This window comes from Neomonachus schauinslandi, chromosome 5 (assembly GCF_002201575.2).
Source record: "Neomonachus schauinslandi chromosome 5, ASM220157v2, whole genome shotgun sequence".
NCBI classification, from domain to species: Eukaryota; Metazoa; Chordata; class Mammalia; order Carnivora; family Phocidae; genus Neomonachus; species Neomonachus schauinslandi.
The window spans coordinates 148,302,286-148,367,347 of NC_058407.1; the positions used below are offsets into that span (position 1 = coordinate 148,302,286).

The following is a 65,062-nucleotide window of genomic DNA, read 5'->3' on the forward strand; positions in this document are numbered from 1 at the left end:
AAATAAATAAATAAATAAATAAATAAATAAATAAATAAATAAATAAAATAAAATCTTAAAAAAAAAAAAAGATTGTGGCCCTTCCCCTTAGCGTGCACACAAGTCCTCTGGGATCGTGTTAAAATGCAGATTCTGATACAGTAAGTCTGGGGCAGAGCTTGAGATTCTGCGTTTCTCCCAAGCCCCCAGGTGAAGCCAAAACTGCACACCCCTTGAGCCACACTTCTAACAGTAAAGTGTTGGACAGTAATGAGCCCAGAGGCGGGGAGGCAGGGAATCCTGGCCTACAGGGGATAAAGCCCCAATCCACTGTCTTTCGAAACAAATGAGGTTCTCTAACACCTCACTGTGAGAGAAGCATTTAGGAAATTAAAAAAGCTTGGCTCCTTAATATAAAAACTGCAAGAAGATAAAGCTCAGCTTATTTGGGCTTTGATAATTCTGTCTTTTAAAAATGTGGTATGCAAATGCCATCCTTCCCTTCCCGGACTGCCGTCTTTCAGGACCATGACACAATATCGTCATAAATTATGGTTATTGTGATTTTGAATTTAATTGAGAATTTTCTTTTAAGTTATACTCATGCTTAGAAGGAAAGGCAAGATCGATATATCATGCTCTTGTGTTTTATTGGTTAGGGTTTAAATACATTTGTTCATTTGACTACTCACTGATTGCATTTTTAAGTATAATGTATTTTAATGCTACTTTTCTCTACTGCACACAAAATGCTTTAAGGCCATAAAACTTTGTGATAAATAGTAACTGCTCTTAGAAACCAATGCGTCAGTGATTCCTTTGAAGAATTTCTTCAAAATGACTCTTCAAAGATGCTATAATGTGGTTGTATCTACGTGACATCAAAAACATCGGAAGCAAAACTGTTTTGTCTACACTGAGCCAATTCTTGAGATATTTACATACATTTGAAGACATAAAGGAAAAAGAATCCTGGCAAAGAGCTGATTTTCACTTCACATCCTGCTCACACTAAGCGAAGAAGGAGCCCATACCAAATGACGCTTAATTAATTAAAGTAAAAACTCACATCTGACTTAACAAGCATTACTGGACAACCCCATTAACCCAGAGCCTGTGGATTCCCACACCAGCCGGAAAGCCTTCTAATCACAGAGAGGCTGGAAGGAAAGCCCCACTAAGTCACGTCTTCAAAGGAACGCCAGCACAGGGCGGGAGTTAAAACATCCAAAAGCCACGAGGCATCCAAACATCCTGATGAAATTATAGTCCACTTCAATCTCATTAGTGGCGGCCACCGACGGAATTGGACCAGAGCTAGAAATAACGGCAAGGTAGGCTATACATCCGAGATGATGATTCTGTCGGGTTTAAAGTAAAACCTGGGGGTAATTTTGTCACAGTGTACCCCGGTTTCAAAAGTGGAAATCACTGTTTTTGAGAGATCAGGGATCCACTGTAAGGGAACCCCAGGTGTGTCAGAAAATTATTGCCACAGTAATGCTGCATAGATCTCAGTGGCTTACACGAAAAAAAAAGGGGGCATTTCTTCGTGTGCTCGTGGGTCTGCAGATGGAATGTTCTTCAGCTGATTCCATCTGCAATTGACTAGGTGTCTCTGCTCCAGGCTGTAGGTTCGGTTCAGGTTGGCTCCATGGGTCCAAACCGAAGGGCTAGTGGGTTTCATGGCTACCAAAATGCAAGAGAGGGGCCCCCGCGTGGCTCAGTCGGTTGGGCCTCTGCCTTCAGTTCAGGTCATGATCCCAGGGTCCTGGGATCAAGTCCCACATCGGGCTCCTTGCTCAGCGGAGAGCCTGCTTCTCCCTCTCCTGCTCCCCCTGCTTATGCCCTCTCTCTCTGCCAAATAAATAAAATCTTAAAATAAAAATAAAATAAAATGCAAGAGAACAGGTCCAACTCCACAATCACATTGCAAACCTCTGCTCACACCACAAGCTCCAACATCCCATTGGCCAAAGCAAATGATATGGCTGAACCCAAAGTCAAAAACTGGGGTCAGAGTGAAGAATGGGGACCAATAATGTAATCTACCACACTAGATACACCAGTGTTTCTCATTGTCACTCAATGTACTCATTGTCACCACCATCTGCTCCCCCACCCCAAGCAGCCCTTAGACTTAGCCAACCTGTAGAGAATGCAGGAGAAGCACTTTACAAGAAGTTCTAGAAGCTAAGGCCACTTATCCCTCTCCACCTAATGTTGTCATCTGAGCTCACCTCCACTGTTTTAGGGAAGAAGAAACCTGGCCACAGCCCGGATACCTACAATGAGTTCTCCCATCATGTTTTATTCCCAGTTTCTCGTGCGTATGTCTCTACTCAAGTGCCCTGTGGCCTGGTTCCCATGTTGACATGCACCACTTCTGCTTAAAGAAATCATCTTATTTTATGCATGAAAGTCTCTCACGTGCAGCGTGAGTGTTATTACCAGTTCACCCACTTTGCACGACTCTCAAACAATGAGCAAATCAGAGAACACTGATTCTGCAGCTGCCACCAAGATCCTGGCTGCAACTGGACGTGTCACCTCCTATTAGGGTAGCGACAGTCCACAGCTATCCCCAGAGCATACTACAAATGCCTATTGCTGATATTCCTAGCATAATGTTACAGTCTAACTCACCCTCTTAATAAAAAAACTGCAGTTTTTCACACTAATTAAAACAGTGCTTAATGTGCCTATAAGAACATCACACTCCTAAAGGGCAAAAGAGGTCTCTTACCAGTTAGGAATTGCATTCAGCAGCTTGTGACAAATCCCTAAAAGATACAAGTGGCTTAAACAAACTCAGGGTTTTGTTGTTGTTGTTGTTTTTCATACATAAAAGAAGTCCAGAGATAGACCAAGGCTAGAAGTAGATGTACCTCTCAAAATTGAGCTTTTCCTTTCTTTCTACACTGTTATCCTTCAGAGATGGCTTCCATCCTAGTGTTGCCTCATGGTCAAAAATGGCTGCTAGAGCTCCAGACATTACATCTATATACACCAGGCAGAAAAAAAGGGAAGAAAGGTGCAAGGGTAAAGAGTGTGGTTGTCAGCTAATTCAACTGAGTTCATTTTTTAAGTTACTTTTTAAGTTACTGATGTTATTTTGTAATGCATAATGGTCACTCTTGAGTCAGCCTGCTCTGAAACCCTTCTCTTCCCCTTGTTGCTGTGTCCTTCATTCTCCCCAAGGCCACCGCCATGAAGTGTGAAGGTGCTGGATTGTGACATTCTTTACTGAAGACCTGGGTCAGTTGCAGAAAGAAACTTCAATATAAGAAGGGAAACTTTCAAGTCCTCACTGCTCAGGCTTTCCTTTGAGTAGCAAAAGGAAGCCACATCTAAACACAAGTGGCAAAATCCTTTAGGTGCCATCCTCCCCACTCTTGATCTGATTTGCCCAACCTCAGGTCCGGAATTCTCCCTGAAAACTTCTTCTCTGAATTTCTCTGTTCAAATCTTTATTACCTTTCTGGGAAAGTGAGGAGAAGGAGAGCTGCTATCCTCCTCCCTGGACACACGTCCCACTCCCGCTTACCATGCCCTAAGGCTGAGTCATTTTGCAACTATAGGAGAGACTGCTAACTGCCTTCCCATTTTTATTTCTTCTCTTCTCTACTAAAAGAACCCCAATTTTATTTCACATGGCAATGTGACCAGCAGAAGGAGTGTTTCCTGACCTCTATCACCACTAGAGTTAGTCAATATTATATAAGAATAAGTTGTTGGATAGAGTTTCCAGGGAGGCTTCTTAAAGAACGCTGATTCATCTAGATTACTGTTTTTCTTTCCCCCTTGCTTCCTACCTCTTGCTTGGAAAAGCTGATGTGATCGCAGGAGTTCCAGCAGCCATTTTGAACCATGAGGCACTTTGACTATGATGGCCTACATTTTAGTGAAGCAAAAATATATATATATGTGTGTGTGTATATGTGTGTGTGTGTATATGTGTGTGTGTATATAGGTCCTTGATGGCCATGAAGCCACACTACCAGTTCTAAACTCTTACCTCTGGACTTCTATATATAAGAAAAATAAACATCTATCATATTTAAGCCACTGTTATTTTGGTTCTCTTTTATATGCCACTGCTGAACATTATCTTAACTGATACAGCAATTGCTCACTTTAAAGATTTCACTCTGAGTGTGAGTGAATTCACTAGTTCAGTGATTCTCAAACTTTGGCATACACCAGACTCACTGGAGGGTTTGTTAAAACAGATTCCTGATTTGGTCATTCTGAGGGAAAGCCTAAGGATCTGCATTGCTAACAAGTCCCAGGTAATGCTGATCCTGATGCTCTGGGAAATACACTTTGAGAACACCTACACTGGCTCATTCCTAATTTATTTGGATGATTTTCTTCATAGAGACTGTGAAGGAAAAAAGCCACTGGGAACTGAGTCATTCTTGTTTTTTCCTTTCTGGCTTTTGGCTCACGAATTCCTTTCCGAGACATAGCAAACTGTACCTTTTGCCTGATTTTTTTTATTCCTTTCTTGGCAGTATGCCCGTCCATGTCTACCATTGTAAGAACCACTGCTAACTTGCTAACATGGACTTCCAGGTCCTGGCAGAGATCCATGTAATTAATGTAAATCCTCAATTTGTGATTGCTTTATCTTGTACATTTTCCACATTCCCTTGATCTTTAATGCCAGACCTTTCATAGACAATCGTTCAAAATTGTGTGGCAAAAAAAAAATGTTTTTGTGTTTATGGATTTCGGTTTTGCTATTTACTTTGCATCTAAAGATAGTTGTATATATTTTGTCCTCTAAGATATTATTTTGATTCATTATCTCTACAGTGGGTCAGTTCACTCCATAGCCAAACATGAATTTTCTCTTCAGAGTTCTTTCCAGTGGACCCATACATTTTCCTCTTCTAGAGGATTCAAAGCAATGGTAATATATCACTGGACAATTTTTCTTACCAACCAGCATCCATTCTCCTATAGTTTGGTGATAGCATCCTGGTTTCCACTTGAAAATTACCTCTCCCCATCTCAGCGCCACCCCCCCCAGTGGAACATGTGACCCAGCCACAAGTAATCAGAGCCCATATTCTCCTTGTTGTGGGCTGAATTATGTCCCCCCACCCACCAGCCTCCCCCACAAATTCGTATGTTGGACTCCCAACCCCTAGGGCTTCAGAATGTGACTGTATTTGGAGATAGGGTCTTTAAAGAGGTAATTAATTTAAAATGAGATCATTAAAAGGGTGGGCCCTAATTTAATATGATTGGCATCCTTATAAGAAAAGGAGAAGACAGCCATCTACAAGCCAAGAAGAGAGGCCTCAGAAGAAACCAAGCTGCTGACACCTTGATCTCAGATTTCTGGCTTCCAGAATTGTAAGACTGTAAATTTCTGTTGTTTACTCCACTTGGTCTATGATTTTGTTATGTCAGCCAGAGCAAACTAGTACATCCCCGGCCCTGGGGTTGGCAAACTGTTTCCTAGAAATAGCCAGACAATAAACATTTTAGACTTCCTGGGCCCTATGGTCTCTGTGACAATCACTCAACTCTGCCATTGCAGCTTCAAAGAAGCCATAGGCAACACTCTAAACGAATGGACGTGGCTGTGTTCCAATAAAACTTTATTAACAAAAATAGTCAGGCTGTCCTTGGATTGGTTCAGGAGTTAGCATGTGACTGAGGCCTGGCCAATCAACACTATTCTATTCCTCTAGCCAGAATGTTTCAATGTCCAATTAGGATGACTCTCAGAACTTGCTACTTATGAGGATGTGAGAAGGCAGCCCCCGTTTTCAGAATCAAACCTAAAGTCCTTTCCATGACCTCAAGGCATCCTGAACTTCAGGCACACATCCGCCATCTTTCATCTGTTTTTACAAGGGCCAGAATTCAATAGATGCACATATATGCCTAAAGAACAAATAAGAATTAATCAACAATTTAATTATATCTATATATCCAAATGGTCTTGGTTGCTTGCTTGAATCAAGTTAACAAGAGGAGTGTCGATTGCACTGTTTGAAAACAACCTAAACTAACATATCATGCTGTATTTACCTGGCACCTTATATAACAAGAACATTAAAAGAATAACAAGACTCAGGAGAAAATGCAAGACAGAAGATATTTATCCAGATTCTCTGAGAATGCCCAGAAAAAAAGGCAGCTTTAAAAACACATTGGTCAGTAATAAAGGAGATGCAAGGATGGCTGAATTTTTTTCCACCAACTTATGTGATTTTAATTTAGATCTTTAATGGAAGAATTCAACATAGCTTCCCAGTATGGATCGGAGAGAAGAAAATATTGGAGTTTAAAAAAAATTGAAAATCATGTATTACTTTCTTTCCAGACAGTAATTTCTGTGTAGTAATTATTTACAAAATCGGATGTGAATTTGCTTGTGTCCATCGGCTCTTGATGCTGGCATCGGTTAGTTAGCGGACCAAGTTATGCTGCAGTCAGTAATAAGCAACACCAAAATCTCAGGGGTTTTACATGAGTTTATTTCTTGTTCCTGCAAAGCTCGAAGTCTGGGCAGCTTTCTGGGGAAGCTGCCCTCCATGTGGTAGCTACTTCCATGGCATTTCCACTTCAATAGATGCTTCTCTGTGAAGGGAGAAAGAACATGGAGAATCACACACTGACTCTTAAATGCTTTCACCCAGGAGTGTCAGATGACCCTTCTACCCTCAACCCATTGGCCAGAACTAGTCACATGGCTTTATCAACCATGGAAGGCTGGGAAATGTAGTCTTTTCTCTGTCCAGGAAGAGGGGAAGGATGGGAAGTAGTGATTATCACAGTGGGATGCTCCCAAGAGGGGGGAAAAAAGGCAACAGAATTCTTGCAAACCAGTGAGGAGGAAGCAGAGAGGAATAAGGATGCAGATGAGCGGAAAGGAGACACACTCAGGTGCAACACAGTTCAGTTGTTCTCAAAATGCACTTGTGTACCAATGCCTGCTCGTGACATTGTTAACTGAACTATGGTAAAAGAGGAAAAACAAAGAACATGTCATTATAAAGCTGAATTGACAACACGATCCCTCATTATTGCTAAGATTGACGATAATAAATGGCCTTCCTACATTTTTTTTGTGTTTTAAAATGTCATTTCTTTTATGACTTGATAGTAATCATAGTAATTGCTTATCTAATGTCCTAACTTGGCAAAATAAAAGGCTGGCAGCCGCCCATAACTTTCCCCATTTTTTAAAGTTACTGTGTCAGTCTGTAAAATGAAATTCTGGGAGCCACTGACCTAGTTAATGGCTTTGCCTAGAGCCTGCTTTAGCTGTGTAAGGAAATTTACTTTTTTGAGCACCCACTCTGCACTGTTTAGCACGTTTCAAAAGAAGGTATCATTAATCCCAAATTTATAGATAAGGCAAAAGAGACTCAGAATAAGTGCTTCCTGGTTATAATTTCTCAGTTCTTCCAGTTTTCAGCCCTCTAATAAGTCCCTCCTTCCATATTACTCCTTGTGGTTCTGCTTCTCCAACTTCTCCCCCATGATATACAGGGGAATCCTCAGCTCAGGTTCTATTCCTGGTGAATCCGACTTAAGAAAAATTGTTTAATAAATGATGCACCATGTGACTTACCAAGGCCACACTGTTAATTAAAGCAAGGCTGGACCTCAGTCCAGATGTACATGACTGAAGTCCATGTTCCTTCCCCAGAGCCCACTGCCACTTTAGATACTGAGCTACCCCAAAGCAGCGAATTGAGAGGAACTTCTGGGTCACATTCACCAAGTGCATGTTGGCAGAAATTCCTCCAGATATAGAATAATGATATTTAATGCTAAGTCTATTAATGAAGCACACATTGCCTGCACACTGGCACCAAGAAGGAATTACGATTGTGGAGAATCACACAGTAGGGTATCTGAGAGCAAAAACTGACTAATTCTCAGCACAGGTGCTCTTGTGGAATATTGATAGCTCTTCTGAAGACAAAATAGAGTATCTTTGGCTCTTTCTACACCAGCAGGTGTTTCTCACTCCCAGAGCCCAAAATGTATGTGCCTTCTAAGACTGTAAAAATAGGCACCTCTCACATTTCTCTATAGGAACACTTAGAAACAAACAACATTTGGAAAACTGCATACATCTTATATGAATTCATTTCCACTTTTACAAGGGGCTTGCTAAGTCTGATATATGAGCATAGATATTGGTGCTAATGCACTTAAAATTCACTGTTCCTGAGAAAGGCAGAAAGAGGTAGAAGAACTGTGAATAAGCATTGCTTTTCTTTCGAGATTTCTTCACTAAACAAATTTGTAAATATCTAAAGTACTTTTTTTTGTTCTTAAAACCCTAAATCTTATGAATTCAGATTAAAATATCAAACTTTAATTTGGGTATTGGGAAAGCCTCAAATAAAACTTAATTTTTCTGATTTAATAAATATTACTAACAAAATGAGGCCATTTTTATACCAAATATTTTCCATCGATATAAATTTCTTTTTTTTTTTAGAGAGGGAGGGAGAGAGAGTCCATCTATATAAATTTCTAATAATCTCTCTTATATCTATACTTTCTTCTCAGTAGATGAAAATAAGTAGTTGTATAGATCATGAATTGTTTTAAAGCTACTTTTATACCAGGACTTCAAAGTTGCTCTGCAACTAGGACCTAAAATACATTGTCATGAACTATCACAGATCTTATTATCCATCAGAAATATTTAGGTGGAATAGTTAATTAAATGAGGCAAAGATTTGGTTCCTTAAAATTATGGTTCACATTTGAGGCTATAAAAAGGTACTAAAGCATAAGGAAAGAGAACATTACCCAAGACTTGGAGGAAATACAGAACTTAACAATGATCTTCTAAAAGAAACAAACAAAATTTTTAAAAAATACTTACTGGTAAATAGCAACTAATTTTTATCAATTGATAGACAGATAGATAAACAAATAGGAAGAAAATGAAGATTCCTCTATGAAACACAAGTAGGAAGCCACAAGAGTTGAAGGCAAAAATGTGTTAAAAAAAAAAAAAAAGCCAAATAAAATTTTAAAAGAATTTAAGGAAATCTAACCCTAATAGGATAATTAAAATCCACATTGGAGATAGTTGGAGATAGTTTAAAACAGAAAGAATATTGTAGAAAATTGTGTTATAGAGAACTTGGAAAACCCTCAAGAATATAGAGAAGGGGGGAAAAAGCAATGAAAATCAATTTTTTGAAAGATAGAAGTACAAAATCAGTAACCATAAGACAAAATATCAGATATAAGACTAAACATGCCAATATACACAATGGAATATTACTTCACCATTAAAAAGGATGAACTATTGCCATGTGTGACAATATGGATGGACCTAGATGGTATTATGCTAAGTGAAGTAAGTCAGAGAAAGACAAATACCATATGATTTCACTTACATGTAGAATCTAAAAACAAATGAAAAAACAAACAAAAAGGAGAATCAGACCTGTAAATACAGAAAGCAAACTGATGGTTGCCAGAGGGAAGGGGGGTTGGAGGATAGGCAAAATTGGTGAAGGGGAGTTGGAGGCTTCCAATTATGGCATGAATAAGTCATGGGAATAAAAGGTATAGCATAGGAAATATAGTCAACGGTATTGTAATAGTATTGAATGGTAATAGATGGTAACCACACTTGTGGTGACCATAGCATATTGTATAAACTTGTTGAATCACTATGTTGTACACTGAAAACTAATGTAACACTGTATTCACAGTACTCAAATTAAAAAAAAAAAAGACCAGACATGCTGATTATGCCAATAAATATGAATGGGTTACATTTCCCTGTCAAATGGTTAGGAATTTCAAATAAGGTCTTAAAAAATAAATCTCTATTTTGATTAAGATATATATACCAAAAAGGAAGCTTAAAATAATAGAGGAAGATCTATCAGACAAATGCAAATCAAAAACGAAGCATGAATGAGAGGTAAAGTAGATGAAAATTCAGTGTATACGCACATATGCATGGATAGGGTGTGCAGGAGGCATCTTTTACTGGCTCACACAGCTGATTGTACATATCTCTTCCCACCTCAACATTTGGCAACATCACAGTACTTATTTTGCAGAGAATTGGTTTACCAGCACACCACTGTATGTACTTCTTTCCTTCACTCCACTTCTCAGTGTTTCCCAGCATTATGGATATGATTTGTCATCGTAGATCTTGGTTATCATCATTAAAGTACTTTTTAAATTATTATTATTAACATATAATGTATTATTTGTTTCAGGGGTACAGGTCTGTGATTCATCAGTGTTATACAACACACAGTGCTTAGCACAACACATAACCTCCCCAATGTCCATCAGCGCTCACCACAGCACATAACCTCCCCAATGTCCATCACCCAGCCACCCCATCCCTCCCACCGCCCTCCACTCCAGCAACCCTCCGTTTGTTTCCTGAGATTGAGTCTCTTATGGTTTGTGTACCTCTCTGGTTTCATCTTGTTTCATTTTTTCCTCTTTTCCCCTATGATCCTCTGCCTTGTTTTTGCTGTGATGGTTAACTTTATGTGTCAACTTCATAGGGCCGTGAGGTACCCAGATATTTGGTCAAACATCATTGTGGGTGTTTCTGCAAGGGTGACTTTGGACAAGATTAACATCTTAATCAATCGAGTAAAACAGATTGTCTTCCATAATGTCAGGGGGACTAATCCAATCAATTGAAGGCTTAAATAGAAGCCTTCAATAGAAAAAGAATGACCTTCCCATGAGTAAGAGAAAAGTCTCCAACAGACTGCCTTTGGACCTTATCTACATTATCGACTCTACTTGATCTCTAGGCTGCCAGCCTTTGGACTGAAATTGTACCATAGGCTTTCCTCGATCTTTCTTGGATCTATAAACATACACACACACACACACACATGCATGCACACACCTTATTGGTTTCATTTCTCTAGAGATCCCTGATTAATACATTTATACATTACATGCTTCTCTTTATTTTTTTTAAAGATTTTATTTATCTATTTGACAGAGAGAGACACAGCGAGAGAGGGAACGCAAGCAGGGGGAGTGGGAGAGGGAGAAGCAGGCTTCCCACTGAGCAGAGAGCCCGATGCCGGACTCTATCCCAGGACCCTGGGATCATGACCTGAGCTGAAGGCAGACACTTAACAACTGAGCCACCCAGGCACTCGACATGCTTCTCTTGAAAGATTTTTAAAAATATTTGCTTTGCTTTATAGCTATATTAGCAAGATTAATTTAGATTTAGTGCAAGCAATTATTTTATACCGTGAATTCCACATTCTTAATTTCCATAATTTGATTCATTTCTTAGTTGTCTGGAGTATGATGGCAAATACTTTCAGGAAGAGTATGTTAAAGGTATACATCTTGATCATGTCTGAGATTGTCTGTTGCATTTTCACATGAACAAGAGAGGAGCCATATCATTGTCTTTGATCACTGGTTTCACAGATAAGAAAAATCTTAGCCATATTTTTTTTTTTCTTAGTAAGTAGTCTTTTTTTTCTTGTCTGAATGCCCATCATATTCTTTTTCTTCTCCTCAAAATTCAAACATTTCATCAGAGAAGTCTGTTTGATTTGAAGATGAACTTTTTAGCACATGGTTCTGCCTTCTGGAATTGGAGTATACCTTACAGTCACTGACCATATGGTGGTACTGTTGTGATTCTACAAACCCCTTCTACTGATACCTCTGAAAAAATCAAGCATAAAACCCTCTTAGCCTTGATGCTGTGTGGGTTATACTCTTCGCTAGTCTATTTTCATGAGTTTGTTTTGGTCTGTGCTCAGTAAACCATAAATTTAGCATGTAAGTCCTTACTTATTCAGCTAAAAAGGCATCTCTATTATTCATTTGAATTATTCCTTCTCTATATGCTGTTTGTTCTTTCTGAAATTCTTCACATTCTTCTCCCTCTGTTTTACATTTCTTTTATCTTTCCCTTAAGTCCGTGTTCATGTCTTTGTCCTCTTCCTTCGAGTTTTGGGAGACATTTTTAAGCATGTCTCCCATGGCACTGGTTGCATTTTCTGCAATAAACAACCCATAAATAGACAATTGGGTCCATTGCAGATTTTAATTTACCCATTGTGTATTTTCTTTCCATACAATCCTTTGGCTCTCCACCTATTTCCTCTGTAAAACCACCCACAAATGTAATGTTTCCAAATGTAATGCTCCGAAGAATTGTTACAATATAATGTAGAAAAATTCTAAAATTTGAGTATTTTCCCATCTCTTGCAACACCTCTAGTTCACAAGGTGATTTTTGTTCTGATTGCTGAGTTTGATCCCACTCGTTTTAAATCAGCTACACTTTCACATGTCACTTGGTTTCTTGTGTGCTCGCACATCTGCGGTGATAAGCAGTGACATCAAAGCCATTGTGTCTGGGTCCTAGTGGTGTGTCTGTCAGGCTCAGAGCTTGAGTTAAAACATGATTCACTCCCCTCCTCATTCAATTTTGGGCAGGCTTTCTCCCACTTTTTTCCTCTCCTCACCCTGAAAGGGAAACTCTTCCCAAAGAATTAAACTGTTTAATCTTGCTCTATTAGAGAGGAAACCAGTTCCTTTACTGGCTTTGTCTACTCTGTCCCTAACATGTATCATCTCTCTTCCTCCTGCAATGCATGTTTCCACTCTCTCCTCCAACCAGCTACTTTGCCAGAGTCCAATCAACCGATCTGATTCAGCTGTGTTTCTTTTTAAAGAATCTGTTACACGGATACACGCCTATTCCTTAGACCTTCATCAGTCATTATTCCTACCAAGACAAAGTATACCCCAGGGGGATGTTTTGTTTTTCCTGAAATGATGTGAGATAATTAAGATGCTATTAACTAGTCTTGAATCATTTTGGAGTCTTTTAAATTCATTATCTAACAAGATTAGGAACTCGCTCTGATGTTATGGGAAGGTAATTTATTTCTTTCATCAAAATAAACAAGCAATTGTTCACATCCCAAAAAGATGGTAAACACTATCTATATTTGTGAAGTTATGTTCGAGAATAGCACATGAAAAGATGAGAAAGCCTATATGATCTATTACTGATTCCATCAAGGTGGAAATCTGTACTTATGCAAGTCAATTGGAACAAAAATAATAAAGCATACTAATTGTTACATGCACACAAATCAAGATTAAGTTTTTGCAGTTATATTCACACATACTCTATGTGCTACATATTGGCAAAGCACAAACTCATTGATCTATATGTTATATAGATCAATACGATACACACACATACATAAAATCTAAAATGCATCCGTATTTTAACTGAGTTGAATCTATACATTTATTCTTCAGTTCTTTCCCTTGGATTTATTGCTAACTCAGAATAAATTCACCCAAAAAGTTAATATTCAATTTCCATTTATTTCATTATAGTCTTCTTTCTTTGGGACCATAGTAATTTCCTGGGGAAAGAAATGAAAGTTTCATCCAAATAGATTTTCTTTATTTAATTTTAATAATATAATTTAATATGTAACTGGTGTTTGAAATAAAATGTGTGGTGAATAAAAAGTTTGGGAGAGAAATGTGTATTTTCTCAGAGTGCTGACAATTTGATTTAAAATATAGTTCTTTAAAGCTGTAGCTCACCCTCAAAAAATTATCTACACACTGTCTTTTGACATCTATGGTTACCAAATTTTTCTGCTCTTGCAGGCATCCACTTCATTCAGAAATATCCTTCCCCTAATATTTGCTGAGCTCTGACTATGTGTCGGGTAACTCAGCTAATACTCAAAACATTTCCACGATTTACCTTTCATTTCTGTACTCTCGTTTTACAGGTGAAAAGTCTGAGGCTCAAGAAACTTGCCTACAGCCATAAAGTTGGTAAGATGCAGAAGTAAGGGCTCCAAGGCATGGCTTTCTGGTTTTAGAGCCCAGGCTTTTGCCAGTGAAACTCTTTGGAATGGAACTTCTCTGGGCTACGCTGTTTACGCCCCATAGACGCACATCCATGGACTTTCAAAAAGTGCTGCTAGCGGGACGCCTGGGTGGCTCAGTCGTTAAGCGTCTGCCTTCGGCTCAGGTCGTGATCCCAGGGTCCTGGGATCGAGCCCCGCGTCCGGCTCCCTGCTCTGCGGGAAGCCTGCTTCTCCCTCTCCCACTCCCCCTGCTTATGTTCCCTCTCTCACTGTCTCTCTCTGTCAAATAAATAAATAAAATCTTAAAAAAAAAAAAAAGTGCTGCTAGCTAATTAACTAAAATACCTGTGGAAATCAAGAATGGATTAATACTAGGAAATCTAAAATTCAACGTATTTCTTCAATAGATCAAAGGGAAAAAATCATGATTACATCAACAGATGCTGAAAAATATTTGATAAAATCTAACATCCATTCCAGATTTGAAATGAACCCCTAAGAAGGAGAAATGATATGTATGGAAACTGCCCCCAGACCAGCAGAAGCATATTAAAGTGGAAATGATCAGTTCCACCAGAGCCAGAGGAAAGGCATGACCAGTATTAGACTTTCTTCTGCAGCAACGTCCCAGCCAAGTCCCAGAGCTCTGGAAGCCAGAATTTGTGTCCCCGGGTAGAACACTGGTGGATTCTTCTCCCAAGAAACAAACGTGACCAAGAGAAAATATCTAGAGAACGTGAAGCATGGAGGTCCCTCGATGAAGCCAGTTAGTCCCCAGCCCCGCCCATGCACACTGATAGCCAAGAAACCAATGCGGGGCTCTGCCAACCATCAAATATGTCCATTCCAATTACACCTGGCTAGCCCCAGGAAGAAGTGGCACTCTTCAGTTGAAAGCAAGTCTTAGAGGCTAGGACAAGAACTGTTTTCCCTCGAAGTTTCCAGCAGATGGGGGAATTAATGTTTCCATTTTGAATGGAATGTGGGTAGCAGGGCTCTATCTGGGTGGCACACCATAGCACCTGCTACACTGACGGACCTTCACATTCTTCGATGAAACTCATGGTTTTAAAAAAAAAAAAAATCAAGGATTTATCGGAAAGTGGCACAGGAGGGGAAAAGAAGAAAGAATGCTATTTACTTTCTTTTTTCCAGATTGAGTAAAGAACTAACCTTGTGATGTATTTGTCTTAAAGAGTAATTCCCATGAATAAGCTATTTCACAACCTTTCTTGCACTGAAATGATAGGTAAACTATCAAACTATTTCCTCCTTCTGTCGTTCCAAGCACTTGTCTTGACTTCGAAACATAATTCCTGACTCTAAATGTCAATGCTGTATAACCTATCTCCCTGTGCAGGTAAAACTGGGCAATGATTAGATCTACATTAAATAATAATAAATTCGGGGCGCCTGGGTGGCTCAGTTGGTTAAGCAACTGCCTTCAGCTCAGGTCATGATCCTGGAGTCCCGGGATCGAGTCCCGCATCAGACTCCCTGCTCAGTGGGGAATCTGCTTCTCCCTCTGATCCTACCCCCTCTCGTGCACTCTCACTCTCTCTCAAATAAATAAATAAAATAAAATAAAATAAAATAAAAATAAAAAAAATAAAAAAAAATAATAAATTCCACTTTTGAAATAAATCAACTTTGAATTTCCTGAAACTTTTTTTTTTTTTAACTGAGAAAGCACCTTCACCCCAAGGCATTTCTTAGGAAAATATAAAAAGCAAACTCCAAATTAAGAAGAGGTCAGGACATGTATCATATTATCTCACTGATATGAGGAATTCTTAGTCTCAGGAAACAAACTGAGGGTTGCTGGAGTGGGGGTGGGTGGGAGGGATGGGGTGGCTGGGTGATAGACATTGGGGAGGGTATGTGCTATGGTGAGCGCTGTGAATTGTGTAAGACTGTTGAATCACAGACCTGTACCTCTGAAACAAATAATACATTGTATGTTAAAAAAAAAAGAAGAAGAAGATAGTAGGAAGGGAAAAATGAAGGGGGGGAAATCGGAGGGGGAGATGAACCATGAGAGACTATGGACTCTGAGAAACAAACTGAGGGTTCTAGAGGGGAGGGGGGAGGATGGGTTAGCCTAGTGATGGGTATTAAAGAGGGCACGTTCTGCATGGAGCACTGGGTGTTATACGCAAACAATGAATCATGGAACACTACATCAAAAACTAATGATGTAATGTATGGTGATTAACATAACAGAATAAAATAAAATTAAAAAAAAAAAAGAAGAGGTCAGGAAAAGACCAGGCTATGAAAAAATATTTTGATAGGTTATAATTTAATTTCATTTATTTAATGAATTAATGCTCTTATCCCTAAAATGCAGCACAATGTATATTTGATGTCTTATTTTTTATTGAATTCAATTTTTATTAGTGTTAATTTTATTTAACTTTTAATACATTTTTGAACCAAGGGGTTCAAAATAACAAATATAAGATAAACAATGAACAACATCTCCCTCTCCTCCTTGTTCCCATCTGTCTAATTTCCTCCAATAAAAAAGCCAACAGTCTTAGCTTCTTATATATCTTAACAGATTTTCTTTATGTATATTCAAGCATAAATATATATTGACAAAAATATCTTACACATCATTCTGTACTTTGCTTTTTTTCACTTAACAAAATCAATTGCTTTTGATTAATGAGAAACCACAGGGCTTTGGGGGACAGATTGCAACAAAATATTAGGATTTTTTGGTAATCATAATATTCTTGCATGTATGCTTGGGATGATAACTAGCTATTACTTATACTTTGTAGATTTAATTCTTTATACATGCTCCACCCCAATGACAAGTTCCTACAGGAAAATGACATGGTTTATTTCTTTTTAAGATTGTCATAGGTCACTACAAGCAATGTGATCCAAAAATCAGACCCAAATTTATTGTCTTCCACCTGTTTCTTCCTCTGACTGTGCTTCTATGAGACTAGGTAGAACCATATTTGGAGAAAATACCAAAAGTCTATGTGTAAGTCCCCTTGTGACAAGATGCCAGGGAAATGCACCCCCCCATCACTACCCCTACTTTCCCTTCCTCACAAAAAACACTAACTCCAAATCAAGCAAATGGATTACAACAGTGTCAGCAGTGTCTAGTGACAAAGACAAACAGCTCTTTTTTTTTTAAGATTTTATTTATTTATTTGAGAGAAAGAAAGAGTGAGAACATAAGCAGGGGGAGGGGCAGAGGGAGAAGCAGACTCCCCCTGATCAGGGAGCCAGATGCGGGACTCGATCCCAGGACCCAGGGATCATGACCTGAGCTGAAGGCAGATGATTAACTGACTGAGCCACCCAGGCACCCCATAAATGAACAGCTCTTAGAACCTTGTCATTCATAAGGTCAGAGCTCTTTGTCAAGGCTATCTTCGGGGCTTGTGTAGTCACTAGGATCCCATGCTCAGAAGGGCTCCAGGCTTGGCTGAGTGTTCTGCTGTTGCCATCTTGAAATTCCCATTACTTTTTTAACAGGATGCCCTGAATTTTCTTTTGCACTGGATCCCACAAATTATGTGGCTAGTCCTCTGTCCCTTGTCAGAATACATTCTGAGAGGGAGGATGCAGTAAGAGAAAAGGAATGTCTCTAAAAATAAGGAAAACACACACAGTTCACAAAGCTTGCCTGACTTAAGTATTTTTTTTTCCCCAGGGGAGAGCCTCCTCTGGGCTCCTCATAAATCCGTACAAAAGGTTAATTGCCTAATCCATAAGAACCACTATCATTTTCAGATGTCCTTGCAAAGAGGGGCAGGTAATTGGTTTTCACGTTCAGATTCATTCTTAGTTTTTTTTTTCCTTTTCCTTTAATGACGAATGGTTTGTCAAACAGTAAAAATATTTTTATTTTAATTACACAGTCATCAAAAGACCTTATTTCCAAGAGAAGAGATTAGTTTAATGATTAAATTCCCTCTGCCTCTATGAGTAATAATTAGTTAACCAAATACAAGTCTTCTCTCAGTGGACTTATGATACAGTATTAGTACACAGGTGACTTCATTTTCAGAGAATTAATGTAAGTGATCCACACCAGTGGGTCTCCCATGGACCTCAGATCCCCAGCAAAATTCTGCAAGTATTGCAATGGCTTCCTCCATCCTGTGTGTACCATCCCTTGCCTTCAGACAGAATCATAACAGACCTCTCAAGGTCATACACTAAAAATTTTCAAATGCTTCTAGATACTGTCGGGATTAATAAACCACAAATCTATTTGAAACTGTTGCTGAATTCATAGTAGCTTTTTAAAAGTATTGTTGCAACCAACAGACACAAAACTCCTGCTGTCATCATGAGGGATTGATCCAAGAGCGTTCTGAGTTTACGTTAAAGGGATGCATACGCATGGAAAGGATGGGGACCATATGAGCCACATGTTCAAGTCTAAATGACTCAGATGGCATTCATGGGCTGCCAGGGGCAAGCATCTAAGGAGGCAGTTGGGGGAGGGGTATCCACAGGTTTAGAAGTCAGGTAGACTGTGCTCCTTGCTCCAACTTAGTTGGGGGCCTTGGACAAGCTACTTACCCTCTCTATGTCTTATTCTCCTCACTAGCCAAGGAAGGAAAATAATAGTACCTACCTTATTATGTTAGTGGACACCACCTCATAATGCCCCAGGACACCTTGATCTCCAAGGAGGATCATGGCAGTAGAGGGAGCCCCCATCCCCGTATAGGGGGAGGAAAGAGTTGAACAGAGCAAGCTAGAGCCAGGACGGTGGTTAGCAATGTGCCCTGCAGATGCATGGAAAAATCTAGCTGTAGTGTCTGCACATTGCAAACCTCTGATAGATATGCCTTGGGTATTGTTACCATGGTTAGGTCACTTGCCCACCTGTCTCTAGCTGAGTGGTTTTCCTAACCCACATGATCATTAAAAGCACAATCCAGCTCAGCGTTTCTCAGTCATTTTGTTCATTACCTTTTAAGACATTATTTCCTCTAATTCTTCCTAATTGCCTTCCTCATGAAATTTTAATACAGCAGATGTATTGCAATTCTGTGTGTTATGATTAATTTCATGTGTCAACTTGGCTGGGCCATGAGTTGCAAACCCCACCCCTCGGGTACAGACTTGGAAAGGAGCTATAGGCTCCTTATGGGGGCTTCTTGGCCAAGCAAGACTGTGGCCTCTGGGGACCCATTCTCTCAGTTCTGCCCTTCCAGAACGTGGGCTGGACACCTTCCCTGAGAGCCAGTCCCAGGATTTTGGGCCCCACCTAGAAACCTCCTTGCTTGTTCTTCACTCCTAACACCCCCATCTTCTTTCAAGTTCTTGACCTGCACCCTCTTTATCCCTCCATGTAAAACTTCTGAAATTCTCTTTTCCTTTCATAATCATCTTTAACCATTTTAAAACTGGACCCCAAAAGTTAGCAACTACAGATTACTTTCCCCTTATGAGAGGGCAGGGGTGATCCAGGCATCAAACGCTCCTTGGCATTAAGAGGGAATGTTTGGTATTAATCCTTAGGGGTACATGTACTTCAGGTCCTAGGATGGGTTGGATTGTTTTAAAAGAGTTGTCATGAAGTTTCTAAATTAAAATTGGTTGAATACTAGGGCGCCTGGGTGGCTTAGTCAGTTAAGCGTCTGCTTTCGGCTCAGGTCATGATCCCAGGGTCCTGGGATTGAGCCCCGCATCGGGCTCCCTGCTTCCTCCTCTCCCACTCCCCCTGCTTGTGTTCCCTCTCTCTCTCTCTGTCAAATAAATAAAATCTTTAAAAATAATAATAAAAGAAAAAGAAAAATAAAAAAACAAAAAAATAAAATTGGTTGAATATTTATGTCCTGCTATATTCTTCATCTCAATTAATCTCTCTAATAATCACATGAGGTAGGTCCTATTACCAGCCCTATGTTTTTTAAAGATCTATTTGTTTGTGAGAGAGAGAGTGAGAGAGCAAGAGAGAGCGGGGCTCCATCTCACAACCCCGAGATCATGACTGAGCCAAAACCATGAGTCAGTCGCTCAACTGACTTCACCCCCCAAGCGCCCCTATCAGCCCCATTTTAAAGATGAGGCAACTCAGGCACAGAGAGGTTAAGTAACTTGCATGAGGTCACACAGCTAGTAGGTACCTAAGCTCAGTTTCCAACCTTTAAACCACCACAAGCTAACTCTGAGAGACTCAAAGGTATTCTGGCCCTAGGACAGGAGTTAAGCCCAGGAAGCGTTTGCTCTTTACTCATCTTCTGTATTTAGTAGGCATTCCACATAGGTATGTGAAAGACTGAGGTTGCTAAGAGAAATTGCAGGGCAAGTCAAGCTAAAAGTTAACCAAGGCGTGCTGGGTTCTATCTTGAGTCAGAGGAGAAAATGATGCTTGATCTCATTCACAGCCCAATGCCAAAGGCCAAAGGCCAACCACCTGCCCTGTGTCCTCGTGGGCAAAAAACTGAAACTTACAAAGTGGCCTAGAGGGGAGGTGGCTGTGGGGATCAGAACCATCCAGAAAATAAGGAAAGTTTTGCAGAATTATTATGACAGAGGCACAGGAAAAGAGGAAGAAGAAGAAGAAGAATCCCATCACCTTAAGTTGAAAACTTTTTCCAGGGAAAAAACTAAAATGTCGAGACAGAATCTGTGAGAATTTCTAAGTCCATGTCCCCAGAAACCAAATTTTGGCATTAAGTGTTGCCCACCACACGCATATTAAATCTAGAATTCACAAGTTAATAATTGTTAGTGCTGATGAAGTATTTATATAGCACCTGGGAATTGGTTTTGGTTTTATTATAAAAGCAATATAAGCTCATGGTAAGAAAAACCAACAGAATAGAAAGGAATAAAATAAAATATAAAGGTCTTACTCTGAGGCCAATCACTCATTTCAACTCCCCAGAAGCAACTGCTTTTGTTAAGAGATTCAGTTCCAGAACTCTCCCATGCAGTCATGGGAAAATATTGTTTGTTTGCTAATGTTTTTAGACAAAGGGGACTGTGCTCTATATTAATGTCGTGTAACTGCTTTCTTCAGTATATAATCACATGTATTGGGTAGCTTGCCACATGATATCCCACTTATTAGAGATGCATGCATGCTTTAATTAGTCTCCTACTATTGGACATGTAGCTGAAATATCTGAGAAATAATGATAGTCCCCAAAATGATTTGACATATAAACATCTTTGTACAGAAGCTCCCGCTAGAATATAAGTTCTATGGTGACAAAGATGTCGCCTGCTTGGTTCACTGATGAACCCCTAGCATTGGGTACACTGCCTGACATACAGCAGGTGCCCTATAAATGTTTGAGTGAATACATCTTCGTGTGTATGTGTATCTATACAGGTAGTTACATTTTACATATATGTTGACCAATCACCCTCCAAAATTAATGCTTCCCTATATACTCCCATCTAAGTTCTCTTCTGTTTGGTTTTCGTCTCCTGGGGACATCTTAAAGCTCAGTGTAGTAGAAATAATGAATGATTGTCTATGTTTCCCATTGTAGCTATACCTAGTTAACATGAATTTAGTGGCTTAAAATGACACCAGTTCATTATCTTCCAGAAGTCCAAAGTGGGTTGTCAGGGCTGCGTGTCCAAAGTGGGGCTGGGGCTCAGAAGTCCAAAGTAGGTTGTCAGGGCTGCGTGTTCCTTCTGAAGCTTTTAGGGTAGAATTCATTTCCTTGCCTTTTAAGGTTTGTGTTCCTTGGCTCTTGGTCCCTCCTACATCACTCCAACCTCTGCTTCCATTGCCACATCTCTTTCTCTGACTCTGACCCTCCTGTCTCCGTCCTTCCTTTATATGGACCCTTGTAATTGACACGGGGCCCACCTGGATGACCCAAGATAATCTCCCCATCTTGAAATCACATCTGCAAAATCCCATTTGCCACCGAAGATAACATATTCACAGGTCCCAGGGATTACGACATGGATATCTTTGGGGAGCCATTATTCTGCCTACCACAGCTTGGGAATCAGGTTTCAACTTCATTGTCACTTCAACACGCACACCCTAAAGTTGTGTCGTGTTCCCACTTACCACGTCCCCAGCTAAACCTAAGCAATATACCAACTCGCTCAGTGGCCTTGCCCAAGTTATATAACCTCCCTGAGGCTCCATTCTCCCACTCTCAGAATTGGAGAGATTAATACTTGTTTCACTAGGAAATGCTACATGTAGAATATTGCAGGCAAACCTTTCCATTCAACCAGCATTCGGGAATTATTGCATGCTGTTTTAATCTCGACAAAATATAAGTAAAATCCTGGTTAAGCAGTAACGGGATAGATCTTCTTGCAAACTGCTGATGCGAATGTAAATTGGTACAGGCTTTCTAGAGGGTAACATAGCACTGCGAATGTAATGAAAAGCCTTATGTTTGTTCTCTTTATCCCACTAATTACCCATTCTAAGTGTATCTTAGGGGCATGGTTGAATTTACGTACTAAAATGTTCGGTGAAAATTATTTATAATGGGGTGGAGGGCTGGAAACAAACTAAATGTCCACAAATAAGGGCTTAGATGAATAAGCGTGGTACATCCTCATGACAGAAATCTCATCAGCTGTGTAAAAGGATTTTGTAGAATACTAAATACCATGTTTGGAGGTTTGTCAAATGTTAGTGACAAACTTGGAACCCTGCCTTATTTATGGCCTCAACTCAATAAAAGAACTGTGTGGTGAGAGAGTGTACATATAAAGAAAACAAAAAAAGATTGAAGGTATACAGCTCATGATGTTACAGTGGCTATTTCTAGGTCATGGAATAACGAGTGATTTTCATTTTCTAACAAGGATGGCTGGGGGGCAAAGGGATTTTCCACACAGAACAGTTCTTCTGGTTGGGTTATCAGACGGTCCTTGTATAGAACAAAAACCTCCGAAGGTGTCCCTCTAGTGGAAGAAAGGATGCGGCTGCTGCGGGGACAGCCGGCTGCGACTTTTTATTCAAGACCTTTCGAGAGAAACAAGAGCCTGAAAGTAGTAAACTATTCTGGATATTCCCAAAAAAAATGTTAACAGGGAGGCAGAGGCCAATTGCAAAAGGAAGAATCAAACCTCACCGTAGGAAACAGGGGCTATTAATTCTAGGCGCGCTTGGAAGACTGACAATTAGCATTTTCATTGCCAAGGTTGGGGAACTACGCTCCTTGGGTTTAGTTCTCCTCTCCTTGCTTTTGGGTAGCTTTGGGTGCTCGTTGTAGATCCAGGCCGCCCAACTCTCAGACCGAAGGGACAAAGCAAGGGGGGTTCACTAAAGGCTCGGGGCTGGAGCCTGAGGCTTGGAGATGACACCTGTCAGGAGCGCGGGCAGCACCTCCGGACTCTGCGAATCTTCGGCCCCACTCGGCTCCTCTTCGGCTAAGTTCGGCCGGCGCCCCTCCCGGCTGCAACTCTCCTCATTGGGCTGAACTCCGCGGGCTTTCGCCCTGTCGGGCGCGGCTCCCTTCGGCTTCCTTCGACCGAAGCTCGTCTGGGGCTCGGCTCTCCTCGGCGGAGCTCGGCCCAGGCTCGCCTCCGGCTCGGCTCTCCTCGGCTGAGCGCGGCCTACGCTCGGCTCGCGCTCGGCTCTCTTCGGCTTCCTTCGACCGACGCTCGTCTGGGGCTCGGCTCTCTTCGGCCGAGCTCGGCCGCGGCCCCGGAAGGGCGCCCATGGAGTCGGGACTGCCGGCTCGGCGGACAGCTATGGCGCCGCTGCTGGAGTATGAGCGGCAGCTGGTGCTGGAACTACTGGACGCGGACGGGCTGGTAGTGTGCGCCCGCGGGCTGGGCGCGGACCGGCTCCTCTACCACTTCCTCCGGCTGCACTGCCACCCGGCGTGCCTGGTGCTGGTGCTCAACACTCAGCCGGCCGAGGAGGTGCGGCCGGCCGCGCGGGGGGGCAGAGGGGACCCCGAGAGCGTTGGGGGCCTCCTGAACGGATGCAGGCCCTGGCGCTTCTGAGAGCGGTGACGGCCCCTGGCGCCGGGGGGAGGGCGTTGAATGGGGGTCTCTGAGGCAGATGCGGGTCCGTGCCACAGCTCGAGGACACAGAGGGTAGGCAGGGTCCCGAGGAGGATGGAGGTTCCTGACACGGACGGGAGGGCTTTGAATGGGGGTCTGCGTAAGGCAGTTGCAGGTGTCTGCCACGGGTGCAAGGACACTGAGACGGATGGAGGGGCTCTGAGAGGAGCAGGGGAGTCATTTGAGGAGAATGGGGGCGGAGAGAAGGATTGGAGGTCCCTGAAGAGGACAGGGATGTCTAGAGAAGGATACAGACAGGAACGGAGCTGGGGGGAGAGGGGCATTGGGTCAGAAGGGACGGGAGCTGGAAGCTGAGGATGTTGGGGAAGGGCACCTGCGGTTAAGGAATGGAGGACACTGAAGACCGAAGGGGGATACACCTCTGCTAAGACAGGGGGCTCGGTATTGAGAGGTGGCACAGCCTGTTCCGACGAGTCTGATGAGCCCCTTGCTAGAGCAGGTGGCCAGGAGGAAGATGTCCGCAGAGAATGACCACAGACTCCTTGAGGGTGGAGATCTGTCTGATTTGTCTAGGTATCCCCAGTACCCCCACATAGAGCCTAGCACAAGGCAGGGCCCCCAGTAGAGGAAGTGTTCAACTGAAGATACAAAGGGCCAAGTTGCCATTGACATGAAATCCCCTCTGGGGTGGATCGGGACGGAACTAGCAGTCTAAAATACCACCCGGGAAAAGGATTCCTTGTGATGTCCTCACATAGTTCGCTTGCCTGCAAACCTGGCTTTGGCGGGACGTATTTTGTAGCTAGCAGAAGTCTTTTAACCGAGGGTTTAGAGCTCCTTTTCTGTTGTTAAAATGCTAATAACAACTCAAGTGCAATGATTCCTTAGTGCAAACCCCAAAACAAAACAAAAATAAAAGCCTGGTTAAATGTAGATGATTGGTGGATCAACATAAAGTAGTAACTTGGTTTGTACATTCCTCAAGTGTATTGTCTCTCGTTTTAAATTCAAAGACCTGCAACCTAATAAAAACTGCCCTGTATTCAACAGCCTACTAATAAAATTTGGTTTGATTTAGGAGTACTTTATCAATCAGCTGAAGATTGAAGGAGTCGAACACCTCCCTCGCCGGGTAACAAATGAAATCACAAGTAACAGTCGCTATGAGGTCTACACACAAGGAGGTGTGATATTTGCAACAAGTCGAATACTTGTGGTCGACTTCTTGACTGATAGAATACCTTCAGATTTAATTACCGGTAAGAATTTGAAACCTTATGATTTGTATATAAATTGGCACTTTTTTGTGTCTGTCCCCTCTGCTAAACTAAACTAGAACCTCCTTGTGAGCAGCACTGGATGTTTTTGCTCTACATTGTGCTTCCAGTTGTTAGCACAATACCAGACACATTTTAGATGCTTAAAAAGTATTTGTGGCCCGAATAACTAACTAAATTAGTAAGTAAAGTAAGAATGACTCTTCCTTGTTTCCTAAACTCATATCTGGTAAATACTTGGTAATTGGCTGGCCTTTTAGAACCTAATCAGACTTGAAATGTTTACAAATATTCTTTGTATATTTCCTAAAATATTTGGTTTTCTCTCTAAAGAGTTTTTTCCCCCATGATTTGAAATTAAACCAAGCAGTTGCTTAATTATTTTGAGAAGTATGGTTTAGTTTTAGTTAGAATTAATATAGAAAAGGAATTATTTTTCATTATTATTCGTCCTTTTGGAAACCTTTTCTGATTTTTCCCAAAGGTAACCTGAGGGCCCTAACTCGCTGCTCTCAGATTACCCTTTGCTTCTCCCCAGTCATAGCAGTAAAGAACACTACATTATCTTTGCCTGTTTGTTTGTCTGTCTCACTCATGAGATAACAAGCTTCATAAGTATAAGGGACAACTTGTTCATCCCAGGCTAAGTAACTAGTACGGATATTTGTTGGATAAAATGATGCATGAATATGCTGTGACCTTCAGTGAACTTCTGGAGGGCAGAGAGACTGTGATATTCATTTTTTTATTTTTTTTTTATTTTTTTTTTATTTTTATTTTTTATTTATTTATTTGAGAGAGAGAGAATGAGAGACAGATAGCAAGAGAGGGAAGAGGGTCAGAGGGAGAAGCAGACCCCCCGCTGAGCAGGGGGCCCGATGTGGGACTCGATCCCGGGACTCCAGGATCATGACCTGAGCCGAAGGCAGTCGCTTAACCAACTGAGCCACCCAGGCGCCCGAGACTGTGATATTCATAATCATACTTCCCATTATGGCCCTGAATGTAGAAGACCCTCAAGAAATATTTAATGAATAAATGTATGAACGAATGCTTTTTGTGGTTCATGGTAAACTAATTGAAGAACAGTGTTGTTACAGTTTTGTAACATTTATAATTGTCATCAGCCAGGCCCAGGCGGTGAGGTCTGACTCACCTGGCTTTGAATGATGATGCCACCACTTACAAGCAAGTTACTTAATGTTAATAAGGCTCAAGTCTTCTTTTCTTTTTCTCATTTCTTTAAATTGAGAAAATAGCACTTCCCAGAGTTATCATAAGGATTAAATGAGTGAAAATAAATTGTTCAAGATAGTGCCTGGGACATACTAAATAGTAAATAATAGCAAAAAAAAAAAAAAAAAAGTATTGGCTTTTCATTACCAGAAATTCTGATACATCATAAAGTCTTCTACTGGTTGCTGCTTTCTTCTCAGCTTGGTTTTATATTTATTTAAGTGGATAAAATGGGGAGGGAAATGTACTGGAACCACCACTAGATGTCAGTATTGCTCTGACTTTTAGTAGCCGTTCAACCCAATTAGGCAGAGAGCAATAATGAATCAAAGAAACATCCAGATTATAGCTTATAGGTAATTAGGTAGCTCCTAATTAAAAGCACAAAATTCTGTATCCATTTCTGATCATGTCCCAACCAGTAATGAAGCTGGAGCTGCTGCTGCCGCTTGGCTGAATGGAATGCAGATGAATACCAGAAGAGAATCCCTTCAGATTCTGCACCCTGGAGGGATTGGCCCCCAGAGGCTCCCCATGGCACTTTCACCACGGCTCTCACAGACCAAACAGCAGTCCTTGAAGCATGTAACCCTCCAGAAGGTTCTGAATGCCCTCTGCCCTAATTTTTGCCCCCTCTCACTACCTATGAAATTCACTACCACACCCCACGCAAGGGTCCTCACCAACCACAACTCCTCAGCAGTGAGAGAAGTGTGTACATAGTTACCCTGATGGTACTTTCAAAAGACAGGACAGGAGGCTTTCATTGCTAAAACGGCTCTGACACCTCCAAATAGAACTGAGGACACACTTTCCATGACAAACTTAAAAAAAAGAAAAAAGTTACATGTTAGATTTGTGCACACAGTGCTATAATTCAGTTTTATGTTCATTCAACAAACATTAAATTTACTAAGCGTCCTTGTTTGGCAGGAATGTGGTAGGTGCTGATGGTAGAAAGATCAATGAGACTGTGTGGTGAGCTCCTGAGTTAAGCTGCTCCTAGGTTTGAGCCCACCTCACCGTGTGCCAAAGGTGTGATCTTGGGCAAATTGCTTAATTTGTATGACTCAGTTTACTCATCTGTAAATGGAAGCCTGTAACAGTGCCTTCCTCCTGGGATAGTGTGAGGGTGAAATGAGATCATGTATGTAAAATTCTCCACATTGTGCTCAGTACATGGTAAAGCATTCTCTGATTACTGCTTGTTGTGATGTCCTTGTCTTCAAGCAGTTTAGTGGAGGAGACAGAAAGAAGTAATCACAGTACAGTATGAGATACAAATTGTCATGGGAGCATAAAAATGAAATGTAACTAGGCTTTTATGAGACTGCAGTTGCCCCCAGAAATACAGTCTGCTTGTGTTTTCTTTTTTTTTTTTAAGATTTTATTTATTTATTTGAGAGAGAGAGAGGGAGAGAGAGCATGAGTGGGAGGGAGGCGCAGAGGGAGAGGGAGAAGCAGGCTCCCCACTGAGCAGGGTGCCTGATGCAGAACTCGATCCCAGGACCCCAAGATCATGACCTGAGCTGAAGGCAGACGCTTAACCGACTGAGCTACCCATGTACCCCTGCTTATGTTATCATGTTGCTAGTTTTTAAAATGGGGGGGGGGGGTGGGAGAGAGTCCTCAGGTGGTGTCACTTAGGAAGAACCAGGTTTGTCCTCAGACCTCCCTGATTTGGAACCTTTAGTCTCCCATTGTTTGTTGGATGACCTTGATCAACTTATTTCCCTCTCCTGGTCTCATAATAATACCTACCTCATAGAATTCTCATGAGGATTAAATGAATAACAATCCAGTAAAGTACCTAACCCCTGCACCTGGGATAGAATAGTTCTCTTCCTCCTCCTCCTGGGTTTTCTAAAGAATGACAGTCTTTTGGAGCACAACATTTCCTTAAATTGAGGTTCATCTTTCCTTTGGAAGTCCCCTTTTATTACTTTAACCTTATGTGATATTTCAGTCTAGGCCAGCAAGTGTAGCCCAGGGAAGTACTTGGAAAAGTCCAACGACTAGGTCCAGAATCCTTGCTCAGTAGTAAGTTTGTTACGTGTATGTATTGCAGTTGTTGAAAATCCTTTGTCTACAAATTCCTAAATAACACTATTAATTTCTACTGTATCTGAAAAACAATTTGCTTAGCTAGAATAAATGGTAGCTCCATCCACCTCAATCCAAAATTTAAGCACCAAAACAGTAGAATCTGAATTGGGCTCACTGAACTAGTAGAAGAAGGGGTCACAAATCACTCCCAGACCCTAGGAGTGATGTGAATTGGTTCAAAAACAGGTAAGCACATTTATGACAAATTTATATATAAGCTAATGGCTTGATGTAGGTCTAAGAGACTGAGAATCATCATAGAATAATTGAGTTTTTGATTCAGAAATGACATGCAGTCTCGTGTCATCTGTGTTCCTAATTGATCACTAATTGCACTGCATCAAAATGGCACATGTACGTATAATGTCATGTGGATTTATTATATATACATATGAAAGATCATCTGGTCCAGTATTCTCATTTTATAAATAAGGAAACGCAATAATTGTCCTTGTTTTTGTGATCTCAGAGGTGTCAATCACACCACCCCAAAACACAGAGGTAGTAAATACATTCATTAAAGGTTTTTATTTTAACGGACTAATTTACCTCTCAGTTGAATATACTCTGATTCCAAAAATTGAATTACTCTAATAGGTGATGCAGATGTGGCCCAGACTTCTGAATTACCGCTTTTATGTAGACCACATCTGGTTCACCTATAAAAAGAGAATCCGTGAGCCACTTTGCTTTCAGAGATTCTTCCACCATGCCAGACACGCCCCACGCCAAGGCCTTTGCTCTTACTGTCCCTCAGCCGGAACTCTCCTGGCGCACGTGGTGACAAGGTTCACCTCCTCATTTCCATCTGGCCGTGGCTCAGGTAGGTTCTCAGTGAGGCCACCCTACCTAAAGTTGCAACCACCACCCCTTGCACATGCTCCCCCTCCTCCCCTGATTCATTTTTTTTCCTGCCTAGCACTTATTACTCTATAGCCTACTAAACAGTGCACGTGTTTATATTGTGTATCATAAGGACCATGAGGACAGGGATTTACGTATTGTGTGTTCACTGCCGCATCCCCCACCGAGATCAGTGCCTGCCCATGCCCAAGTAGGTACTCAGGAGAGACATGGTGAATAAGCAAATGAAAATGAGCATGAATGTCCATGACTATTCTGCCATCTAAATTAAAAAATTTCCTCTCAGGCATCTTGGTGTACAGAGCTCACAGGATAATCGAGTCTTGTCAAGAAGCCTTCATCTTGCGTCTGTTTCGCCAGAAAAACAAGCGTGGCTTTATTAAAGCTTTCACAGACAACGCTGTCGCCTTTGATACTGGTTTTTGTCACGTGGAAAGAGTGATGAGGAATCTTTTTGTAGGGAAGCTCTACCTGTGGCCAAGGTAAACAGCACTACGCGACAAATTTCTGTGAGAGAATCTGCCATAACTTCAGTGTGCACTTTAACATGATGTAAAATGTACTGTAATTGCACCTGATACGTGATTGCCAGGTTCATAACAAGTGCGTCAAATAGAAATAGATGGTCTCCACACCCGTGGTTCTTTTACAAGGAGAGAGATTTGATAGTTATTTTTCTGGTAGCCCATCAAATCCGTCCAAGGGCAGCCACTTTATTCCTTCTTGTATGTTTAGCGAGACCCCCAGGGAATCTAGAGACTCACATGTACAGCAGCTTTAGGTGAACTGTAGATTTATTGGCTAAGACTCCCACTTCACTTTGAAAATTACCCATCGGGGAATAAAGCACAAAGATTTTTGAAGAATTGATGTAAATGTCTAGGAAAAACCATAAGGTTCCAGTGTTCCAACACCTTGCACCTAGGCTAATATGTATTTTGGTTTCTTGATTATACCTTATTGAAGGGATGAGCATACTTTTCCTGTGAAGGGCCAGATGGTAACTATTTTGGGCTTTGCAGGCCACGCGATCTGACACAATGATCCAGCTCAGCTGTTAGAGCAGCAAAGCAGCCGTAGATGGTCCGTACACAGTGGGCGTGGCTGTGTTCCCCTAAAACTCGTTCTGAAACCAGGCACTGGGTTCAGCCCAGACAATAGTTTTGCTGACCCCTGCCTTATTTGAATGATAACATCCATGCGTTGAGGTTAAAAGTATTCCTGAAAAAACAAACTGAGGGTTGCTGGAGTGGGGGGTGGGGTGGGAGGGATGGGGTGACTGGGTGGTAGACACTGGGGAGGGTATGTGCTCTGGTAAGCGCTGTGAATTGTGCAAGACTGTTGAATCTCAGATCTGTACCTCTGAAACAAATAATGCAATATATGTTAAGAAAAAAAAAAAGAAGAAGAAGAAGGTAGCGGGAGGGGAAGAATGAAGCGGGGGAAATCGGAGGGGTAGACGAACCATGAGAGACGATGGACTCTGAAAAACAAACAGGGTTCTAGAGGGGAGGGGGGTGGGAGGATGGGTTAGCCTGGTGATGGGTATTGAGGAGGGCACATTCTGCATGGAGCACTGGGTGTTATGCACAAACAATGAATCATGGAACACTACATCTAAAACTAATGATGCAATGTATGGGGATCATATAAGAATAAAAAAATTTAAAAAAAAAAGTATTCCTGAAAGCATTGTTTTTGCTTTCTATTTTGTTTGTGTCTTAATTGCATTTACAAAACCAAACCAAAACAAACAAACAAAAAAAACAACCACAAGAGTATTAAACTGAGACCAGAAATACACAGCTCTTGAAATTCAAGAAAATCTTTGGAAACTATTTGTCTCTATAGGTTCCACGCGGCAGTGAACTCGTTTTTAGAGCAGCACAAACCTGAAGTTGTGGAAATTCACGTGTCTATGACGCCCGCCATGCTTGCTATACAGACCGCCATACTGGACATTTTAAATGCATGTCTGAAGGAGCTCAAGTGCCATAACCCGTCCCTTGAAGTGGAAGATTTGTCTTTAGAAAATGCTATTGGGAAGCCCTTTGACAAGGTACTCCGTCTCTTTTCCTTTTAAGCACAGTTTGTGATGTTATAATTTTAAAGACTCCAAGTTATTTTAGTAATTGCAGTGTCCTTAACAGGAATTTGCTGTTATTTAGAATTAATTTGGAGCTGATTTAAGGATAGCTTCTTTGGTTTTCTGGAAGGTAATCATTTGTAGTAAAATACATGGACCGACATATAAGCACACCTCTGATTTTTGCAGTTATGCAGTGATTATCTCGTATTTTAAGTATAATTAAGAGAAGGATAAATAACCTTTTTTGCTCTGAAATGACAGCATTTGGATATCTACAGGTAGAAGAGTTTTTACATAAGAATGCTTCATGATTTATGAGCTTTTGTTTGGAATAAAAATAATTGGGATGAGTTTTCATTACTGAAGAATGTGAACCTTGCTCTCTTAAAATTACATTTTGAATTGAGAAAATGGTAAGACTAAGACTTTAGTTCAAGGAACTTTTATTCTAACTGATTTTGTTTGTTTTTTTGCAGTGAAAGAACATGTCCACATGCGTGAGGAGGGGGAGGGACATAGGGAGAGGGAGAGAGAGAGTCTCAAGCACACTCCACACTGAGTGTGGAGCACAATGCAGGACTCAATCTCATGACCCTGAGATCATGACCTGAGCTGAAATCAAGAGTGGGGCACTTGGGGCGCCTGGGTGGCTCAGTCGTTAAGTGTCTGCCTTCGGCTCAGGTCATGGGATCGAGCCCCACATCGGGCTCCCTGCTTGGCGGGAAGCCCACTTCTCCCTCTCCCACTCCCCCTGCTTGCATTCCTGCTCTCATTGTCTCTCTCTCTGTCAAATAAATAAATAAAATCTTTAAAAAAAAAGAGTCAGACGCTTAACTGACTGAGCCACCCAGGCACCCCTCTAACTGATTTATTTTTATCATAGATGACTATTAATACAGGTCCATAAATGTTGAAGATTGAATTGTAGATCCAGAAAATGCTGACTTTTAAAAATTTCTGGACAGCTTTTTTTTTTTTTTCATATTTTGGTGGAACAAATTCCTGTCTTAAACTCTGAATCAATCTGTCACTGGAAATAATGCATAGTGATTATTAAGAAAGAAAAATTTAACTCCTCATTTCTCTGATTCTTCGAAAAAGTCATTTTACTGTGAAATAATTATACATGAAACTAATTTCATGTGTTTTGTTCCTCTGTTCTTAATGTTTGGTGCATGATCAAACAACAACAACAACAAAAAACCATCAAAAATAAACCTTCACGTTCTTTTAATAGAATGTATATGTTGTTAGAAAAAAACAAAATATAGCCTAATATGTTTTGTACTAAGTTTCTGTTTATCATTCCCTGGCTAGTAAAAGTCAAAGTATTATTTTGGATATTCTTTTAGCAACCAAAGGTAAATGTAGACATAACTTTGCATCTTGTTAGAAAATTTAACTTTTGTAGGTGATTTTACCAAACAGGTATGCAGTTATATGTTCCAGTTTGTCTAGGACAGTTACAGTATCTACCTGTTGTCCTGGAATAATTATTAATAATATAATTTCATTTTCACAAGAGTCCCAGTTTGGACAATAAATTATACGGCCATCCAAATAATTATTCCTGCTGAGTATTAATTTTCTTAGATAAGATGCCACGTAGTGATAGTGCTTCCATATCAAGCTATAAGTATTATCCTTTTTAGTTACAAAATCAGTTTGTAAAGGGTGTGTGTGTGTGTGTATAATATAGCTGTGGGTATGTAGATACCTATATAGTATATACAAAAAGCTATTTTGTGCTTTAGGCAACTTTTTTTTTTTTTTAAGATTTTACTTATTTTATTTGAGAGAGAGAGAGAGCAGGGGAAGGAGCAGTGGGGAAGGGAGAGGGAGAGAATCTCCAACAGACTCTGCACTGAGCGCAGAGCCCAATACGGGTCTTGATCTCATGACCCTGAGATCATGACCTGAGCCAAAACCAAGAGGTGGTTGCTTAACTGACTGAGCCACCCAGGTGCTCCTACTTTTTAGGGTCTTAAAAAAATTCAAATTTAGTCCATTGATAATTTAACAAGTATTTTCCCATCCATGAATCACATTAAAAACAAAACAAAAAACCCTAAGTAAATCTTTTACACCACCAAATTAAGATACATTGTTATTTAATTTGATACCATGTAGTTTCCCTGATATATGCCCTCTGTTCCCTGTCCAACTGGATCCCACATTTTTATCTATCTAGGATAGGGTCACAGCCAAACTTGGCAGAAATTGATATGTCTAAGCTACGTGCTTTGACCCTTCATAAAAACAAATGATTGGGGGGCACCTGAGTTGCTCAGTCGTTAAGTGTCTGCTTTCGGCTCAGGTCATGATCCCAGGGTCCTGGGATCGAGTCCCACATCAGGCTTCCCTGCTCATCGGTAAGCCTGTTCTCCCTCTCCCACTCCCCCTGCTTGTGTTCCCTCTCTTGCTGTGTCTCTCTCTGTGTCAAATAAATAAATAAAATCTTAATAAAAAAAAAAAAGACTGGTTATCTGATGTTTATCAGGGCTTTTCTCCTCATAATGTAAATATGAATAAATATAAATTGACTCTCTGATCACAAAGATTCTAGGGATAAGACACTGCTTTATATTTGAAAATTTAAACATTGTTATTAGAATCTTATGAACTGAAATTTTCTATCCGCTTTCTTGGGAGATGATGTTGGGAGTTTTTTTGTGTGTGTATGGTAAAATATACATAACATAAAATTTACCACCCTAACCATTTTTAGGTATACGGGGATAATGTTCATTGAAAGTATAATTTGTATTAATAATAGCTTTATTGAACATATTTTTAGGAATACTAAATTTTATTCTTGTTTTAGACAATCCGCCATTATCTGGATCCTTTGTGGCACCAGCTTGGAGCCAAGACTAAGTCCTTGGTTCAGGACTTGAAGATATTACGAACTTTGCTGCAATATCTCTCTCAGTATGATTGTATCACATTCCTTAATCTTCTGGAATCTCTGAGAGCAACAGAGAAGGCTTTTGGTCAGAATTCAGGTGGGAGATAAAAATACTAATATTATTATTGGAGCTGATTTGAATAAAGTGTTGGATTTTGTTGGGGAATCAGATGTAGGGAGTGCTATATTCAACTATGTGGTATACTAAGATTTCAAATTACATTTTATGTTCATAGCACAAGGATGTAGGTTTTATTGATAGCTAATGTTTCCGCCTACTTAACTTCTGTTCTGTATAATAATAAATATTCATATCCATTCCAGGCGACTTTATTTCTAGAAAAGACTCTGTATATTACAGACAGCCCCCAACTTAGAAATAGGTTGTGTTCTGGAAGTTTAGTTGTTAAGAACTTCAAATTCATTTTCTCCAAAGAAATGGCAAGGCAGTTTAGGGTTTCATCAGCCAGAGTGCTGAATACTGAGGAGGTTTGTAGGGAAACATACATATACAACTGGCCACCATCTTGTTTGTCTACCAACCACATCTGCCCCCACTGTTGTGGCCTCTGTCACTGGCTAGACCACTGATTTTCAAAGTGTAGTCCATGGGCCCCTGAGGCCCAGATTTAATACAATTAATAATTTTTACCTCTTCCCCAGGGACATTCTTAAGTAATAAACTACAAATGCATGACAATGAAGAATACACTGACCGCTGGTCACTTTGGTTCCACTGCCTTGATTACGCTCAGGCACCAGCACTGTTACCCAGCAATGCTTTTGCACCATCACTGGAAATGTCAGCACAGTGGGGGGAAAATCAAATAATGAGTTAATATTCTTATGAGAGTAGCTTTGAGGTCCAGACTCCCTGAAAACATCTCGGTGACCCCCAGACATCAGTAGGCCACACTTTGAAAACCACTGGTCTAACCAAACAGTGATGGAGGCCACAGTAAGGGGGAAGATGTGGTTCAGAGGAGAACAAGATGGCGGACAGTTATCCTTCTAGGGCATGTGACCATCAGAGACTCTTTAAAATTCATCCTAAATTGAAGGCTTTTTTTTTTTTTTTTTTTTTTAACTTTTCCTATTAGGTTGGCTGTTTCTTGACTCTAGCACCTCAATGTTTGTAAATGCTCGAGCAAGGGTTTACCATCTTCCAGATGCCAAAATGAACAAAAAAGGCAAAATGTCTGAAAAAACGGAGATGAAAGAAGAGCAAGGTATCTTGTAGGCTTGATCTTTAACTGTGTCCTTTATTTAAGTATTTGGTGTGGAAATTCTTATCAAGTCTATATATTAATCCTAAATATCCTTCAGCCATGTGAAAAACGTGTGCCCGTATGTTAAATATATGTTACATGCAATGCATGTTAAAAAGTATCCAGCTGGCAAGTCTTAGAATCCATTGTCAGGGGATTCCAAATAATAGGTGCCAAGTGTCAGTCAGGAGTATTATCACCGCTACATAAGAGCTACGGATTGATTTTTTTTTTTTTTTAACTTCAGAATAATAACTACTTTTGGCACCTTAAAGTCTTAACAGAATGTTGAACATTCCTTTTAGCTTTAAAAATATATATACTAGAATGAGGCAAGTATGGATTTTATTCCAACCCTTATCTAGTAGATATAATAAATATCATTGGTTTTTTAAGGCATGGGATAGGGTTGATGCTGACCTTCTGCCTCATTCAAAGGTCTAGTTCAGAACTTAAATATGTTAGTGATGTGTTTGAGTACTAACAGAAACATTTGATTGCTGTCTACTTGTATCCCATCTTCAGGATTGTGAAAGTCAGGGGGATTTTAGAAATAATAAATACTATTACTCTGTACTGATTCTTTCATTTTAAATAGCAGCTTATATCTAGCATCACAATTGACAACAACACAGACTCTTCTCTAATTCGTGACCGTGCATGTGACTTGTTCTCAGGGCACTGTGAAACCTCTATTAATGTTGGTCTGGAGTGTGTTTCATTTAGACCTTAATAAATAGACCTTTTTCAAGAAAGAAGATTCTATCTGTCCTCTGGAGAGAGGCTCAAAGGAAGGGGCTTTTGGAATGATGCTTGTGTCATCTTTTGTTTTAAAAGGCTGTGAAATACTTTATGGATAAATGTTATCACGTAGAATGAGGTTATCCTTTTATTTCTGTACAGAAACAAAAAAGGAATTGGTCCTAGAAAGCAACCCAAAGTGGGAAGCATTAACTGAAGTACTGAAAGAAATTGAGGCAGAAAATAAAGAGAGCGAAGCCCTTGGTGGTCCAGGTAGGAGAAAAGAGATGGTGACATTTGCTTTCAAAGTGGAGCAAATGAGTCTTCTTTGTTAGTTCTTTAAAAATAACTTACTATGATTTTATTTATAAAATGTAAAAGAATAAATGCCAGAGGAACACTGAAATCCTAGTGGCAGCCTCCTTTTCTATTCATTCGATGTGATTTTCTCCAGGTTGAATCCTCGTATATTCATGAAAGCAGGTTTTTTTGCTGGTTGCCGTCTCAGGACTTCTATTTAAAGAGGCAGCTTATCTCCACCTACATGTTCACCAGGATTTCAATCTGGAATCCCCAAGGAGAAAGCTAATGGGCTTGCTTTATTCTCAGCAAGCATCTTTCCAGAAAAGTCTTCACTGTTCTATGGAGCAACATTGACCTAGCCCCCCACCACCACCAAAAAATTCCAGATTTCAGGGCTGCTGTCTTCAAACACAAGTATACTAGTAGATTAGCATGGTAGACCAAACCTGAACTACATTTAAAAAAATAAAACCCATTATAAAATAAAACTAGATTAAAAAAAAATCTGTTGAGGCTTTGAACTCCTACAAATCAGTAAAGGCAAGCGCATAATTCTTATCTTAGTAAATGTGCTGGTGATGTTATCCAAGAACCTACAGTACTGTGATTAAAGACCCAAAGTCATGCATGCTCACTTAGAAAAATTGAAAAGTATGAAGAAAAAAGAGAAGGGGAAAAAAATGTCCAGGAGTCACACTGGCATATTTGCTTCCAGGGTTTCTTTTATGTATTTTCTTTCTCACATTGTTAAGGTCACAGTGCAGATATAATTTCTGGATATATAATTAGCAAGTCAAATGATAATGTTCTTGAGACATTTGACTTGTACAAAATTTTTCTGAATTTTCATTTCTTTTAGCAGCGTAAAAGCTCATCACTTTTGTTTTTTAGATTTATTTAATTTATTTATTAGAGAGATAGAGCAGGTGAGGGCAGGAGCAGAGGATGAGGGGGAGAGATCCCAAGCAGACTCCATGCTGAGTGCGGAGCCCAACATGAGGTCCTATCCCACGACCCTGAGACCATGACCTGAGCCGAAATCAAGAGTTGGACACAACCAGCTGAGCCACTCAGGCGCCCCAGAGCTCCTCTCTTTTTCACCTAGCTGACAATGACTGGAGATTCTATATATATTCGTTTGTATGTATACCTATATATGTGTAACGGTTTTATCAATTTGATTGGAGAAAAATGTTACTCATTTGAAATTTGGTGCTAGGTAAGCTCACTGTTTTCTTAAATGTTTTTCCTCTTTTGTGAATTGTCTTTTTTTTTCTTTGCCAATTTAGACTATGTCCACAGTTGGTATTGGCTTTTTATATATTAAAGATATCGTCATTTATGATAGTTGTTTTGTAAAGTTGTTTTTTTCTTTAGCTTTCTTAATGCACAGTTTTTTAGATTATAGATACGAGTCTTCTCTGAGATTTCTTCCATTGCTTTTAAGCCTAGAAAATCATCTCCATCCAGAGAGATGGAGAATAGTCACCTTTTTTTTTATGATTTAATATTTAATGTTTGACTCTGTAATCCATTTGGAATTTATTTTGGCATATAAAATCCTCTGGAAAATTATTAATTAAAAAGAGCTTCCGTAAAGCCTCCATTACACCGTGGCTACGCTTTCGTAAGACTAAATGTTTCTGGCTCCAACTTTACTCAAAAGATTTAACTAATCCTGTCAGAGAGGGAAAGCATTTGATAAGCATCTGAGACCCTTTAAACAAATTGTGAATATTGTACCCTTAGCGCCGGGGGTAAGATGTGTCTTCTTTGTGGAGGGAAAGAGGCGAGGGGGCAGGCAGAGAGCAGGGGGACACATGAGGTCACAGTAACATAACGCTGTTTCGTAATTTTAGGTCAAGTACTTATTTGTGCAAGCGATGACCGAACATGTTCCCAGCTGAGAGAGTACATCACTATGGGAGCAGAGGCCTTCTTGCTGAGGCTCTACAGGAAAACCTTTGAGAAGGATAGCAAAGCCGAAGAAGTGTGGATGAAATTTAGACGTGAGGACAGTCCAAAGAGAATGGCAAAATCTAACAAAAGGCCTAAAGGCCCCCCAAACAAACAAAGGGCTGCCACCAAAGAAAGGACTCTGAAAAAGAAAAAGCGAAGGTTAACCTTAACTCAGATGATGGGAAAGTCTGAAGAACCTGAAGAGGCAGGAGATGTCAAGGAAGGCTATCCTAGAGACACAGGCAGTAGCCCAGAAAGCTCCTTAGAAGAAATTAAGCACGAGGAATTTGACTTAAACTTGTCCTCTGATGCCGCATATGGAATCCTGAAAGACCCACTCACCATCCTCCATCCGCTCCTGGGCTGTAGTGACCCCTATGCTCTGACGAGGGTGCTCCATGAAGTGGAACCAAGATACGTGGTTCTGTACGATGCGGAACTGACGTTCGTTCGCCAGCTTGAAATTTACAGGGCGAGCAGGCCCGGGAAGCCTCTGAGGCAAGTTATAAAGAATATGAGCTGTTTCTTCTCTCTCTTTTTTTTTGTGTGTGTGTGTGTATATATCTACATAGAGAGAGAGAGATTTTTTTTTTTTTAGCTGAAGTACAGTTGACATACATTAAATTAGTTTCAGGTGTACAATGTCATGATTCAACCATTCTATACATTACAAAATGCTTACCATGATAAGTATATTACAATATTATTGATTATATTGCCAGTGTTGTTCTTTTCATCCCCGTGGCTTATTTATTTTTATAAGCTGTACCTCTTCGTCCCTTTCACCCATTTTGCTCATTCTCCCTACTCTCACCCCCCTTTGGCAACCATCATTGTGTTCTCTATTTGAGTCTGTTTCTCTCTTGTTGTTGTTTGTTTGTTCGTTTTGTTTTTTTTAGATTCCACATATAAGTGAAATCATATGGTATTTATTTGTCAATCTCCATCTGGCTTATCTCACTTAGCTTACTACCCTCTCAGTCCGTCCATGTTGTGGCCAATGGCAAGATTTCACTCTTTTTTATGGCTCAGTAATACTCCATTGAGCTGCTTCTTTTAAATGCTTCAATTTCACGGTTCTTTAGGCTTTAACACAGACACTTTACCAGTTGCACATGGATTTTCTTTAACATTCTGTTGTTAACGATGTAGGTTAAATTTATGAATCCTTCTTTGGCATCCTGGTCAACCTGGGAAGTTTGCATAGGAAGGATGTCAGATGTTGTAGTAGAACAACAAATCTAGGGAACTATCTGTGTTCTGGTTACTTGCTGTTCTGTTGTTCTATACTGTATCCTTTCTGCATTGGTTGTAGCTTATGGGGTGCTGTATCTGAACAAGTCTAGGAAATGTATAATATCCTAACTTGTACCAAAATGTACTATAACTATGACTCAGCTAAATGGCTTTGATCTTCTAAAATGTCGTTCTTATAAATTTCAAGAAGTGACTCTAAATTACATCCACATAAAATGAGAAGGTATTTGGGGAATTACTGTACCAAGTTTTCTTGAGTTTCAAGAAATAGCAGATAAAGAATCTACAGAAATATCAGATGAGAAAATGATGCCTCTCAAAGAATATAGTGTTCTGGGTCTCCAATTATCTGAGGGAAATAAACAGCAAAATTAATATCCTGAACTCAGTCTGAACCAAAAACAGAGCCAAAAGAAACCTTCCTAGCAGTTTAATGCAGCCTTCCAGAGCAGAGATGAATGGAGCAGGTGGGTCAGAAATAACACAGGATGAAGAGATTAAACGAAGCTGGTCAAAGAATTATAGGCTGGTAAATTTTTCAGACTTTGCTACTGATCAGCTTTGTAGATCACTTGTGTGCTCCCAAGTTCTTTGTTGCCTGAGAATGGAATAGTGTGATATTTGGAAACAAAATGTCAGAGCCGGAAGGGACCTTGGAGTTCAATTGCTCCCTGCGTTGGTGGGAAACTGGGTCCCAGTAATAACGAATGACTTGCCCTTGGCCACATAGCACTTGTGGGGGAGAGCTGAGGTCTCTGGATTCATTGTCCGATGGTTTTTTTTTCTCGGTCCACACTTCAAGGAAATATATCCTAGGAGCATAAAGTCCAGAAGAAATGTCAAAGGCTAAAAAAGGAAAAACCTCTGATAGAACGTAAGGAAGAGAGTCAGAGGAGGTGCTTAATTCAGCCTTTGAGCAACAAATAAGAAAGAAAAGCAGTCCTTCCTAGGAGAAAGTAATATACCAAATTATTTTCTCGAGCCCGATATCATCACCCATGTGTCTTCTGCGTCTGTGTTTATATAACATGTGTGATGACTTGGTTCTGTGAAGACACTGATAAAAAAGAGCCGAGAAAGAGATAAAGGTCATATAGATTTCATTTGTTTATTTCTCACTAACGTGAACTTTCACAAGCTGCGTTTTATAACTACTATCCAACTTTGCAAATGATTGTTTGGCAGAGGTGTAAAGAAAAAATTGAAAAAAGAGAAGCTGCTGAGATTTTGTGTTTTCTGATTTGTTTATAGTTATGAAGCAAGGATTATTCTATCCCTCTAGTTATATTTCAGTGTTTACCTAAACTCTGTTCCTCCTTTCGGTGAAGGGGAAAAACGTGGTAATGAGACTTTTACCAGGTGGAGTTTAGGCAGCTTAATTTTAGGTACGTGATTAATGGAGCCTTTTATTCTTGGTCAAGTATTTATTATTTGAGCAGTTTAGATTGCTCATTTCAAATGCTACGCTCTTCCTTTCAGGGATTAAAAATTACGTTTTTACAGCCTAAAAGAGTTCTGTTTTAACTGGCAGGGTCTACTTTCTTATATATGGAGGTTCAACCGAGGAACAGCGCTATCTCACTGCTTTGCGGAAAGAAAAGGAAGCTTTTGAGAAACTCATAAGGTAAAAGATAGAGGCCTTTTAAGATCTAGAGGCTTCTCTGGGTGGGGACATATCTGATTGCCCTCAGGAAAGATGGAGGGGGGAAGAAGTTGGGAGCATCACCTCAAGATAAACCTGTGGTGTGATTCATCCCTGGGGTATGTGCACATTTCTTGTCTCCTCCCTCTCTTTTCCACCCATCTCCAGTTGCCTTTCAGTGGTGTAAGAGGATATTGGAAACGTGGCGAGAGCTGCTTTTCTGCTTGTAAAGACATGTAACATAAAACACCAAAAATACAGCTCAACCACTGCTTTTCTAAGATACATGTTCTTAGATCTCCCCACCCAGCCCCCACCCCCCCACACAAGCTTTCTCCCTTCCCTTGGAATTATGACTTATTTTCTCCTGGTGAAATTTCCATTGTCTGTGGGTGGGTGACCGCCTTACCATTTGCTGGGAAATGCTTTTACAACCGAGTCAGTTCAGATCACCAGCAATAGAATCACTCTGGGAAAATATTTTTTTGAAGGTGTGATGTTTATCTGAACATACGTGTACTGTTTTAGGATGAGTGTCTGGTAATGTTCCAAATCCAAATAGAAAATGCTTTCCAGTGTAACATCCGGAAAATGTTCTAAGTGATATGTGCACAGACTAGATGGCCACCTTTTACCCACCACAGGTGTTTGAGAAATCTGATAACCTTGTACCAGGGGTGTTGTCAAGGAGATGGCAGCTTGGTGAGGGAAGATGGGTCACATGATCTCTAAGGAGCCTCAAAAGACAGGGCAGGGGCTAGATGGGGCATCCTTGAGCTGAGCCAGAGAAAAGGGTAGACCAGAGGACACCATGGCTTGGACTGACCAATCTTCCAAGGCACAGATATTGGTAATGCATCAGTGGCAATGAGAGGGCAGAAATCATTTTTAGTGGCTGTTAGCATGCCAGGGCTCTACACAGAATTTCAAAATGAACAACCTTCCTCCAACACAGACTATGGGCTCTCAGTGTACACCTAAAATCTCCCTGTACCCCGGTCCATCCAGGGCATGCATTCCCAGGTGCCTCCTGAATCAGGGCCACTGAGTCCCTGTGGAGCGGCTCAGCATGTTACATGGGCAGACCCCCGCCCCGCCATATCCTTTGTGAGTACCACGTGCCTTGGCCACAGATTCTTCCAGCTTCTGGTCAGTCCTTTCAGCCTATGAAAATGTTTTCTGTTAACGTGCTCTATGGGATGGTTTATATGGTATATGTGTGTATGTATGGGGTTTTCTTTTTTAAGTTTTTACTTATTTATTAGAGAGCATGAGCGGGGGGGGGGGGCGGGGGTAGGGCAGGAGAGAGAGAAGCAGACTCCCCAGTGAGCAGGGAGCCCGATGTGGGGCTCGATCCCAGGACCTTGGGATCATGACCTGAACCAAAGGCAGACGCTTAACCGAACTGCTTAAAATAAATAAAATATTTCAGAAAGTGTGATAACCAACCAGTTGTTAAACAGCTGGCCTCTTCTTGTCCGAAGCTTTTAGTGCTTCTCTGTGTCTTCTAGACCGTCACTCCCCCAAGACTCAAAACAGTCAACAGATGTTTACTGGGCATCTCTGAGGCACCAAGCCCTGTGCTGACAGTAAAATGCTGTAGTCACAGTGGTGCTGGAGGTCCCTCCCCTCCTCGGGCTCATCCCCTAGTGGAAAAGACGAACATTAGGTGATGATGAATACTACACTAACTAGACATGTACAGAGTCTGGCTGCAAAGGTGAAGGAAGGGGGTGCGCTAGCGCAGGTCAGACCTGGCCCGGGGCGGGGACCCGGGTGCCTTCACAGAAGAAGTGACAGGTTCGCAACGCATGAGGAGTGTGCGCTAGGTGCTACGTCGACAGGGCGGGAAGGGGCTTCTGTGTGTGAAAGCCCCAGGGTACCCGAAGCCCTGCTGAGGGTTCAGAACGTGCCTGTAGAGACAAAAGACAGTACTGACGCGTTCTCAGTAGGAAGTCTATTTTTAGAGGCTCTCGCTGGCCTCCTAACGGAGGAATGGATGGAGCAGGGAAACGAGTCCGGAGAAAAGGTGGTAGCCACAATTAGGTTGACAGGGAGAAGGGAACAGATTGAAGAAAGATGCAGGGGATGGAATCACAGAATTGGTGCTAGGGGCGCCTGGGTGGCTCAGTTGGTTAAGCGTCTGCCTTCGGCTGGGGTCGTGATCCCAGGGTCCTGGAATCGGGTGCCGTGTCAGGCTCCCTGCTCAGTGGGGAGTCTGCTTCTCCCTCTCCCTCTGCCTGCCGCTCCCCCTGCTTGTGCTCTCTCTCTGTCAAATAAATAAATAAATTCTAAAAAAAAAAAAAAGAATTGGTGCTATAGGATGTGGGTCAGTATCTCCTAACCAGTCCTTCACTCTTTACAAAACATCCTCTGCCTGAGTCTTCATGAGTTAACCATCCCCGAGTTACAGATGAGTACAGAGAGCCAAGATCATTCAGATTAGGTTACTGGTGTTCATGCTGAGGGTCCCTAAGACCACCTGCCGGCTCAGTGATTCACCAGAAGGGCCCACAGGAGCGAGAAAAACTGGTATCCTCACAGTTTGGGTATATGACAGCAAAAGGACACAGATTAAAATCAGAGAAGGGTAAGAAGCATGGAGCCAAGTCCAGGAAAGCCCAAGCATAAGCTCCCAGGTGTCCTCTCCCTGTGGAGTCACACGATGTGCTTCATCCTCCCAGCCACAGTGTGTGACAGCACATGGCGAGCGTTATCCACAGGGAAGCTTACCCAAGCCTTGGGGTCCAGCGTTTTTATTGGGGGTCAGTCACGTAGACACAGAGTACCCACATGACAGACTCCATCCCCCCAGAGCAAAAACAGGTATTCACCATAAATCAAGTTGTGCATGTAAATCATCTCATCAGACTGCTGCCACGTGGCCTCAGGCCTCAGGCATACAAAAGCCTCTTATAAGGGAGGATATTCCAAGGTCTCAGGGCTCATCTCCCTGAGGAGACTGGGCTTTTCCTGCAGGGTTGTAGCCAAGAGAGCCTGGTAAAATGTGGGGAAGAAGGCACCTGAGTAGGCGAGTTTTCATGCTCCAGGCTGCCTCTTCTGTAATGCATCAGGAACCTCATCTTTAGTAGATTGTGGCTAATAGAGTGTGGCAAGATACTGCAGACTCCGTGCCATTCCTGCTGTATACAAGTGAGTCTCCACATCAGAGGGCTCGGTGACAAGGTGTGGATAAGCCTGGCCCATACTGGAATCCACCCAGCAGAATCTGGAATACGGACTGTCTCCTGCGTTTCAGTCTACCTGATAATTTCCATATCACATTTTAATGTAATTTTATCTCTGGCTTGGTTTAATTTCCTAGCTCTCAGTGGTGACCATCTACTTATTTTAAGGTAGATCTTCCCGTATTACACAGCAATCAGATAGTTACACCATTTAGAATCTTAAGATATTTACCTTCCCAGAAAACTTGGGGAATTTGAGAAGTGTTTGTTTTGAAAAGGAAAATATATGTGAGGTGCGTTGCTGAAAGAGCATTTGCACCAAGCCTGTACTTGGAAATTTAATGTGAGAATAAGACAATGTGCTTTTGCCAGGACCTCCGTGGGTGATGTCGTAAGAATAAAAGCAGTGCTACTATTTAAAATAAACCGAAAGGAAGGAATCTGGCAAACTGGCGGTGGAAGGATAGCTTGTCTGCGCTAGATCAGTTGATTACAGATGTCAAGAGAGAAATAAAAAAAAATGATACTCCTAAGTATTGATAATAAAATGCTCCCTGGGTAGAAAAATTGGCAGTAATATTCTGAGTATACACAGTTTTAGAGAGGTCACTGCTTTTCAAAGGCAGGGGTAAGGTTCTTTGGAATTTTAGTCAGAAAATGTGATCGCCAGGGCCCCTGTCTGGCTCGGTCGGTGAAGCACACAGCTCTTGGTCTTGTGCTTGTGAGTTCGAGCCCAACGTTGGGTGTAGAGATTCCTTAAAAAATAAAAAAAGAGGGCGCCTGGGTGGCTCAGTTGGTTGGGCGACTGCCTTCGGCTCAGGTCATGATCCTGGAGCCCCTGGATTGAGTCCTGCATCAGGCTCCCTGCTCGGCGGGGAGTCTGCTTCTCCCTCTGACCCTCCTCCCTCTCATGCTCTCTGTCTCCCATTCTCTCTCTCAGATAAAAAAAAAAATCTTTAAAAAAATAAAAATTAAAATAAAATAAAAAAAGAAATATGTGATCCCAAAATGAGTTAGCATGTGGGCCAGAATACATGCCCACTGGAGGAAGACTTCTAGTTCAGCACCTCCTCCCTATATTATCATTGTTGTAGTATCAGGCTATTCAGATATCATTAAAGATCTTAAAGCAAAAATAAGAAACCTCTGTACTTTAGATTAAGTGGAAATAAGAATCTGCATTTGTAATTATCATTTTGTATCTGTCACACGAAACGACTTGGGTAATTATGCTAAATGTTGAAAGCAAAGAACTGAATATTTATTATGATGGCAAGTTTCTGTTACATTAATTTGAGTTACCAGTTAGGGAGACTTATTATGTTCTTCACAATCCAGGCTTCATTTCAGGAGTTTATTATTTCTTTTTTTTTTTTTTTAAGATTTTATTTATTTATTTGACAGAGAAAGACACAGCGAGAGAGGGAACACAAGCAGGGGGAGTGGGAGAGGGAAAAGCAGACTCCCTGCCGAGCAGGGAGCCCGATGCGGGACTCGATCCAGGGACTCCAGGATCATGACCTGAGCCGAAGGCAGTCGCTTAACCAACTGAGCCACCCAGGCGCCCAGGAGTTTATTATTTCTTGGATTCAATTTCCAGTTAAGTTATAACATTTCATAGTAAACTAGCTGTTTTTATGTAACAATATTAATTGAAACCGTTGTGGAATCATCTGAAAGCAAATCTTTGGTTTTTCAGCATTATCATGGATAATTAGGGAATGAGGTTACCACATTATAAGAAAAGCACAGTTACAATAACAGCTAACATTTTATAATGCCTATTATGTGCCAGGCACTGTTCTGAGTACCTTCTACAGTGGATAATTCTCCTAACATGCCTCTTTTGAGGGAGGTTTTATTATTATGCCCATTTTACAGATGAAATTGAGGCACAGAGCCATTAAACTACTTGCCCAAGGCCCACACGGCCAGTCAGTGGTTTCAGATTCACGGAATAGGAATATTTTCTAACCCACTAGGCTATACAGCCACTCACAGACTACAGATTAATCAGAAAATGGGGATGCCCCCATGTGTGATATGTAGCTTAGCCAGTAAAGTAAGTGGAAATAAAGAGAAAAAAAGATCCCCAATATTAATCCCAAATGTTAAAGAAAAAGAAATTGAAGAGCAATAATTTTTCTGAATAGTTTGCCCTTTGTCCTCAACGCAAGTCCAGTAGGTATCACGGAGCAGTAAGGAGTGGCTTTCGGGGCCACAGCCATTGCAAAAACTATTCCAGCAGGCCACACTTGATGCTCGTATTGAGAATCGTGAGGAAGAACGGACCTGGAACTATGCCGGCCCCATCGTGTGAACTGTTTACAAAATGCCGTACTAATAATAACTTTGTGTTTGTATATTGTTTCAAAGAGTATAGAATTTAAAGTTGTAATTTCTGTTCTTCAGTGGTATCTTGGAGTGGTACCCTGTTCTAAAACATCGTTTTATCCAGAGTGGTTGGAAAATCGGTCCATCCGGTTTTATTTCCTGTAATTGGAAAGTCTTTGCTGTTTTAGCCCTTACTGAAATGATTAGTGAGTACTGAGGACCCGTCCGCCTTCTGCCGCACGGTACCCTGGGCTCTGTTCCTGCCGTTGGTCAGTCCCACCATTGTTTCGTGCCTGCTCATGCTCCCCGAACTCAGTGTCCCGCCCTACGAGGGCCGAGAGCCAGCCTCATACATCCCTTCTGTCCCTCCTAGACATGGCGCTTGCTGGTTCATGGATTGATGATAACGTACTTCCCTGGTTTTGAAAAATAAGACCATGGCAAGCCTGGCTCTTTGGTTATCGAGGATATTTTCATAATTGTCGTCCCTGATTACGAGTCTTAGTTGTGGTTGTACTGTCCTGTCAGTCTACCGGATGTGGGATACCGAGCTACCTAGAAGACAGGAATCACTGTGTAACCATGTGTATATCAGAGCACCTAACACGGCAGGTAGGAGCACTCCAGAAAGGTTTTTAAAACAAATGCATGAGCGAGGGAATTCATGCTGCGCTATTGCCAACCGGAGATGTTGATTTTTTGTTGAAATCTCTGTTGGGGCCTCCCACCTGGAGGTTTTTAAATCGAAGTTCCGTCATCTGTGCTTTGATTTTCTTAATCATTGATTTGGAACCATTCCTATTTATGATTTACTCTGAACGTATTAGAATATAAATTATTTAAATTATTCTTAATGCTCAATAACACGTTAGCATGTTTTTATAAAAAGTCTCAATCTCTTGGTGGCATTTTTTACCTGCTTATTTCATGTCCCAAAGTGCTTGAAGGACATAGAGAATGGAAAATAAACAGCAGCTCTTTTTCACTCTGGAAGATCGGAAGTAGCACCCAACCAAGAAATTCTTTCTCCTTCCTTTACCTGTCGCTCATTTGTGTATATTTACTGTACTTATTTATCTAACATATTTCTCATCTTGACACTCTTGTGGCCATTTTCTATGTTAGAATCTATAAAAGATTAAAATCTGGAATTTGGGAATTCGTTCAAAAAAGTGTTTAAACTATTTTCCGCCCCAGGGAGAAGGCCAGCATGGTGGTCCCTGAAGGAAGGGAAGGTAGGGACGAAGCAAATCCGGAGCTGGTCAGGGGCTCCGCGGCTGCAGGCGCTCCCACCGACACCCGGAAAGCAGGTGAGACCCGCCCTGTGCCACGCATTCCCGGCGCCTGCCACGGAGGCCCTGGGGTCCTAGAGCATCTCTGCAGAGGTGGGGTTTTTCTCAACAAACTCGTAAAACGGGGTGCCGGTGCTGCCTTTCACTAACCACATGTCCCTCCCAGAGCTGTGGCTCCTCATCTGTAGAATAAGGGGGCTGCGTTGTAGGCGCCCCAACCTCGAAATCAGTCACGGTCCAGCCTTGCTTGTAAATGTGGTTGGCTGGCTGAGATTCAGAATGTACTTTTGCAAAGAAACTTTGATAAGTGGCAGTTAGGCTCTTATTTTTACCCGAAGAAGCCGCTTTATCGCAGATAGACAGGAGTTGTCTGGAGCTCATCCCCACTTCTCTTCTTGCCTCCGTGTGTTGCTTCTTGGCACTTTTCCAGATCCCAGGTGCGTGGCTCCCTCCTTGCAGTGCAGTGTCTGAACCGTGGCAAGACGTGCTGAATTCAGCTGAATTCAGCAAGACGTGCTGAATTCCAAGTGCAGCGTGACCCAGAAGTAACCCCCCCCACCCCCGCTTCCCGAATCCCCGTTTCCCCATGGCAGCAGCTGCGGTCAGCCAAGCGGCCTGAGGAGCGCAATACGATGGAGCTGACTTAGCCTCTGGTGGGGGCCCAGTTAAAGCCACGAGCCTCCCAAACCCGGTATACTCGGGCAAAACCTCAGAGGCTTATTAAAGCTATGGAGCCACAGGCCTCACTCCATGGAAATTCTCATTCAGTGCATCTGAAACGGGGTCAGCACCTCAGGGCTTTCTGATGGGAGTGGTCCCTGGACTGAACTTTGGGAAACATGGCCTCAGAGCATCTAGGTCTTTTTTGAAGAAGATTCTTATTAACCCAGATAGGTTGGTGACATTTCATGCAGAATATAGAACGCCAGGCCGAATGAAGGAAGCTAGATTTGAGCATGTAGGTGCCACGCAGAATGCTATTTACAGAAGTCTGTCCTTCGGAGTTCAGCCCTCCGGGCCCTTGTCGTCGTGCCCTGCAGCCGCTGTAACAACTGACCACAAACTCAGGGCCTTGAAACAGCGTATACGTTTCTTATCTTACACTTACTGTCTTAAAACTCCAAAGTCCAAACGGGTTTCACTGTGAGCTGGGCTGTGCTCCTCCTGGAGGCTCTAGGGAGGACTCCATCTCCCTGCCTTTCCCAGTTTCTAGAGGCGCCTGCGCTCTTTGGCTCCTGGCCCCATCCTCCACCTTCAGAGCCGGTGGCTCTGACTCTGCCCTTCCTGCTTCCCTCTTTCACTTGTTAAGGACCTTTGGGCCCACCTGGATAATCCAGAACAATCTCCTAAATTTAATCACATTTGCAGTGTCCCTTTTGCCATGTAAAGTAACATATTTACACATTCCAGGGATTAGGACATGGGAGTCTTCAAGGGACCGTTATTCTGCGAGCGGCAGCCCCTAGTCCTCACAGGTGTTGTCCATAAGCCAGCAGCCTTAGCGTTACCTGGGATGTCGTAAGAAACGCAGAGTCTCAGGCCCCACCCCAGACCTACTGAATACAGAACCTCCTCTAACTCGCTTCCAGGCGGTTCTGGGCACATTCGAATGTGGGAAGTTCTGGTCCACCGGCTTCTTCCATTTTCCCACGTCTAGACTCACTGGTACAGGAACTGACGGCTCCAGAATTTTTCACGACAGCTTCTAAGGCAGTTGACTCAGCAAGCGTTTTTAGGCGTCTAGTACATGCCCAACTCTGTCATAGGAATTAGGAATGCGATGGTCAGTAGAATGTGGGCAGTGAGACCATCAGGGACCGGACGTCCAGGGAGCTGCAGAGGGAAGGCGACAGCAAATGCTGGTGTTCACGAATCATCATGACTTTCCTCGCAGCTCTATTTAGTTTAAGAGAAATCGCCTTTATGTACTCTGTAAACAAACCTTTCTGAAAACACAGAAAAATGAGGAGTAACAACATGGGGTATTATGTTACCGTGCATCACAGGTTGACAACAGAAACACAGACTGGATTTGATTTTTTATTTTTTTAAAGATTTATTTATTTATTTAGAGAGAACGAGCGAGCAGGGGAAGGAGCAGAGGGAGAGAGAGGGAGAGAAGCAGGCTCCCCGCTGAGCAGGGAGCCCAACGTGGGGCTCAATCTCACAACCCCGAGATCATGACCTGAGCCAAAATCAAGTCCAGCACTTAACCAACCGAGCCACCCAGGCGCCCCAGAAACACAGATTTTAACCTTCAGTTGTTCTCGTCCATCTTTGAGAGCTCTTCCTCAGGGCCATCACCTAAGATGCTGCTTTTTGTTCCCAGGTGGCCAGGAACAGAGCAGGCCGCAGCAGACTATAGTCGTGGATGTGCGTGAGTTTCGCAGTGAACTGCCGTCCCTGATCCACCGTCGGGGCATCGACATCGAACCCGTGACTCTGGAGGTCGGGGATTACATTCTGACCCCGGAAATGTGCGTGGAGCGCAAGAGCGTCAGCGACCTGATCGGCTCGTTAAGCAACGGCCGCCTGTACAGCCAGTGCGTGTCCATGTCCCGCTACTACAAGCGCCCGGTGCTGCTCATCGAGTTCGACCCCCGCCAGCCCTTCTCCCTCACGTCCCGCGGCGCGCTGCGTCAGGAGATCTCCGGCAACGACGTCAGCTCCAAACTCACGCTCCTCACGCTCCACTTCCCCAGGCTCCGCATTCTCTGGTGCCCCTCGCCTCACGCCACCGCCGAGCTGTTCGAGGAGCTGAAGCAGAACAGGCCACAGCCCGACGCGGCCACGGCCATGGCCGTCACAGCGGATTCGGAAACGCTGCCGGAGTCGGAGAAGTACAATCCCGGCCCCCAGGACTTCCTGTTAAAGATGCCGGGGGTGAACGCCAAGAACTGTCGCGCCGTGATGCAGCACGTGCGGAACATCGCGGAGCTCGCCAGCCTGTCGCAGGACAAACTGGCAGGTATTCTGGGCAACGCCGGGAATGCCAAGCAGCTCTATGACTTCATTCACACCTCTTACGCAGAGGTCGCGTCTAAGGGGAAGATGAGAAAATGAACGGTGACGGCTGTCTTCTTGTCCCGAGACCGTGCTTTCCAGCCGCTCTCTGCCGGCATTCCTGGGTCCCCATTTATCATTAGTTCCCGATTGCCTCGTCTTCCAGCCCTTAACAGCCGAGCTGTCCGCTTACTGGCTCTGCGCGCCAAAGCCAAGCCTCCGCTCGGAAGTCTAAGTTCAGGCACCGTTTTCACGGTCCCGCGCCTGCTCTCCTCCCTCCCCTCACTGCCCAGGCCAGGGTCCGCATGCTCCGTTCTTAAGTGAGGTGGGTCCGGAGCCGGGGAGGTGTCCGCAGGTGTTTCTAGAAGGCCATTCTTGAAACAGGCAGCAATTTATGTTTCTGACACAAACCGGTAAAAAATAATCATGTTCTTACCCTCTTCAAGGTGCCCCGGAACCCAGAGAAGGAAACCCCTCTGCCGTCCTTCACCAGTTCTCCCACAATGTCCTCAAACACGTTCTTCCATCTTTCTGCCTCTAAGAGAAATTCCTGGGGACTCCCTGGTGCCTGCCCGTGTAAGACAGCCTCCTCAAAACCTCCCTGGTTCACTTCCTAATCCCCCGAGCATATGCGACAGGTACTATGACTCGATTGTGCAAAGCCAGTAGTTTTTAGACACGAAATGAATTCCCTCTTTCCAGAAATTGATGGTGCAAGTGAAAGAGTCCTTGGAACGCTCACTTTTTCAAACATTTAACCTCCAAACTCTGAGATCTCTAAGCCCGAATGGCGTTAGAGTCTCTTAAGACTTCCTCATCCCTGAGCCTCTCTTCCCACGCCCTGAGACCACCAGCACCAGAGCTTCTCCCTGCGCAGCATAAGCTCACCCTCTGATCCCCCTTCTTCCTGTCCCTCTGTGGAGTGCCTCCTTGCATTTCTGTGAGGGTTCCCACACAAGCAGTTGAGTGGCCCACCAAGTCTTTAAGATTTGGTTTTCCTTCCTGGAGTCGAGATAAAGGACTTAAAAAGTAAATGGAAGATCAATGCATAGAATATCTAAGAATTCCAGAGAAATATATACATACTTAAAAACTCACAAGTCCATCTCCTTCTCAAACCTTCCGGCTGGGTTAGATTAGCTTTTTACTGAAGTGTACATATGGGACATTCATAGCATCTTTGTGCCGTCTTTAAACTTTTATATTTCACCATTATTAAGTTAGGTCTTACTCTCCTATCTAGTAATGAGTAGTAAATTTTCTACCTCAAGAGCTGATGTGGGTATAGACATCAGTCTCACTAGCCATACCACACAGTTACACGTTTCCTCCGTGTCGGCTGTGTTTTTGTTCATCCCGGTGTTTGAGCTCAGAGTAGACACTGGACCACATAACACATAATGGTCTTCACCTTCACAGAAGTTCTTTCAACAGACCTCTCCAAGTTGAACCTTCCATGCTGACTTCTTGTTCTCTTGGTAGGTTAACCTACATTGGTACTGCTAAAGTAGATTTGGATTTCAAACTCGATACAAGGTACCACAAGAATGAATTAAGGGGTATCAGGGAACCGTGTTGTTATATGGAATTCTGTATAGTGATCTGAGGAACAGAGAAGAGGACAGGAAACAAAAGTTAGTTTAAGATAGAATAAAGGGTTGGGCTACTAAATGTTGTCCGAGGGTTAAAAAGCTACCTTGGAGATTAGAAAACAAGATGTCAGGTACGTGTGTTAATTTTCACTTCTTTATGTATTTAAGAGTCCAGTCAGAGTGAAAAGTACATTAAAATCGACATAGCGCCTCAAAAGGAGATGGTTATTATGATTTTTCTTCACCCTAGTCTGGCGCTTCTGCTTATGGTATATAGTTTCTGGTTTTTCTTGTAGAATTCCACCTGCCTTATATTGTTCTTTAATTACATAAAAGGCAGATCAGAACATAGCACATCTTTTGATACGGGTTTCACTCCAATTTAAGCTTTCAGAAATCAGCTCTGTACTTAAAGCCGCCATTTTGAACAGCCCTCGTCATCTAGTACAACATGGAAAACAGCCTTAGTTGTATTTAGAGAGCCGGTGTCTCTGGCTCTCAGATGCTGTTATTTGCTGTTGTACGTGCTGGACATTTGAAGACGTACACTGTCTCATGTGTATCTGAATTAGGACTGGTAGTTTCTAATGAACTCGAAAATGCTCATTATAGATGCAAGGCTCTCACTCCCACTTCCCCTTCCAACTAAATAAATATATTTTAGTGTGTCTCCAGTTATGGAAAGCCTTTAGTACAACCATCGTGTATTGACTTTTATCACATTCTTTTACAAATTTTTACAGTCTAAGAATCCTTGGCAAGGGAACTAATGCATGAATTTGCAAAATTAATGTATCACTTTATTATCTAGCATCATACTGTTACCTTGGCCTTTTTTCTTTCAGAATAGTAAATATCCCTTTTACTTATGAACTCATGCTTAGCTTTTTAAAAACCTTTTTTTAAAAACCGGAGATCAGCATTATTCTATTTTACCAAGTTTTTTGCATAAAAATCAGAGCGTGTGGAAGATGAGAGAAATCGTTTCCAACTTTGTTTAAATCATAGTGCCTCTTGATATTTTTTTAAAGTTGTACAACAAGAAATCATTTTATATAGTAATAGTGGCCATAAATAATGTCCTTTTGGCAAGAAGTTGCCACTTCTTCAGTCTGGGGCTCAGGAGACCATATGTCTCTGTATATTTGAGTACATCCAGAATGCAGTTTCCCAGCTCACGAGGGACTGAAAATAATTGTCCCATTCATCAACCCATCGGGACACAGAGGGTTAAGTCTAGATTTGGTTGTGTCGAGATAACAGAATATAGAATTAATAACTGGCCTTCAGCAGGAAAGTCTACACTGAAGCAAATGCAAAGAAGTGCGTGGGGGGAGAGAGACAGACATCATTAGTCTTTGCTTTTGTTTTTCAAGCATAATTTGATTTTCCTTTGGCTCAGAAAACTTTAGGGAAATTCTCTTTCCTTTGTGTTCAGTTTAGCCTAGAAACATCCTTTTAAAAACCAACAGTTTAGGAAAGTTCTTTTCTCAGTCTTGAATATATTAAAACATATCCAGACTTCAATGTGCATTGTCATTTTTCTTCATTATTTTGCTTTCTATTTTGGTTTATCGCTACTTCCTGTCCAATTTCAAACTCCAGTACTTAACCGTCTTTATCCACAGGTTTTTGGTAAGCCACGCCACTGCTGCTTTTTGATTTAAGGGTATGTAAGCCAAAATTTGGATGGGAGGGAGACATAACTGATTTATATCAATTTGTAACAAGAGTTGTATGTGAGTGTGTTTTTAATAAAATGTGTATTTATTCCGTATTTTCCTCAGCATTTTGTGGGCAGAGTAAAAATAACAATGTATAGTGAAAGGACATGTATTCCCAGCGCATTGTATTTCCAACACGTTGGTAAATATAATTTAAAATGAAGAGAATATTTAATGTGTTTTTTGTTGTGCAGAATAAATGATTAAAGCCGAACTGCTCTTCCAAACCCCTGCTTTTGCATTTGACATGCGTGATAAACCCACTTTCTGAGGCCTTAGCATGATTTTCTTTGGGTTATTTTTCCCTTACTGCTTTTTATTTTGTACATGTGTCCTTAAGGAGGGGGAGAAAAAAAGACTATTCTCCTTCTGAAAACACTCATTTGTTGACATGTAATGAATATGTGGTAAGCACAATGCTTGGAACATCTTAACTCAACAGAGATTAATTTCCTGCTGCCCCTGACTCATACCATCTTCTTTTTTCTTTTTTTTTTTTTATTCCTTCAGCGTCAAAGTTGAAAGTAAATTATCCTTTTGACACATCTAGAATTTACTGTAATCTCTTAGGTTTAATTATTTAATTAGTTTACTAATTGGCTCACTTTGATGATTTTGTTATTTTGGTTTCTGCTTGAAAACGTAGAACCAATCCCTTTTTTTAACAAGGCGTAAGACGGGTTATTTTTCAAAATGTTTTGATGTCAGAATAAAGACTCTGGTAGAATAATTAACCCTTTCTTAGGAGTAGTGCTATAACTCACATTTACTGAGCTCTTGTGCCTTATCCCCTTTAATCTTCATGACAAAGACCTAAAGGTAATATCACGGAAAAGCCTCTCGCTGTGGTTGAAACTGAGTGACAGGTTAAGTCATTGGCCCAGGGTCACTCAGTAGTAGATGACGGAACCATATTTGAACCCAAGCAGTCTGACCCCAGAGCCCATGATGAAACACTGCTGACCAGTGGTGGGGGGAGAGGGGTTTACGTCCACCTTCAAATACCTAATTACAGATATGTCGCAGAAAAAGCAAATTGGTTTGTTTTCACGCCTCTCTTAGTTAACAATGTCAAAAGCAAGTATGCACAATTTAGAACTCGGCCAAAGAGAATACCTGAGTACCCTGGGTGGCTCAGTGAGTAGAGTGTACAAGTCTTGATCTCAGGGTCATGAGTTCAAGCCCCACACTGGGCGCAGAGATTACTCGTAAAATAAAAAAGAGCTGGATGTCATCTAGTAGCATATGCCACCTAGGGGGTCATCTGATTTCCAGGGCTCCTGACCTCTTACTATTTTGCAACTTTATGAGAATAGAGGTTAACGTGTAGAAGCCCTGACAGCAATACAAATGATTCTTGTTCAGTAGCATTGCAAGGTATTACCTAGCGACACATGAACCAGTTCTGCATTTATTAGCAAATTTATTTCTGCATTCATTTGACCAGCTACAAATCTCTGGGTCTTTCATTTTCTTTTAAATCAGTCCTAACATCTTACTGGTTTCCTCACTAATTGAATCTAACAAAATCTTTGACTAATGGTTCTTGTTTTGTTTTGTTTTGTTTGTTATCTATTTGTATGAGAGTCATGTTTCTAACTTTCTGAAAAAATTATGTTTTGCAAGTGGTGTTGCCAACATGAGCTCCCATATGATGAAAAAACTGTATTTCCAGCCTCATTCAACCTAAAATTAAACCTCGTAAACTAGAAGATGGATACTATACATAGGCATATATATACATATATATTTAAGAACTGTACTTTGATACTAAGATGTTAATATTACAAACTATCAATGCTCAGTAGACCCCTGTTTCTCTGTTTGCAAAAATGCAACTGAATATTTAATCCCAGGTCTGATTCTGTGTAGCCACTGACTATGAGTGTTAAGGAGACTGATCCAAGAATGAGAAAGAAGAGGAATTTTAGATATTCTCAAGGATCCACTTGCCTGATGAAAATATTTCTACATCAGAAGAACACTGACTGCTCCCCAGGGGCCTGGGAGTCAGGTAAACAAAATCAACTTGTGCTTTCAACGAAGAGTTTCCCAGGATTCATGAAAATAGTAAATAGACCATGTCTAATGAAGATAATGATATTTGGGGACCCTTTTCCAACAGAATTTGATGTCGGTGCAAGCATGCCTTTCACTGAGAGATTTGCTTTTCTGTGCAGCTTTGTTTCTGGGAAGGGCGACGCCCAGCAGAAGCGTAGGGAAGCAGATAGTTTAATAGACTAAGGGAAACATGACTGGGCAGGTTTGTTTTCGGCATAAGGCATTTACTGCAGAGGGCAGAGGGCTGTCTCTGGGCTTGATGCTGCAAAAGCCCATGCCATCAAGGGACATTCAGCTTTATGGTGAAGAGAAGCCAAAGAACATGAGCAAGTAAAATAATTAAAATGCCACAAGAGAGGTAGAAGTGTTCCGGAGGTCAGAGGAAGACCTCATATCCAGCTGTAGGGATCCAGAATGGCCTCAGAGAGGAGGTAGAGCTCAAGATGAGTCTTGCAGCACAGCTACAATTTCATCAGACAGACGCGGGTGGTGTGCACAAATCCACGTCCAGAGCATTAGCAAAGAAACCGGGAGGAAAATGGTGGTGTTTAAAGAAGGAGTCGACAACAGCAGATTTGGGGCAATTCGCTGGGGCCATATCTTAGGGATCTCTTCCGTGCTAGGCTTGAGGAGTTTGTTCACATTTCAGCAGGAAAATGAATGAGTAAGGGAAGGGCGTGATCAAGAAGTCTGTTTTACAACTGTGGTCTGGCAGCAGTGAGTTTGAAATGGAAATATTAGTTGAGCGCTTACAATGTACTGGATATTTTATGTACCTTACCCTATTATGTCCTCATACCCTGAAGTAGGGCTCTTCCCTGCTTTGCTGATGAGGCAGCTAAGACTGAAAGAGTAAAAAATTAAAGTCACAATGGGGGCAAATGGCAGAGATGGGACAGAAACTCCAAAGCCGACTGATTTTCTGTAGCACCTTGCTACCTAGAAGGAAGGACTGGAGATGGAAAGACCATTCTGGAAGCTGTGGCAACAACCCAAGCCTTAGAGAATGACAGCCAGAACTAAGATCAGAGTTTTGGAAATGGAAAGAAGGCCAGATATTGAAGAGAAATGTGGCAAAGAACATCAATGCCAAGGCGGAGTCTAAATTATTATTTAGGGTTTCAGCCGAGGCTCAGAAAATGATGATGCTGCAAACAGAAAGGCCCTGATCATTTTGCAAGGAAAGTGAGGTTCAGTTTTGAACAAGCTGATTTTGAAATAACCAATAGTGGGGCAGACACTCTCAATTCAAGGTGTAGCTGGCGTCTGCACTGAACCAGTGGGGTCCCTGGGTGGCTGTCGGTTAATCATCCAACTCATGATTTCCGCTTAGGTCTTGAGATCGAGCCCCATGCCAGGCTTTGCACTTGGCGGGAAGTCTGCTTGAGATTCTCTCTCTCTCTCTCCCTCTGCCCGTTCCCACCCCGCACTCATGCTCTCTCTCTCGAAAATAAATCAATCTTAAAAAAAAAAGTGAGAACCAAGGACATCAGATAAATGATTAACAGAAAAAATATGAAACAGAACATCAGAAAATGCCCAAATCTAGGAGGTGAGAACAAAGAGGAGGCAGACTCTGAGGAGATCCTGAATCTCTCACAGCCACCAGAATCAAAGGCGGCCAGGAATTTCCCAGGAGTGGCCCACAGGGTTAGGAGCTGAGCCTGGGCCATGTCGGTAGGCTCGGACTGGGACAGGGATGACACCACAGAGCGCCCTGGTGGTGCTGGGTGGCACTTCCAGGGAGCCTGCGGGCACACACCAGGCGGGGGTGGGAGGAGGCCGGGGCACAGTGGGGCTGGAGAAGAAGAACAGGCGAGCAGCACTCCGAAGGTGATCTTGCATGTGGGTGATCAGAAGGAAGGAGCAGAGCCGAAGAAGATGCTAGAGAGAGCAGATCATTAATGGAACCAAAACCCACTGTTGGGGGTTCCGGGGGTGGAGGAAGGGAGACAAGAGTGATTTTGCTTTTCTTCCTTTCACACCCACAGAAAAACCCATTTTTGTACCATTTTTGTATTGATTTGCCTCTTCTTAAAAACCAACATTTATAGCACCGTGTACCCCCCGCTTGGAAGGGACCGGCAAGCCACAAGTAGTAACAATAAGCCCTTTTCCGAAATGTTCTATTTTAACAACACAGTACTGCTGTTTGGCAGTGAGGTCACCTGGTGTTTAAGCTGGCAGGGGGCGTGGCCTAGAACCCCCTCCATCTGTAACCTGGCTGTAGACTTGTATTATTATTTAAAGCATCCTTTGCACAGATTTATGAACCCCAAGTATGTGCCTGCACATGTGGTCTGAAAACACAGTCGGTGATCGGCAGCCCTCACCAGCCAACGCGGAGACTTGGTAAGGATTTTTATTTTGGTCGCACTGAGCTTACTGTAACTGGGGCGGCCGAGTTGCTATGGTGATTTCTTCCCCAAACAGAGCACTTTGCCGCAATGCATTGAGACAGCAGATAAATCTACTTTATGTTGACTCGATCATGACATGAATTCACATCGAAACATGCCCCATGCGCCCATCAGGACTTGGGTGTAGGAATCTTCAGTCGGGGCCAAGGAGGTATTGACTACAAGAACCGAAACTTGGGCCCTTTGAACCGGGGGCCTTCACAACGCAGGCCTATGGAAGTGGGCTGGCTGGCTCCAGGCCCAGACTCCGACCTCCGGGGCGGGCTGCAGCTGGGAGAAGGTTCATCACTGAAGCAATTCCCTGTTTAAGTACTCTAGTGTGGGCATAGGCTGAAAGTTGTGACTCACGCCCAGCTCTGTCACTAATTGGGGGTGCAGGTTGGTCGGGTTGGGGGGAGATGTTGGGCAGGATGCACAGAAAACTCAGCGGTTTCTTCCCATCCCTCTTGCAAATCTACAAGCTGCTGAGATCTGGTCTTGGAGTGTGGGAAATAAGGCAGGCCCCTTCCACTCCGGGCGGGGGCGCTCCTGGTCTCCACCAGCAGGGGTCCCCATTGAGTCACAGGTCCTAAACAGAGCTCCGCGGGAGTCGCTGGACACTTTAAGGATGACTGCACTTTGAATGGGGGTGTATCTGCCTCTGATTCTTGCCTAACCATGACAGGAGAGGGAAGAAAAGTAGCTGCCTGTTTCCAGCATGACTCATTATAAACAAACGGAGGACAGATTGACTGCCTCTTATCAGAGCCCGAGTATGTGCCCCAGGACTGAGGGTGAGTCAGACTGGAAGTCGCAAGTCTTTTGTTGGTCGAAGGGATTTTTGTTCCTTGCGGAAGAGGTGGATGGGGGGGGTGGGGTGTGGATGGCGGGGAGGGAGTGCTATTGATTTCTTAGATACAATCAGTGACCCCACACAGTGAGCCCTGGGCTTCTAGGTGAGGTCAAATCCCCCACTCCCCCAACCAAAAAAGGCTTCCAAATTGAAAATTAAAACTGGCCAGGACCACGTGGAAACCCATTTAGGGTTGAATCTTGCTGTGACAGTTTCACAACATCCACATATGCCAATAATCATCAAAGTGTACGCTTTAAGTATGTGCGGTTTGTTGTATGTGAATTACCCCTCAAAGAATTTTAAGAAGAAATACAATTTCTTGGGGGAATTTAGTGGCGAGGGGGGGGGAACCCTGGCCAACCCATTTTTATTGTGATTTATCATGAAGCCATCTGGACACCCCCTCACTTCCCTATCCACCCCCTTCTGTTGTTCTGCATTTGGGTGCAAACACAGGCAAAGCGCACGCACCTGAAGGGAGCATGAGGTCATATCATCATCTCATGCTGAGATGCTGAGCCTGGATCCCAACTCTCAGAGTGTGTGTTGGGAGGCGGGTTATAATTTATGCCTCCTGAAGGAAGGCAGGCAGGACAGGTAAAGCATAGGCCGGCAGCAAATTTGGAGCGCAGGCAGATGTTGGGTAGCAAAGGAAAAACAGCATTCCCGCCCCGCCGAGGTCCCCACCCCTCCCTGGCAGCCATAAGACCGCAGCAGGCTGTTTATGCCCCAGGTGCCTTCATAGTTCAGCGAATGCAAGCCAGGGCAGGCCGACGGCGGGACTGTTGTCAAGAGCTCAGCGGGGATGGGCTGTGCCGACAGATCCCGCGCACGTGAATGACTTAACACTTGGACACCAGTGAGCGAGTGAATTTAGCGGAGAGTGAACACACGTGTGCTTTAAATGCTGACCAAGAACCGAGTGAGCCGGGCAGGTGGAGTGAGGCAAAGAACGGCAATGAGCAGAGGGCTGGCCCAGATTTAAATGCGAACGACCTCAATTAGGAAAATAGGGACAAGTGTGTGTCCGTGGACTTGATGATGAGCTGCTTCTGAAACACACGTGACATTTTTCTCCTTTCGGAGAATGTACACTCGGTGGGTAGGAAGAGCGACTCTTCCTCTTGCAAATACCTGCTTCTTACCTGTTTCTTTCATGTTTCTGTGTGTCTGCTCCCACTGCTGCCTTTTGGTGAATAAGTTCAGTGTTGCACATCAGAGTGGGGGGATTTGACTGTCACCTTTAACAAAAGGGTCATTAATGTAGGAGGGCTTTGTCTCAATTCCCTGAGCTCTCAATCAGTCACCCTCACTAAATGTGTATGTGTGTGTGTGTGTGTGCACGTCCGAGTGTGTAGGGGATGGAATATTTGAGTGTATGGGGGCGTGAGGGTGGTGTGTGTGTGTGTGTGTGTGTGTGTATTTCCTGCCTCCCTGGATTCCGAGTCTCCTTGGAAGCTATGTCCTTACCACAGTGGCTGATCGCACATATAATGGCTACATGTGTCCTTAATCTCCGAAGACGGAACCAAATTTCAACTCTTGTTTTGATGTACCCCCGTAAACACAGACATACCTTTGTAGATCACTCTTCGCTATATAAATACGATCTGTCGGAAGAATGTTTCACTCAACACATGTTTCTCTTATGATCCAGGGTCGTCCGCGTTATTATTTGGAAAACAAGGCCAGTTTACTCAGCACACATTCGTGAAGTGCCTATGGTGGGCCCAAAAGGGCCCATAGGCCGGAGTTTCGGGCTGTTTGTTCCCAGTCTAAAGGAGTCCGAAAAGCAGAGCCAGGTTTTGTATTTCTAATAATGGAATTACAGTCAAGAGTTACTTATATTTGGAAAAAAAAAACCCAGAAACTACAAAAAAGACAAAACAAAACAAAAAAACGTGCACTCATTGCCTGGAAATGACCAAAGCTTCCGAGTGCTGTGCTATGCATTAGGGGGGCCGGGGGGGGGGGGGGGGGGGGCTGTGAGCACAGGTTACAGCAGTGGTAAGAGTATACGTCATGGCGAGCTGCCAGGCCAGGCCTTATTTCACATTTAATGCCTTGTAGGAATGAGATAGCGCGTGATCCGAGGCTTTCGAGCAGACCAGAGTTTGGTTGTCTTAAAAAGCTACAGCCCCCACGTCCTAGTTGTTTGGGATTTCAGGCTAGTCACTGGGTCTCTGGTGTCACAGGGTACCTTTGAAATGGGAGAGAATTTTTATAAAAGGAAAGACGTTCTCTGGGTAGGTCTGTTTAAAGTACGCCTTAGGGCCCTTTAGGAGAATGTGGCTTTCATTCGGTGCTCCGAACCTTGGTCCTGGGTCCCTTTCGATGGCCTCTTCAATCTGTCGTCCAAATTCAAGCTTTCAGGGATTCCTCTAATTAATATTCTTGTTTCTCTTACCACATTCTAACTTCTGTTTAACGGAAGGTTGTGTTTTGTTTTGTTTTGTTTTGTTTTTTTAACTGGACCGCCAGTACACAGACTGGGAGAAATCATCATCTTGGTTTATCAAACACACTCCCCACTGATCCATGCACGACCTGCTTTGATTTAGTTTGTTCGTTTTAATAATGCAGAAAGTACTCCTGAAGTTGGCACCCTCCGCAAAAAAAAAGCTAGAGCTTTGACCCTAAGATTATAACCTACATCTAAGCCTAGGGGTCTACCCTCTCAACCCTGTTACCCTGCTCCTCTCCAGCCAAAATGAACCCTCATCCTGATTTATGTGTTCAGTATTCCCTTGCTTTTAGTTTTATTGCTTCTTATAGATATTATATATATTCCCAAAAGGGTGTATGTGCGTATATGTATATATATATGTGTGTCATTCTTAACTTTGTAAGAAAGATATCGTGTCATATGTAACCTATATTGGTAAGATCCATCCTATTGTTGTGGGTTGCTGTCATTCACTTATTCTGGCTTCTCTGTAATATTCCATTCGATGAATATACCACAGTCTACCCGCCAATCCTCATTCCTTAGCATTTGGATTGTGCACAGATTCATGATTTTGTAAATGGTTCTTTCATGAACATTCTCGTACTTGGCCTTATACATGTGCAAACATTTCTCTTGGGTACACACTTAGGAGTGAAATTGCTGAGTTCGGTAGTAGGTGTGTGTCCCATGTTAGGGCACAATGCCAAACTGTGTCCTGCAGTAGGGGTCCTTACCTTGCATCAGCAATGTGTATGGATCCATCCAAACCCTCCATGACACTTGGAATGATCAGACCTTTTTTTTTATGTTATGTTAATCACCATACATTACATCATTAGTTTTTGATGTAGTGTTCCATGATTCATTGTTTGCATATAACACCCAGTGCTCCATGCAGAACGTGCCCTCTTTAATACCCATCACCGGGGTAACCCATCCTCCCACCCCCCTCCCCTCTAGAACCCTCAGTTTGTTTCTCAGGGTCCATCGTCTCTCATGGTTCATCTCCCCCTCCGATTTCCCCCCCTTCATTCTTCCCCTCCTGCTATCTTCTTCTCCTTCTTCTTCTTCTTTTTCTTCTTCTTCTTCTTCTTCTAACATATAATGTATTATTTGTTTCAGAGATACAGGTCTGTGATTCATCAGTCTTACACAATTCACAGCGCTCACCATAGCACATACCCTCCCCAATGTCTATCACCCAGCCACCCCAGACCTTCTTCATGTTCGCTGATGGATTTGTGTATAACATAGGACCTTGTTATGGTCCTGATTTGCATTTTCACTTGTTATGCTGAGCACCTCTTTGTGTGTGGTTGGCCAAATATGTCTCTTATCGCCTGAGAAATATCTATGGTTTTGCTCATTTTTCTACAACTGTTTGTGCTCTTTTTTTTTTTTTTAAGATTTTTATTTATTTAGGGGCACCTGGGTGGCTCAGCCATTAAGTGTCTGCCTTCTGCTCAGGTCAAGATCCCAGGGTCCTGGGATTGAGCCCAGCATCAGGCTCCCTGCTCCATGGGAAGCCTGCTTCTCCCTCTCCCACTCTTGCTGTGTTTCCTCTCTTGCTGTGTTTCTCTCTGTCAAATACATAAATAAAATCTTTAAAAAAAAAGATTTTTATTTATTTATTTGAGAGAAAGAGAGAGCATGACAGAGAGAAAGATCACAAGCGGTGGGGAGGGTCAGAGGGAGAAGCAGACTCCCTGCTGAGCAGGGAGCCCAACACAGGACTCGATCCCACGACCCTGGGATCATGACCTGAGCCGAAGGCAGATGCTTAACTGACTACATTCTCATACCGATCCTTTGCACTTCTTTTCATTTTCTTTAAGGTATCTCTTGATAAATAAAAGTTCTTAGTAGAGTAAAATGTATCAATCTTTTATAATTAATGCTTTTTATTTAAGAAATCTTTTAAGAAATCATTTAATAAAATCTTCTACTGTAGTATCTATCTAAAAGCTATTTCTCTGTATTTTATACTAAAAGTGCAAAGGCTCTCTCTCCCAGCAAAAGAAGCTGAAAATACAGGTAGGAAGCTAGGAAGCAGCAGAACCCCAAGCACAGTGACCTACGGCAGGGGGATGGGTGAGATATCAGGGTGACAGGGCCAGGCCCTGGGGGATTTATACCCATGATTGGCTCTTATAATATTTATTAGTTGTATTGTTTTTTTTTCCTCTAGTTATATCAGTGTTTCCTCCATGATCTCACCAATTTTAGACCATGGGAAAGAAAAAGACCATAATCCCATCACTGGGGGATTTTACCATACATTTTCACATGCAACTCTCTTGATACACACCTCTCATTCTCCTCTTTATCTTGACATCAGTACCCCGACCCTAGCCATGGACACTTTCTAGACATTACCTTCCTTAACCTAGGAGTAACTTCTACCAGTGTTGACCATTACCTTAAAAAAAAAATACAATGAACTTCTGCAAAAGAAATTATACTTAGGGGCGCCTGGGTGGCTCAGTCAGTTAGGCGTCCAACTCTTGATTTTGGCTCAGGTCATGATCTCAGAGTTGTGAGATCGAGCCCCGAATCGGGTTCCATGCTGAGCATGGAGCCTGTTTAAGATTCTCTCTCCCTCTCCCTCTTCCCCTCCCCACCACTCTCTCTCTCTCAAGAAGAGAGAATGGAAGGAAGGAAGGAAGGAAGGAAGGAAGGAAGGAAGGAAGGAAGGAAGGAAGGA

At 42.3% G+C, this 65,062-nt stretch overlaps 1 protein-coding gene across 1 annotated transcript; it reads left to right on the plus strand.

The window, feature by feature from the left end:
- The first annotated feature begins 23,498 nt into the window (after window positions 1–23,498).
- ERCC4 (ERCC excision repair 4, endonuclease catalytic subunit) lies at window positions 23,499–51,470 on the plus strand. The gene is made up of 11 exons (XM_021698121.1): window positions 23,499–23,705; window positions 24,889–25,069; window positions 29,580–29,775; window positions 31,145–31,352; window positions 34,207–34,387; window positions 35,391–35,519; window positions 36,462–36,572; window positions 38,462–39,059; window positions 41,350–41,442; window positions 48,180–48,292; window positions 50,604–51,470. The coding sequence occupies exons 1-11, from the start codon at window positions 23,499–23,501 to the stop codon at window positions 51,335–51,337; spliced, it is 2,751 nt and encodes a 916-aa protein (XP_021553796.1). The 3' UTR covers window positions 51,338–51,470.
- The last annotated feature ends 13,592 nt before the right edge of the window (window positions 51,471–65,062 follow it).

What these genes read in the sequence shown, in the direction of transcription:
- ERCC4 (XM_021698121.1), top strand. Translation starts at nt 23,499, where the DNA reads ATGGAGTCGGGACTGCCGGCTCGGCGGACAGCTATGGCGCCGCTGCTG. An exon ending in ACACTCAGCCGGCCGAGGAG is followed by an intron (nt 23,706 to 24,888) that starts GTGCGGCCGGCC and finishes GGTTTGATTTAG; the next exon opens with GAGTACTTTATCAATCAGCT. An exon ending in CACCGACACCCGGAAAGCAG is followed by an intron (nt 48,293 to 50,603) that starts GTGAGACCCGCC and finishes TTTTGTTCCCAG; the next exon opens with GTGGCCAGGAACAGAGCAGG.